A 62,030-nucleotide genomic window follows, 5' to 3' on the forward strand; every position below is an offset into this window, starting at 1 on the left:
TTTAAAGCAGAAAATAGCAATGGTTTGGTGAAAATATGTTATTCCACAAGCTTGCCAGAGCATTTTATTTTCATTTTCCCAGGTGAATTCAGGTGCTATATATACAGGAAGCTGAGTCCTCTGAAGGAATCAGATGGCCTAGAAGTTACCAAGGCGGCTTCCCTGAAGCCTGGTAGGAAAGACACGACCCAGGAAGGTTCCTCCTTCATTCAGGCCCCCCGAATATGGCAGTGCTCTGGGCCCAAATATGGGCAGATGCATCCAGTAGATGGCAGTGTCTCACAGAAAAAGGGCCGGGGGAAGCTGTCCACTAGGAACTGAAAAAACCGACTCCTGGACCCTTCCCTGCAGGTGTACCTAGCCCTCCCTGGGGAAAAACAGAACAGACTTCCTGTGTGGGCCCCCTCAGCCCTGCCCACAATAGCCAGAGGACTTGGAGATCTGGACCGACTGAGCAAGAAGGGCCCTTATCCATCACGTTGTCCAGTGCTGCCCAAGGTGTGTCCAAGGACCAACAGCATCACCTGGGAACTTGTTAGGAACTCAGATTCTCAGGCCTCACCCCAGAATACTTTAGTCAGAAACTTGGGGCGGGGTGGGCCAGCAATCTGTGTTTTAACAAGCCCTTCGGGTGATTCTGATACACGCGGAAGTTACAGAAGCACCTATCATTTTAGAAGTGGGGAAATCGAGGCCAGACAAAGGAAATAACACAGCCAGGCAGTGGCAGAACCACACTAGAACCCAGATTCCCAGTGTTCTTTCCACCTTAGCCTTTAAGTAGCTTCCTTCTTTTCTTCATTCATTCATTCATTTATTCCTCATTCATGCATTCAGCTTGCCCTTCCACTCTCTGGGCTGCCATGGAGAGCAGGCTTTGGGGTCAACCTCCCCCTTCTTCTTCATGACAAGGTTTCCTCAAAACCAGGGGTCCGGGAGTCAGTGTCATGGAAGCGTCTGCTGGATCTTTGCCAGCTCAACCTTGGTGTTCTCCAATTCCTGTCCAGACAGAAGTCTGATGTAGGTTGCAGGTGGCCCCCACACCCCAGCTACCTCCTGTCTCCTTTTTCCTCTTTCTTAGCATCCCAGGGTCTCTTCCCATCCTTACTGTCAATTACTTGCTCTTAGGAAAGGCACAAGAGTGCTCCCCAAAAGACTTGTCATCAAATGAAAGGCCTCCCAGAGTGGGGTTTGCTCAGAAGGGACCTGGGCTGGGTCTAGAGCCATTTCTCCACCTCCGTGTTATTGACATTGTGAGCTGGATAATTCCTGTGTCCTGCGCACGGTAGGATGTTTGGCGGCATTTTTGACCTCCACCCACTAGATGTCAGTAGGATCCCTTCCCGGTGTAACATCTTCAGATATTGCCAGAGGTCCCCTCTGGGTGGAGTTGCCAGATAAAATATAGAATGGCCAGCTAAATATCAATTTCAGATAAACAAAAAATAATTTTTTAGTATATGTATGTCTCAAATATTACCATCCTATATTTTTACTCGCTGAATCTAGTAACTCCACCTCGGGGGCAAAATCTCCCTTCTTGAGAATTACTGGCCCAGATCTATCCCTTGGGGTCTGGGGTGTGTGTGTATGGCAGGGGGCGGGGAGGGGCATTAGGTGAAAAGATCTGAAGAGATAATTAAAGGCCATTACCCTAGGGAGTGAGAACTTTATCATACTCATCTTTGTATCTCTAAGGAGAAGTAGATTCTCATTAAATATTCTAGCTGATAACAGGTATGAGAATAGTTCGAACTGTAGCAGGTGTCGGACTGGACATTGGCTACACACTCCCTGCCCTCAGGGATCCCATGGTCCAGCAAACATAAACTGAAAATGGTGTTTGATTTGACCCACTTAGCATTTTTAGAAGATTTGACTTTGTGGTCAACATTCTAAAACTGGAGGCCACTACATAAAAGTCAAGTTTTCCAGTATCTGTTGAAAAATGTGGTACATCTTCCAAATGCTTGGAACAGCTAGCAATCGGGCCTGCACTCCCAAGTAGCAAGGCTTGCCTGGAGCTGAGAGATGTGTTCCCCTTTTCCCCTGCAGTCCCCACCACTCCTTATTGCCCCATACCAGCATCCTTCACCCATTTCTGTTATCTGCCTGGTGCCCGTAGGCATTTGGATTTCAAAGCTCTAGACTGCTGGGGAAGAGCATTAGAATGGAACGTCCTTTTAGGTGATCTGTGTAAAAAATGGGTGCATTATCCCCATTTTACAGATGAAGAAACTAAGGTTTAGGGAGGTTGAGTGAATTGCTCAAGATCATAACAGCTAGGCTGGGTTGGAACCCAAATCCCATGACTCCAGGGCCTATGCCCTGGCCAGAGAGCCCCATGAGAAACAATTCAACTGTAAGGGCAAGGACGCTGTGGCACTGGGTACCCAGAGGGGAAGTGGTGACAGGGACGGAAGGCCAGAGCTCCGCACACTCACTCATCTGTGAGAAAGCAAAAGCAAGAGAAAGCTGGTGTGAGGGCAGCAGCCCCGCAGGAGCTCTGACTGGGACCCAGGGCTGGGCCTTCGACACACAACTGCCAGGACCCCTCAACGTCCAGCTGGGTCAGGGAGCTCAGCCAGGGACAACCGTGAGTAGCTTTTTCTGTTGTCTTATTTTGGGCTTCTTCCTCATTCCAGAAAACCTGTGTTCTTACCTTATCCCTTCCCTCCAGGGCTGTAAGAAGCTGGGTGGGCCTGCCTGGGGCCAGGGGATTGATGTTGTAGAGGACTCCTGAGGTTTTTGTGGACCAACCCCTGGAAGGCTAAGGGCTGGTGCAGTCCTCACCCTTGGACAGGACAAGAATCAGCTCTCAGCATTCATGTCCGCCAAAGTCAGGACACAAGGTGATGATCACAGCCCGCACAGAGCTTCACTGTGTGCCAGCTGCTGCTCTAACGGCCTTTTGTGTTTATTAAATCCTCGCGACGGTCTAAATCATTCCCCACTTTACAGACGGGGGCTCAGCAACTTACCTCAAGTCATATGGGCGTTAAATGAGAGCACTAGTCTTGAACTTAGGCATTCTGGCTCCATGGCCCACTCTTCAACCACTTGGCTCTCCTGCCTTACAAGTTACAGGCCTAAATAGCAGATGGTGGGCCAGGAAAAACCCCCAAAAGACTAAGGTTGGAAGAGACCATCTGGTGAGTCCTGGCCTTTGTTTTACAGGTGGGGAAACTGAGGCACAGAGAGATGCAGCATGCCCGGTTGAGGCAGCTCGGTAATGTAGTGTAGTCTAGTCCACACTAGACCCAGGAGGCTAGGGGTCCACTTCCCTGTAGGTTCCACTCAGCGAACAGTAGTGTTGACCAGTGTGCCCTGGGGTCAGTGCCCGGGTGTGAACCCCAGCGCAGCCTCTAGTAGCCCTATGGCCTCAGACAAATCACTCTGCTTCTCTCCCACTCAGCTTCCTCTTCTGAGAAATTTGGGCCTGAGACCATCAGTCACAGGCTCGTGGGAGTGTTGACGGGATGATGCCGGCACTAGGATGGGTACCTGTGCTGGGCTCAGCAGGTGGCTGAGGTAGAGATTCTGATCTTCACCCCATCTGCTCTGGCCCTGGATTAGAGATGAGAATAAATTAGGCTGCGGGCTGTTTTTCCCTAGAATCAGTGGCATGTAGACACCTTCAGGGCATAAAGACCAGGACTGAGGTGGGGGAGGGGCTGAGGAGGAATCTGCCCATGACCTCTGGTCCCCTCCCTGTGTGGGGCCATCCCTCCTCTCTCCTCGGCTTTGGATCGCAGATGCAGGCTCTCCTCTCCCCACCCACCTGGGACACCAGCTTAATCTTCTCACCGAGCTTAGGTCTTTCACAAAGGACAGGAAGAAGGGCCATCTTCAAACAGCTTCTGCTTTCCACCCCACCCCTGCACAAAGTCCCTGAGCCGGGAGACACCGAGGGCACTCTGAAGGGAGACAGGCTGTCCTACCCTACAGAGGAGGAAAACCAAGGCTCAAAGGCAATGGGTACTCGCTCAAGGTCACGTGGCCGAGAAAGAGAGGAGCCAGCATTGGGTCTTGCTCTGAGGGCTCCAAAGCTTGTGCTGTCAATCACCGAATCCTGTGGAAGACCCAAGTCTCCCTCACCAATTAGTCAGGTGGCCCTGGCTGAGCCACATCACCTTTCTCAACCTCAGTCTCTTCAACTCTAAATATGAAGCTATGGTAGCATTACCTACCTGTCTCAAAGGGGTGCTTGTTTATTTTCTGAAGTTAACATTTATTGAGCTTTCTAGCACGACACGCTGGAGCTCTGCTAGCCCTGAAGACTTACCTCTTTCAATCCTCACAGCAGCCTGTGGGGGAGATGCTATCACTACCCACATTTGAGAGGCGAGAAACTGAAGTTGACACGGGCTTAAGACCTTGCTCAAGTTCACACAGCTGGTCACATGGCAAAGCCAAGACCCAAACCCAGGTCTGTCTGAATCCAGAACCATGGTATACTGTGGTGAGAATCAAACAGGAAAACAGTTGTGGAAAGTGCCTCATAAGCAGTAAGGAGCAATGCAGGCTCCAGGGTCAGCCCTCTTCCAGCAGGAAAGGACAAGACCATTATTCCCTATTCCCACCATATCCTGGAGAGATAGGGTCCACAGAGCATGGGGTGTGTCCTGCCCCCACCCCCATGCAACGAAGACCCCAAAGGAAAGAAAATAGCAGACCAGGGCAGATCAATGGGGTAGGTCAGGTGGGGAAGAGCCTCCCCAGTGTCATTAGACCCAGACATGGGAAGGAAAGCTGGGGGTACCCCATCCAAATGGGGAGGATGTTTGTGGGACCTCGGGCAGAAGTGACAACATGCGTGGGTTGGGCGTCCTGTGGGTTTTGCTGCTTCTCTTCTCCTCCCCTACCTGCTCCCACCCCCACAGGGGAGGCCCCTGATCTGCTCACCCAGTGAGTCAGAAGCAGCCCCTCCCACCAAAGTCCCCCTGCCTTCCTCTCTGGGGGTTGCGGCCACCCCAAAGTTCCTCTTTGAGAATCACAGCTGCGTTCACAGTGTTGCCTCTGTCCGAGTTTAATGAGTCCATCCTTTATGTGTCTCCGTGGATCTGCCTGGATCCTGGGGAATCTGATGGAGCCAAAAGCAGGAGATGGGAGCCTGCTGAGGGCCAGGGGGGAGTGAGGTGCTTCATGCACCTTCTCTAAGTTGTCACATAATACCCACTGGACAGATGAGGCCACCAAGGCTCAGACACAGTAGGTAAATGGCAAAGACAAGAGTCAAGCCTGGGTCTGTCTTTCCACTACTTTCCACCAGCTCTTCCCAACAGGGAAGAAGGTGTTCCAGAAGGTTCACATTATTAGAATGTTTCCATTTTTTTTTAAATTAATTAATTAATTAATTTATGGCTGTGTTGGGTCTTCGTTTCTATGCGAGGGCTTTCTCTAGTTGCGGCGAGCGGGGGCCACTCTTCATCGCGGTGCGCGGGCCTCTCACTATCGCGGCCTCTCTTGTTGCGGAGCACGGGCTCCAGACGCGCGGGCTCAGTAATTGTGGCTCACAGGCCTAGTTGCTCCGTGGCATGTGGAATCTTCCCAGACCAGGGATCAAACCCGCATCCCCTGCATTGGCAGGCAGATTCTTAACCACTGTGCCACCAGGGAAGCCCTACAAATCAGACTTTTAAGCATCAAATGCCAGAATGCAAACCCCCAACTTATGAAAGTGATCTTGCAGGGCTTGTGGGATCTTAGTTCCCCGACCAGCGATTGAACCTGGGCCCCTGGCAGTGAGAGCGCTGAATCCTACCCACAGGACCACCAGGGAATTCCCCATTTCATTCTATTTTAATGTCTATTTGGTCCCCCCATAAAACATCACTTTAAAATTTGTTCAGCAACCATGCATTTTCTTCTGTCATGAATTTAAAGCAAATCAAGCACATATGCCACTGTAAAGTGGGGAGAAGTCAAAATTTGTTTTTATATATTATGCATATAATTTAAATAAAATAAATGTTAGGGAAATTTTGGAAATAATACACTTATTAAAAATAGTACATTTGATTTAGGGGATTTCCCTGGTGGCGCAGTGGTTAAGAATCTGCCTACCAATGCAGGGGACACGGGTTCGGGCCCTGGTCTGGGAAGATCCCACATGCCACGGAGCAACTCAGCCCGTGAGCCACAACTACTGAGCCCACGCACCTACAGCCTGCGCGTCACAACAAGAAAAGCCACAGCAATGAGAAGCCCGCGTAACCCAACGAAGAGTAGCCCCCGCTCGCCGCAACAAAGACCCAACCCAGCAAAAAATGAATGAATGAATTAATTTTTTTAAAAAAAGTACATTTGACTTAAAAACACTTCCTTTTTCATGGACCATAGAAAATTATGATATAGCCCAAATAATTCTCATGGGGGTTTGTAAAATTATATTTTACTGTGAAATAGTTCCTGAGTCAGGAGACATGAGAGATGGTCTAGTCCAACCATCTCATTCTATTTTATTTTACTCTTTAAATTTTGGATATGATCCTTAAGTAATCTGGCAGAGAAAATGCACACAAAAACAATAAACATAATAGCTAACGTTTATGAGGATTTATTAAGTGCCAGCCAGGCACTGTGTTATGCATTTTCTACATGCCGCCCACCCCATTCACTCCTCACAACAGCCCTGAAGGGAGATAATTTCATTATCCCCATTTTACAGATGAGGACACTGAGGCTCAGGATAGTGAGGTAATTTGCCCAAGAGCCCACAGATATAATAAGGGGGCAGAATCAGAACTCACAATTGTGACTCAAGGCTGCCTCTTAAACCTCTAACTATTACCTTCTTATTCTGAGCTGATCCTTACCTGTTCACCACCTCTCTTCACAGAAGCAGGAGATAGAAATCCAGGTTACCTTGTAAGTGGGTGTACTGAAGGAATCAGTATTGCTGGATCTGATCCCAAATCCTAGGCCAGAAATGGTAATGTGCTTTCCTCTTCACGACCACGGAGGTCAGAAGCCAGACAGATCCCCAAACACACATGAATTCATTCTATCACAAAAGGCTATTGTGGAACATGCATGAGGGTCAGCTCCACAGATGTCTGGCCTCTCCTTATCTGCCCGTGGCCTGAGTGCCCACACCGGGTTTAATTTAGCATCAGCTGCTGTCCAGCTGTCCCTGTGACCCTCCAGCCACTCTGTCACCACTCACATCTTAGCGGCCTGCAGGCCTACGACTCAGCCTCTTTCCTGATGCCAGTTCCCTCAATTATACAATGGGAGTCATACCACTTCCCACATTGGCTTGTCATGTGGAATGTGTGAGTTAATGTGTAAAGGGCGTGGCATGGAGTCTGGCCCACAGTATACAGTAAGCGCTCATTCAGTGTCACTTTCTGTCTTTGTCATGAGCACCGGTGTGTTTCAAGAGCTGAGCCTCCAGGGCTCTGCGCACCATCACCCCACCACTCCCATCTCTGCTGGGGGACCAGCCCGAATTGTAACCACCACCCCCACTGCTGCAACCCTAGAAACAACCAGAATCAAGATTAGGGAGGGACCCCACCCTCTGGGATCTGGCCAAGCCAGGAGGAGGCAGAGCAGCCTACAAGGAAACTACAGGGGATTCAGAAGACCCACCACGCGGTTAACCTTTTCCTGCTCTCTGCTCTACGGAGGAGCCACCGTGAAAAGTCCTCAGCATCCTTTAACGGCCTCTCTGCTCCCCCCCACCCCCTACCCCATTACAACGCTTTGCTTGTAATGCACTTCATGGGCGGAGGGGGCTGACCAGCCACTTCTAGGTGTAATTTTAACAGTTTTAACAATGCTCCTAAACCCACCTGCTCCCCCCACCGTGCTTCCCACTGACTCCTGACCAAGCTTCCACCAGCAGCAAGTACCCCCAGGGTGAGGGGGAGCCAGAGACTCTTATCGGGCATTTACACTTTAATGACTGAGTTCCTAAAATTTTCTGTAGTAGGTTTTCTTTGAAAGAGGAGGATAGGGACTTCCCTGGTGGCGCAGTGGTTAAGAATCCGCCTGCCAATGCAGGGGATGCGGGTTTGATCCCTGGTCTGGGAAGATCCCACATGCCGCGGAGCAACTAAGCCCGTGCGCCACAACTACTGAGCCTGCGTGCTGCAACTACTGAAGCCCGTGCGCCTAGAGCCCGTGCTCCGCAACAAGAGAAGCCACTGCAATGAGAAGTCACCACAATGAGAAGCCTGCGCACCGCAACAAAGAGTAGCCTCCGCTTGCCGCAACTAGAGAAAGCCCGCGCACGGCAACGAAGACCCAACGCAGCCAAAAATAAATAAATAAAATAAATTAATTTATTAAAAAAACAAAAAAGAAAGAGGAGGATAGGCCTTTAGTTCCTATTATCAAGATGACGATAACCAGCACAGAATCAGAGTGAAGCCCTGAATCGTAGAGATGCTCCCTGCAGGGGCAGAACTAAGACACATGTCTTCAGACAGCATGTCAAGGTGCCCATCTTGAGACTCTGAACCCTGGGATCTGCTAAAGCAGGAAACAGGGAAGCCTATGTACTTACAGTATTTCAAGAACCCCCTCCCCCACAAAGGATAGAGGTCCCCAGGAGAAAGCTTCAGGATCTGACTGAGCAGGAGGTATGAGGATGATGGGCCTGGGCCTGGGTTCAAATTGGGCTTTACCCTCTGTATGACCTCGGGCAAGTCACTTCATTCCCGTGTGCTTCTATCTCCTCGTCTGTAAAAGAGAGACATGAGAATAGCACCACCTTCCCCTCCTCATTGTGAGGAGTAACTGAGTTTACATGCAAAGCCCAGTGCTTGGCACACAGCAAGCCATTGTCATTAAGGTAAAGTCCCCCCTACCCTGCGATCCCCCTCTTGCCCATATATTCAAGGCGGGCAGGTCGGGCTCTAAAAGGCTTTTCCTATGTCCTCTTGCCACAGAACCTTTGAGAGTCACTTTTGAAATGTTAAGCCAGGCATGCCCTTCCTGTTGATGTATATTCTATCAGTCGGTCTTTTCCCCCATAAATCGATCAGTTGTGTCTACTTCGAGAATCTTGAAGAAGGTAGCCCTCCCTGAGGATTTTCACAAGTGTAACAGAACTCCTTCAACCAACTCACCGGACAAATATTCCTTGAGCAGCTACCATGGGCCAGGCAGCGTTCTAGGCCCCTGAGATGCAGCAGGGAACAAAACAGACAATGAGCCCCGGATCTCTTGGAGCTGACCTGTCAATGCCCTGGCAGCTAATGGTGGTGCTGGAGGCCCTGGTTAGAGGAAATTGTCCAAGGAGGAAAGGAGGAAAGGAGGAAAAGGAGACCAGGGAAGAGACTGTTGCCCAGAGTGTGAGAAAGACCCCCGTCCCCCTCCATCCAGGCCGGCCTGCCTTCCATGGACTGAGTCTGGCACCAGCCGTAGCAGAGCAGCCTGGCTTTGGGTTCTGATTCTGCCACCTACAAGCTGTGTGACCCTGGGCAAATCCATTCAGCTGAACCTCACTTTCCTGATCTCTAAGATAGTGAGAATAAAACATTTCTATCTGCAAGGACAGTTTGCAGGATAAAGGAGAGTGTGCAGGTAAAATGCCTCCTTGTAGTGCCCGCCACAAAGGAAGCACAGGAGACAGTGCAAAATTCATTTTCCTCATACGCTTTAACCACAACGACACATTAACAGACTGAATGCAGAAGCAGAGATGAGAATCCAGCTGCCTGACAATAAAGATAACTGCCCCCCCAAATTATTTTCATTAAAAACATGTTATTTCTATTAACATGTAACAGCTTTATTAAATATTGTTTCTAAGTTGTCAGTTTTAGTTTCTACCCAGTAGGTGTTGAAAGATGTAACCTGCAAGGAAAGCCCTTTAGAATCTGGGTAACTTTTGAGATGGTAAAGGGGTGCTGAGCCCACGAAGTCTGAGAACTGCTGCTCCAGGCGTTCTCACTGTTAGCTCTTTTGCAACCTGACAGATCCCTGCACCCAGTCCCCGCCTCTGCCCTGCCCCAGCCCTGCCGCAGCCCTGCCCCAGCCCGCCCCAGTTGTGTGTGGTTAATTGCACAACTCACAAAATGGAAGGACCAAGTTGGGTTTTGAGATCTCACCTGGTGCAGATGGACATTCTGAGAAGGGGACCGTTTTGCCTGAGGTTCCCAGGCATCAGTTCCACCCAAAATTGGAACTGGAATCCAGACTCCTATCTCCTTGGCCCAGGGCTCTCATGATTGCAGGCTGTCGGGTACTGACTTCTTTACCGCAGCCTGGTTAATAATCCATCAGGCTCCCAGGCACATTCTCAGCTTCCTGTTCACTCAGCTCCAGAAATCCTGATTGGAAACAGGATCTTCTCCCTCTGCTCAACCCCTCTCTCCTGCCTTTTGCCTCCCTCCTTGACCACGCCCCTGCCCTCACACCAGCCCAAGGACATAGCAGACATGGCATTGTCACTCTCATTTATTGCCAACTAACAAAGAACTTGAGGAAGTGAGGAGAGGGACTTCCCTGGCAGTCCAGTGGTTAAGACTCTGCGCTTCCACTGCAGAGGGAGCGGGTTCCATCCCCAGTCAGGGAATCAAGATCCTGCATGCCACGTGGCATAGCAAAAAAAAAAAAAAAAAAAAAAAAAAATTTTGAGGAGAAAGCTACAGTATGTGTACATATTATATATACATATATAATCTGCCACCAGTGACGGGCTAACTGTGTGCCAGGCACTATACTAAGCATGATGCTCTCCCAACTAGTCCTCGTGCTTCACCACCGATGAAATGTGTACTATATGTTATTCCCATTTTACAGATGAGGAAACTGAGGAAAAGAAGTGAATGAAGTAAGTGACTTTATCCAAGGGCACAAAGCTAATACTTGGCTGAGCCAGGACTGGAAATCAGCCTGACTGGCAAATCCATGGGGTTGGGACTTCACCAGGCTGATGGGGGCAGGACTAAAATCTACACCAGCTAATGGTAGCAATGGAGGCATGACTGAGTGAAACTGGTCAGAAGAGGAAAAAGACAAAAAGAGAAAAGAGATGTGATTTGCCCCTGGGACTAAAGACAAAAGATTGCCTGTGTCTGGTGTCACCTGGGCAGGGTCATGCATTAGATCCTGTCCCTTTATCAACTTGACTTTGTCATAACACAAAGGCTCAAGTCCTGGCTTGACCTGCCACTTGCTGTGAACTGGGGGCAAGTGACTTGCCCTCTCTAAACCCGTTTGCTCAAGGAATGCTACCTGCTTCATATAATAGCCATGAGCCCTCCCCTGCTGTGCAAACTGTCAAGTATGATCTGAATGTGGGCCTTATGAGTCTATTCTCTGAAAGGGAAGTTGCTGGAGTATAAGGTAGTTGAAAAGAGGAAGAAGATATTTGAAAAGACTCAACAAAACTGTCCTGTGGGCAGATTTCAGGTTTGTTAATTTACCGTGTAATGGTTTGGAGGAGGTAAAGAATGTAAAGCAATAGGATGGGACCCTGGGTCTTCAGAGGAATGAACAAGAGCACAGGTTCCTCACGCCCCCAGCCAGTCTCTTAGCAACCCTGTAACCCAATTTCCTCATTTATGAAATATTGAAAATAATAATAAGATCAGGTTTAAATGAGATACTGAAGAAAAAGTGCTAGTGCAATGCCAAGTGCCCATCACCACTATCCTCCAATCTTCTTTTCAGATGGCAGTATGGAGGCAACAGAGAGTAAGTGACTTCTCCATAGAATTAACCAGTGCCAGAGCCAGGTTCAAACCCTGAGTATCTGCTTCCTGACTTGGGACACTTTTCTTTCTACTACATCGCACACACGCTATGTCGTTCAATTAGGCGGCCAAGCTACTGCTTAATTGTTTTAAATAATTATTTCATCTGCACATCAAGAATGCTGGTATTACAGGGAAAATATTTTTTCAACTCAGAAGTAAACTTGCGAACAGTTTAAAAAAAAAAAAAGAATTCAGGTATTAATTTCCCCAGATACAGATGAAGAAACTGAGGCTCAGAGAGTTTGAGTAAATTGCCCCAAGGTCACACAGCCCATCAGTGGCAGAGCTGGGATTTGAACCCTACAATGCTTCATTCCGAAGATGTGGCATTTAACCTTCGCTACAGTGGAAAGAGGATTCAGGCATCATTTAGCTCAATTCCTCCTGGGAGAGAGGGTGGAGATGATACAGATTAATGAGGAAGGAAGGTCCAGGGAGAATGAGTGTCCAGACAGCAGGTGGTGACCCCACAGAGCCCTGAGCGGGAATGATGAATGGTGAGTAGACAGCAGACTTGGGACAGAATCCTTCAGCCCCACAAGGCAGATTCATGGGGACTGGGTTTCTTTGACGACCAATAGACATTTGAGAAAGGAATTGTGGAGGAGACCTCAATGATGATCTTTTGCCCCAATTCTGTAAAATACAAACTCTTTCCTAAAAGGACTGGAGGTGGCCTATGTTATGAATTAGGGCAGTGGAAATAAAAGTGAAGCACTAGAGAGACTTCCCTGGTGGCCCAGTGGCTAAGACTGCACGCTCCCAATCCAGGGGGCCCGTGTTTGATTCCTTGTCAGGGAATTAGATCCCACATGCCGCAACTAAAGATTCCGCATGCCGCAACGAGATCCCGAGTGCCAAAACTAAGATCCGAAGCAGCCAAATAAATATAGATATATGTATATATTTTTTAATTAAAAAAAAAGAAAAAACAAAACACTAGAAACTACTAAAAGGAGCAATAAATGAATGAGGAACCAACCTTGAATGATCCAGCACTGCTGGCTTGTACTGCATTTAGCTCTGAGCTTCCTGGCAGCTGAGGGGAAAGGAAACACGAAAGTTTGTCTGAAGAAACCTGCTTTTTTTCCTAATAGACATTTGTTCATTTATTCAATAAGTTGATTTGAAGATATTTAAGAGCCTACTTTTTGCCAGGCCCTGTGCCCAAGGGCTGGAAATCCAGGAGGAAAGTACTAGAGAAATCAGGTTGGGAAATAACCCCTTTGGCAGCCCTTTGCATATCTCCTCTAAGGCAATTTCTATACTCTGCCTCGCATCGATAAACTTCTCCTGTGACTCATATCACTGGAGAAATTTTAAGTTCCTTCTTCCACATCCCACCTCCCCTGCCAAATCCATTTTAGGAATGACTATCCTGGTGCTCTGTTTATAAGGTTAAGGAGCCTGGACAGTTGCCAACCTTCTAGTTAACTCTCTGCTTTCGACCTGCTGCTTGTGGGTCCTGCCTCTTTGCGGAAGTCTGGATCTGTGGGCCAGGAACACTATGGTGAGAAGCTCACAGTGAGGCTTAGGGCACGGGAGGACTGGGACAGATGGACAATGTCTGCCATGACTTGGGAATGGGGAGTGGTGGCTTGGGGGCCATCAAATTGCCTTGCTTATGTGGGCTGAGTTCCATCTCCATAGGGCTGCTTAGCTTAGCTCGGGCCCTTCATCAAAAGATCTCCACCAAGCGTCTACTGTGGGCTCTTTTTGGTGTGAGGGGGAGTAGAATACAAAGATGCCACCACTCCCTGACCCAGATTCTACGCTCAAAATTAGAAGCTCACGGTCCAGGGAGCAATATGAGGAAAACACACAAATAATGGAAGGTAGACAGTGATCCATGCATTAGGACTCAATGAGTTTCATCTTCGTGGACAGGTAAGGAGAAACCAGAGAATGCTTCCTGGAGGAGGTGGCTTTTGATATAGGGCCTGAAAAAATAAATAAGATTTGGGCAAAGGAACATAGCCCACAGCCCAGAACTCCAGAAAACTTTCTTGCAACTGCAACCAAGTGCTACCAAGCACGGAGGGGAATTAAGAGAAGAAAGATGGAAGGAAGGCCCCACGACACCCTTCCTATGGCTGAACATAGCACCAAGAGCCCTGCTGGGAAGCAAGTCAAGAGCCTCAACTTGGTCTATTACTAATGGATCATTCATGCAGGTCAAACAGGTTTTTTTTGTTTTTGTTTTTGTTTTTTTAATGTGATGGTCTGGACTTCATGGTAGTAAAGTGTCCACTGTGGATGAGTGAAGAGCTTTCTATATGCCTAAGTTCTCAGACGACAGTTGGACAAGACAAGCACAGAATCCTGTAAGAATCCTATAAACTAATTCTACTGAGTATGTCCTGCCGTTCATTAGACACATGCTGTAAGCCACCATACATTTCATAAATTTCTATCACTTGATTGCACAACAGTGTGATATGGGTAGTATTCCTCCTAGTTTACAGATGAATGAAACAGAGGCTCAGATAGGTGAAGTAACTTGCCCAAGATCACACAGCCCACAAGGTACAGAGCTGGATTTGAATCCAGGGCTGGTTGAATCCAAGGAGGTCTGGTTGCCAAGCCTGTGACATTGGGATCCAACATGGTGAGTTTCCCAGAGGAGACCTAAGAAGGGACCCAGGCAACCCACTTGCTTTAAAGATGAGAAAAGAAAGACCCAGACAGGAGAAAGGACCTGCCCAAAGTCACTCAGTGGCAGAACAGGGACCGGAACCCAGGCCTCCCCACTCCCAGTAAGAGATAAATATGATGGCTCCCGGCCTCCAGTCTCAGCTTCTCACTGCACTTGTAGCGGCCACAATCAAAGGGCCAGCTCCTTCTCACTCACACATGGTCCCCAGTGCCTTTGGGCTTTCAACACAGCAGTACAGAGGAGCCAGCTGGGACCATGGCATGCTTTCACTTCACACTTTCAGTTCGGGTCAGTAAAACCCCCAGGCGCACCTTTTCCTGAGCAGCTTCCCGGCACTCGGTGTGCCCTTCGCAGACACTCAGCAGGAGTCAGGGCTCCAGGTCCTGGACACCCACTGCAGCATGGGCATGCTCTCTGGGGAAAGAGTGTCATGTAGTTTGGGGGTTTGGCATTTTTCTTAGGTGGGAAAAGCACTTGGTTGTTTGTTTCTCTTTTAATATTACATTTGTATGATGTCAAGTCACAAAATGTTTTTGCACGTATCAGTGGTTCCTAATATTTGGAACTCCACTGACACACTGATTTTTTAAAAAAATGAACCCTGGGCTTCCCTGGTGGCGCAGTGGTTGAGAATCCGCCTGCCAGTGCAGGGGACACGGGTTCGAGCCCTGGTCTGGGAGGATCCCGCATGCCACGGAGCAACTAGGCCCGTGAGCCACAACTACTGAGCCTGCGCGTCTGGAGCCTGTGCTCCGCAACAGGAGAGGCCGCGATAGTGAGAGGCCCGCGCACCGCGATGAGGAGTGGCCCCCGCTTGCCGCAACTAGAGAAAGCCCTCGCACAGAAACGAAGACCCAACACAGACAAAAATAAATAAATTAATTAAAAAAAAAAAAAAAAAAAATGAACCCTTTCCCCCTAACAAACACACAGACATGAAGTCTTACCTACACTTTGAAAGGATTGGTACCCCGTCACAGTCTCCCCATGGACCTGGTTAAAGAGCCATGGGGGAGATGGCCAGCCAATTTGGTTTTCCCAAGGAGAATCGGACAGGTCTGGTCATTGTCATTTCACAATGAGAAGAGGGGCTCAGAAAGCTGAAGGGACTTGCCCAAAGTCACATGACAAGCCACGCAGAGGTGGAACTGGAACAGTTGTGCAGCACAGCAAGCACCGAGTCTCTCTCTGCGCCGGGCATTCAGACCAGTCCTTGCCCGGGAGGAAGGCTCATCTAGAAGCCAGAAGCTCTGACTCCAAAAGGGATTTCTATCTGCTCAGAGGGAAGGCAGACAGGGAGCTGGGTTTCCTCTTGCTCTGTGCATCCTGTTGTCGGATGTTTTCTTGTTAGGACCTCCACCCAAATGCCTGCATTTCCTGGCCTTACTTAATTTGGACAACAGCCATAGGTTGGTGGCCACGTCAGGCCTGGGTGAGGCGCAAATACCAGCCACCACCACCCCGACGCCCCTCTTCTAGGCTGGACTCGGCGTGGGGTAAGCCATTCTCTGATGATGGGGGGCTGTTTTCTAAGGGAAATATGACAAGAGTTGGAGGGGGATGGGACTGGGGCTGCAGGGGTGCAGGGAGGAAGCTTCCAGAAGTGGGAGGGTGGATATGGGAGCTGAGAAAGGCTTACACTGTCTCTTATTCACGTCCAGGGTTGAGAACTCGGCTGGCACCATTTCCTGTCTCACTCTCACTCTGGGGTGGCCTTGGCAACATTCAGCAAAGGGCATCCATCTCAGGGAAACACCTCTCTTCAGCTTTTCAAAGAAGGGTCACTTCTATGCTTACAACACGAGGGTTGTTTTTTTTTTTTTTTAATAATTTAAATTTATTTATTTATTTATTTATTTATTTATGGCTGTGTTGGGTCTTCGTTTCTATGCGAGGGCTTTCTCTAGTTGCGGCAAGCGGGGGCCACTCTTCATCGTGGTGCGCGGGCCTCTCATTATCGTGGCCTCTCTTGTTGAGGAGCACAGGCTGCAGATGCGCAGGCTCAGTAGCTGTGGCTCACGGGCCTAGTTGCTCCGCGGCATGTGGGATCTTCCCAGACCAGGGCTCGAACCCGTGTCCCCTGCATTGGCAGGCAGATTCTCAACCACTGTGCCACCAGGGAAGCCCAGCACGAGGGTTTTGATTGTGGTTTGGGGGATGTGAAATCTAGTTCCAGCTCTGCTGCTGATTTGTTGGGTGATCTTAGAAAATTACATCCCCACCCTTAGACTGTTTCCTTGATGGTAAAATAACAGAGGTGGATTAGATGAGAAGTTTTCAATCTGTTCCTTGGAGCCTGAGGGCGCCACAGAGGAATCTGGGCTGCCTGGAAGAGAGGACATAGGTGACATGAATTCAGATTTTTACCTGATTTATGAATAGGTGCTCCATTGACGGTAAAAAGCATTCTGCTCTCTTAAAATTTAAAAAACACTGGATTATAAGAGCTGCCACTTATTAAGCTCTTATAATGCTCCAGGCACATTATTCTCAACAACCTCACCAAGCAGGTTGAATTATCCCATTTGAAGATGCTCCTAATAATAATAACAGTAATAAGCACTTCCATATGTTATATTAATTTACTGAAATCCTCACAAAAACCCATTTTACAGATGAGAAATGGGAAAACAGAGGCATTAGGTATCTTGAACAAGGTCACCAGGCTAGGATTTGAACCTACCCTATGTGCTCCCCTCCCCCTCACACTCTTACTTGGGATCTACACTTTGGCAACAGCCCCTTTCCATCCAAATGGGTTTCATTCATTAAGCAGTTTTTGTTTGTTTGTTTGTTTGTTTTGGCCCCCTGCTGCGGCTTGTGGGATCTTAGCTCCCCAACTAGGGATCGAACCTGGGCCCTCAGTAGTGAAAATGCAGAGTCCTAACCACTGGAATTCCCCATTAAGCAGTTTTTTAGCACCGACTAGGTAGCAGGCATTGTGCAAGGCACAGAAGACCCAGAAATAATGAAGGCTCAGTCCCTGACCTTGACAAGCTGTGTGCCCTCCTCCAAGTAGTTTAACGTCTCTGAGCCTCCATTATCTATGAAATAACAATAACCACAATTCTTATATCAGAGATTGTGTGGATTACTTTAGATTGTGGCTGAGAAAAAATATTGTGTAGAAGTTAAATTGCATACAAATGTTGGTTGGTGCAATTATCAACCTGGTTGGAGAAAAGACTAATCAGAACTGGTTATAATATATACAGAGTAAGTCTAGGAACTTGGTGTGTGACTGCGGGGTTGTGGAAGCTTTCACTGGGCGAAAGACGAGTCCAGAAAAAAGATGAGCCAGGGAGAGGAACCCCTGGGGCAAAGGTGCAAGAAAGCAGAACTGTCTGAGGAATGGTGAGGCAACCAGTTGAGCCCAACTGGGGCTGCCTACAACAGCGGCAAAGGAATACTTCTGACCTTGCTGTCACCAGACAGTACAGCACATTGGGGTGGGCTAGCGCTGTCCCATGAGCCCCTTGTCATTTAAAATGTTCCAGTAGCCACAATAAAAAATAAATAAATAGTGGGATAGGGAGGGTTGGAGGGAGACGCAAGAGGGAGGAGATATGGGGATATATGTATATGTATAGCTGATTCACTTTGTTATAAAGTAGAAACTAACACACCATTTTAAAGCAATTATACCCCAATAAAGATGTTAAAATAAATAAATAAATAAATAAAAAGAAACGGAAGAAATAAATGTTTTTATTTAGCCCAATATATCATTTCGACTGGTAATTAATATAAAAACATTACTAATGAGCTATGTTACCTTCTTTTTTCCATACTGTCTTTGAAATCTGGTGTGTATTTTACACTCAAGGCATATCTCCATTCAGACTAACCACATTTATGGTGCAGGTATAGACAGAACTGGAGTTGAACCCCAGTTCTCAACTCTTAAATAACTAGGTCATCCTGAGCGGCTTCCAAATTAAGAACAGTTCAGTGAAGTGTCGAGCTCTCTTCTAAATATATTTTGTGTATTAATTCACTTAATCCTTATAACGTGAACTATCTATAATGGTGGGTTACCGTCATTATCCCCATTTTATAGATAAGGAAATTGAGTACAGGGAGCCCAGAGAGCTTATCATTCCTAAACCTTCTTCCACTCTAAAATGAGCTTAAGCATAACCACCCTGGAAGTTACTGCGAGGGGAGACTTGAAAATGCCGTGAAGGTCTTCTCACCCAGACACACCAGGAGACCACTGCTCGGGAACCACAGACCTCTCTTGTCCCAATTCCCACTCCCTGATAACCTCTAGCAAGACCAGAAGTAGGGTGGAGGAGAGTGAGGCCCTCACCATGGGCACAAAATTTAAATGGATGCCAAAAAATTATAATAAATTCTGTTTCGAGTGTCAATAAAATATTTAAACCTTAAAAAATACTGCTGTGAGTTTTAATGACCTACTTTTCCATTTTTCAATAATAACTACTTTTTAGTGTTTTAATGTTTAATGTTTTGAGGGGGAAAAAAAAGCCAGTAAAGAATACAGGGAAATGTCTACATAGAGGAACACATTTTTTCCCTTTGCCTCAGGCAAGACATTGTTCTCTAGTCTAGTCGGGGAAAAAACCTGCACTCCCTCCTGCTTCTCTAGTTCCTCTGCCACTGTCCGCAAGCTCTCTTCTCTTTATCTACTCTATAAATCCTCTACATTCTCCTAAGGGATTGGACTTTTGGCTCAATGGTGTGATGTTAACATTTATCCTTGTTGACACATATAGCTCTAGTTCATTTTTTACTGTTTCATTTATTTCTGTGTATGGATGTACTATAATTTATCTATGCATTTTGCAATTGATGGACTTTTGTTGGTGGTGGTGATGGTGGTTTTCTTTTGCTATTTCAAAAATGCTGATTGTACATGTCTCCTTGGGCACATTTTCAGGAGTGGAATTGGTGCCTCTCAGGGCAGTGGCTTGTCTTCAACTTCACTAGATTTTGCCAAACTGCTCTCCACAGTGTTTGCCCCAACTTACACCCCCGTCACAGTGCTGACCATTCGCACTCCACATTCTCTCCAGTACTCGATATTGTCAGATTCATCTTTTTGCTGATCTGATGGGAGTGAAACTTGCCTTTCTGTGGATGCTATTGAGGTTAAACATCTTTTTAAAGGATTATTAACCATTTCTCTTTCATGCCTGATATTTTTCTTATTTGTAGGTTCTCTCCTTCATCTTAAGTAATCTTGCCTGAGGTTTGTCTGTTTTATGATCTTTTCAAAGAACTAGTTTCGATCTCTGTCAGGGCTTCTTATTCTCTGTTGTTTTACCATGTCATCAATTTCTGCTCTTATTATTTCTGCCTTCTGCCTTCTTTGTATTTTTGCTGTTGCTCTTTTTCTAATTTCATGAGTTAGATGTTTAGCTCATGAGTCTTTTTTCTTTTCTAATATGAGCATGTAGGTCTATAAATTTCCCTTTCAGTACTACTCAGATGCATCCCACTCATTTTAATATGTTATAATTCTAAGAATTTTCTAATTTCCTTTATGATTTTTTGGCTCAGGAATTATTCAGGTGCTTCAAACCTGTGAAGTTTGTTAGTTATATTTTTTAAGTTCTTGATTTCTAAATAAATTGCACTGTGGTCAGAGAACATGGCTTGTATGTTACAGATTATTTAAAGTTTGTTGCAATTTACTTTTCACCTAAGACAAGACCAGTTTTGGTAAATGTCCACATTTGCTTGAAAACAATGGGTATTCTCTAATTATTGGGTGCTGAGTTCCATATATGACTATTAGATCAAACTTGTTAATTGCATGTTCAAATCTTATATATCATATTAATTAGTATATTGTCTGCTTAATTTATTAACTTCTGAGAGAGGAATGCTAAAAATCACTGACTATTCAGTTTCACTTCAATTCCACAAATATTTATTGAGTATCTACTATGTACCAAAAACTATTCTAAACCCTTATATCAGTGAACAAAATAGTCAGTTCCTTGACCTTATGGAACTTAAATTCTAGTGGAACAGATAATAAACAATAAAGATTATGTAGGGTAAATTATATGTTAGAAGGTGATTAGTGATATGGAAAAAATAAAATATAGAGCAGAGTAAGTGGGACCAGAAGAGCGGGAGGGTGGGGTGAGCTACAGTTTTAAATAGGATGATAGGGTAGATGTCTTTGAAAAGGCAAAATTTGAGCCACAACTTGAAGAAGGTGTGATTGACCCATGCATAGAAAAGAGTGTTCTGGAAGAGGGAACAACTAATGCAAAGGCCCTGTGGTGGGGCGGTGGGGAGTACCCATTAGTAAGCCAGTGTGGCTAAAGCTAGTTGACCAAGGGAAGCATGGTTAGTAGGAAGGTCAGAGAGTCAATGGGGCCAGAACACACACAGCCTTCTAGGCCACTGTTAGTACTTTAGCTTTTACACTGAATGGAATGGGTGCTGTGTGGGGTTTGGGACAGAGGAGTGACATATTTGAAAAGGATCTGACATATTTTAAAAGGATCACCTTGGCTGTTGTATTGAAATTAGACAGGCCTGGTTAAAAGCAGGGAGTCAGTTAGGAAGCTATTGTAGTAAACCAAGTAAGAGATAATGCCTGATTTTTAAAATCCTAAATTAGATCAATACCTTTACTCACTTCCTAAATAAAGCTTCAACTCTATTCATCTCTCTTGGCTTGTGTTACTGTCATTCACAATTTTACTTCCACTTTGTTTTTATACCCTCCAAATCAGTCTCAGGCATCATTATTATTATTATTGTTGCTTTATACATATTTTTTAATTTAATCATACATTTGTCAATTTATTTGTTCACAATTCCTGCTTGCCTTTCCGTTCTTCCCTCTGTGAAGAATTTCCTTCTTCTAATGGTCTGACATTTCTGCTAACTCTTGTTCATGTTTCCTTGTGCATTTTGTAATTTTGCATCGTGAGCTCAAATTCCATGGGCCTTTATATGTGGAAATCTTGTGTGACCTGGATATGAGAGTATATCCCTCTAGAGAAACTCAGAGTTTGCTTTCTAATAATGTCCCATACAATATTTGGGTGCCCTGTTTGTTTTTCTCAATATTTAAGACATTCTTATACTAAGAATGATTCATTATCTGACATTCAAATTTATCTGGACTCCTATAGTTTATCTGGCAAATCTACTGGTGTGAAACCCAAGTCTTGTCTCCCATCCCTAAATAGTTGTTAAAACTTCAGCATCTTACTTACCAAAACTGGCAAACAAAACAAAATAAAACATCAATGCAAAAAACCCTCCACCATATCACTCTGGATTCCATTTTTTCTTGGTTTTGATTTCCTCTCGGTTTCTGACCCTTGGAGATTTCCTTACTTTCAAAGGGAAGTCTTAGGTGTAGTTTTCTGGTTTTTTTAAAAAGACCAAAAAAGGCAGGTCACTTTTATTTTATTTCTTATTTTATTTTATTGAGGTATAATTGACATGTAACATTATATTAGTTTCAGGTATACAACATAATGATTTGATATTTGTATATACTGTGAAATGATCACCACAATAAGTCATTAACATTCGTTACCACACATAGCTGCAAATTTATTTTCTTATGATGAGAACTTGTAAGATCTATTCTCTTAGCAACTTTCAAATACAATATTAGTAACTATAGTCACCATGTTGTACGTGCATTCCCAAGACTTATTTGTTTTATAATTGGAAGCTTGTACCTTTGACTACCTTTACCCATTTCACCCCCCGACCCCAACCCCTGCATCTGGCAGTCAACAATCTCTTCTCTGTATCTATGAATTAGATTTTTTTTTTTCAGTTCCACATGTAAGTGAGATCATATGGTTTGCAGGTCACTTCTGCTTCTTGAATTCCCACATGCCTCTCCTAAGGCAACCAGTACAGACCTAGCACCCCACTAGGATGAAGAAAGGGTAAAATAGAGAGAAACCAATATAAATCGCTGTTTCAACATATGATCCATCGCACAGGTAAAGTGTTTGGTTAGAGTCAGTGATGGTATGAGGTCATTACTGCGCTGATTGAAAAAGAACTCATTTCTTCTTCTCATTGTACTACAGCAAAGGCTTCTTGGTAAGCCCGGCAGAAGCCGAGGGACCCAACCCATGGAGATATGCTGGAAGATACAGGCAGCCAATGGCTCCATTGATGGCTTGGATTTCAACCCCATGAAGGATTACATGATCCTGAGCAGTTCCCAAAAGATAGCTATCGCGGTGCTGTGCACCCCTCTGGGCCTACTAAGCGCCCTGGAGAATCTGGTGGTGCTCTATCTGATCCTGTCCTCACACCGTCTCCGCAGGAAGCCCTCGTACCTGTTCATTGGCAGCTTGGCTGGGGCTGACTTTCTGGCCAGTGTGGTCTTTGCCTTCAACTTTGTAAATTTCCACGTCTTCCATGGCGTTGATTCCAAAGCTGTCTTCCTGCTGAAGATTGGCAGCGTGACTATGACCTTCACGGCCTCTGTAGGCAGCCTGCTGCTGACGGCCATTGACCGCTACCTCTGTCTGCGCTACCCACCTACATACAAAGCCCTACTCACCCGTGGGAGGGCACTGGTGACCCTGGGCATCATGTGGGTCCTCTCAGCATTGGTTTCCTCTCTGCCTCTCATGGGATGGACTTGCTGTCCCAAGCCCTGCTCTGAGCTTTTCCCCCTGATCCCCAATGACTATCTGCTGGGCTGGCTCCTGTTCATTGCTGTCCTCTTCTCTGGCATCATCTATACCTATGCGCATGTCCTCTGGAAGGCCCATCAGCATGTAGCCAGCTTGGCTGAGCACCGGGACAGGCAAGTGCTCGGAATGGCCCGGATGAGGCTGGATGTGCGGTTGGCCAAGACCTTGGGGGTGCTGCTGGCTGTGCTCTTCACGTGCTGGGTCCCGGTACTGACCCTCATGGTCTACAGCCTGGCCACCACTCCAAGCAAACAGGTCAAGAAGGTCTTCGCCTTCTGCTCCTTGCTCTGCCTTGTCAACTCCATGGTCAACCCCATCATCTACGCCCTGCGGAGTGGGGAGATCCGCTCCTCCGCGCACCACCGCCTGGCCCACTGGAAGAAGTGCCTGAGGGGCCTCGGGCCTGAAGGAAAAGAAGAGGTCCCGAGGTCCTCAGTCACTGAGACAGAGGCTGATGTGAAAATCACCCTGGGGCCAGATTCCAGAGAGCTGTACTGCTCTGATCACTAATGAGGCCACTTTCACAATTTTAAATAAGCCAAGTCAGAAGTCATTTCAATCCCTGGAGGAGAGTGTCTTTGATCCTCTCACCTTACTTGAACCAGCCCCAGAGGCCTGGACACTTACCCCTTTTCACTGAGTGCTGGCACTGACCCCTGGAGGGTAACCTGGCCACGCCTGTCTGCACACAGTCTGTTGGGTAGCCAGGCCCTGTGAGGGGCGGCAAGGTGGGCAGGAGGCAGGAGGCCTGGGACAGGCTCATTGCAGGTCAGGACAACCTTCCCAACAAGACGGCTTAGTGCCTGCATTCTCTAGAGACCACGGGAGCCAAGCAGAGCCTTCAGGCTCAGCAGTAAAGGACCTGGAGGAAATCTGGGAAGAATGGATCACTCTCCTGGGATCTCAGGATGGCTGGCTAGCCCTTCTTCCTGTTTAATTGTTGGGTCCACCTTGGTTCTAGAGCTATGAAAGGCCCTACCTGCAGGTCACCCTTTCCCACAGAGGACCAAGAACTGCAACGCAATGAGGACCAAGGATGTTGATACACCTGTTGCAGAGATAACTGACAAGCCTCCAGTTCAGGGCATCTTATTATTATGGCACCGGCCCTCTCTGACACCCTGATAATCCCCACTCACAACCATTGTGTCCTCCTAGGTATGTGGGGAATACAGAGGAGACTCGGATCGCTTGAGATGCAGATTGGTTTTGTGAAGACCTATTTGATGGTACCACTGGAAGCAGGCAGTGTCCCAGTCTAACCCAACTCCAAAAAAAAAGGAAGATACTCACAGAGATTTTATAAATCCCCGAATTGTTCCCGGTCATCCCTCAATTCAGCCCCTTTGTCTCCTCCACCCCCATGCCCTATAATGAATAATAAACAGAGCAAGTGGGAGGAGGGGGAAATTCCCTTACTATGTGCCAGGTATGGTGCTGACATCCCACAGTCCATCATCTCCAGCAAGGATTCAGCCCCATACTTTTGAAGATCCCAGGACACCCATATCTTACATATCAGGGAGGCTAGGTTCCTACCAAAGGGGCTTAAAGCAGTAGGCAAGAGAAACTGTTGATGGTGAGGAGGACTGCAGAGGAATCCTAATGCAATTATTTGGAACTACAGATGGAATAAGAGGAAAGATATTGATTAAATGTGTCTTCATTTAATACTTACAAGACAAGGTGTTCACTATTCATTCATTCATCCACCCATCTCACAAATATGTGCCAGGCTCTGTGCTAGGTCCTGGATGTCCAACCATAAATGAGACTCTGCCCCTGTCTAATGGGGCTCACATTCTACATTCTGGTGGGAAGAGAGCCAATAAAGAAAGGAAGAAGATGATTACTGGTGGTACAATGAAGGAAATCGTCAGGGTGGTGGGATAGAGATTAACTGAGGTAACATTAGGTAAGGTAGAACTACTATGTGCTCTGGTCATAAGAGTCAACTGGCTTTTACTGAGGTTTTACTATGTGCCAGGCTCTGGGCTATGTGGTTTTAAATGAGGGATCTCACTTAGCCTTCACAGTAACCTGATGAAGAGGGTTTGGTATCCTCATTTTACAGATGAGGACATCTCTGAGAGGCAAAATCACTTGCCTGAGGTCACACTGCTAACATGTACCCAAAGCTGGGGTTTTCAACCCCGTTCTGTTTGACTCCTAAGCCTCTTTACCACTAACCTCTTGGCCTAGTTCAGTCAAATTCTGCTCGATTAGGATAGTAATAATAAATTAGTCTATAAATAATAATGACTTCAATAATAATAAGTCTAACAGTGATAAATATGTATAAAGTATAAGTGATAATATGACTTAATAGGTCCAATAATAATATTAGACTTTTGTAACATCAGGTTGCTGCAAACTTATGATAATAACTCATCATTATTTCTCAACATACTTCATTTTATGCCCTGTATTAAACTTCCTGCAACAATTTTCCACAAACTGAGTGGCTTATAACAGCAGAAATTTATTCTTTCACAGGTCTGGACTCTAGAAAATCAAGGTGTCAGCAAGGCCATGCTCTCTCCAAAGTTGCAAGGGGAGGATCCTTCCTTGCTTTTTCCAACTTCTGGCAGCTCCTGGTGTTCCTTGGCTTGTGGCAACAAAACTCCTATCTCTGCCTCCGTCTTCACATGGCCTTTCCCCACCCTTTATCTCCAGGTGTCTTTTTTTTTTTTTAATTGAGGTATAGCTGATTTACAATGTTATATTAGTTTCAGGTATAAAACATAGTGATTCAACATTTTTATAGATTATACTCCATTTACTTATTATAAATATTGGCTATATTCCCTGTGCTGTACAATATATCCTTGTAGCTTATTTATTTTATGCATAGTAGTTTGTACCTCTTAACACCCACCCCTATCTTGCCCCTCCCCCCTTCTCCCTCCCCACCGGTAACCACTAGTTTGTTCTCTATATCTGTGAGTCTGTTTTTGTTTTGTTATGTTCATTCTTTTCTTTTATTTTTTTAGATTCCACATATAAATGATAACATACACTATTTGTGTTTCTCTGTCTGACTCATTTCACTTAGCATAATACCCTCCAGGTCCATCCATATTGTTGTACATGGCAGGAATTTATTCTTTTTTAATGACTGAGTAGTATTCCATTTCATATATATATATCTCTCTCTCACATCCTCTTTATCCATTCATCCCTTGATGGGCGCTTACATTGCTTCCGTATCTTGGCTGTTATGAGTAATGCTGCTATGAACATTGGGATTCATGTATCTTTTCGAATTAATGTTTTCATTTTCTTCAGATATATGCCCAGGAGTGGAATTGCTGTATCATATGGTAGCTCTATTTTTAGTTTTCTGAGGAACCTCCATACTGTTTTCCATAGTGGTTGCACCAATTTACATTCCCACCATCAGTGTACAAGGGTTCCTTTTTCTCCACATCCTTGCCAACATCTGTTGTTTGTGTTCTTTTTGATGATGGTCATCCTGACTGGTGTGAGGCGATATCTCATTGTGGTTTTGATTTGCATTTCTCTAATAATTAGCAATGTTGAGCATCTTTTCATGTGCCTGATGGCCATGTGTATGTCTTCTTTGGAAAAATGTCTATTCAGGTCTTCTGACCATTTTTAATCAGGTTGTTTTCCTTTTTTTATATTGAGTTGTATGAGCCGTTTATCTATTTTGGATATTAACCCCTTATCAGTCATATCATTTGTAAATATTTTCTCCCATTCAGTAGGTTTTCTTTTCATTTTGTTGATGGTTTCCTTTGCTGTGCAAAAGGTTTTAAGTTTAATTAGACCCCATTTATTTTTGCTTTTATTTCCTTTGCCTTAGGAGACAAATTCCAAAAAATATTGCTACGATTTATGTCAGAGAGTGTTCTGCCTATGTTTTCTTCTAGGAGCTTTATGGTTTCCCATCTTACATTTAGGTCTTTTCTCTTGGTGTCTTCTTTTTTTTTTTTTCATAGTTGCCCTTTTACTCCCACAGAAGTTATCCTTTAAGGTGGTCACGAACCCCTAACCATTAGTTGCCCTCTTCTGGGTTTATTCCAGTTTGTCATAATTTCTCTTAAATTTTCTCTTGGCCCCTTACCAAGTGCAGAGCAATGAACAAGGCAGTGCATGAATTTGTCCATTTAAAAGTTTCCAACAGACTTAACATACTCAGGTCTAGAAAGCATTTACGTTGTAGAGTTACTATAACGGACAACTCAGCTCTAGATAGGATAAAAGGGTCGTGTTTTCAACCACACCTACCTGTCCAAGCTGTGATGTCTGTCCCTGAAGAGAGATTTGTGAACATGATTCCTTAGATCCTCCTGGCTGTATGATTGAAACTCAAGCTCTCACTTTCATCTGTAGTGATGTGCCCTCCCTTATTTTCAGTTACTATTAGTCTGCCTTAAACTGCCATTCTGAACTTGGCAAAAACAGAGCCTACTCTCCCTTTGATCCCAATTTCCTAATCGCTGCCCTCACTGCCCATATGCTAGTGAAAAGGTGAGAGAAGTTTACACTGCTTTTGTGTACATCTCATGAAATTAGGAATACCTACAACAATAGACATTTGGTAATCTAGCCTTTGTACAGGCCTGGCCTCTCAGTTACACTAATAAAACTTTACAGATTCCTCACGTCCAGTGACTTAAAGCATTTTCTATAGCCAGGCACAGTGCTGGATAATATCACTTGCCTTCCTCTACTCAACTTCCCTCACCCTTCTAAGGCCAGCTTAGCTGACACAAATACAAATTTCAGGCAGCAAAGATGTGGTCATTTTAATCTCATTTTAAAAACTACAACAACTAATCTTAAGTAAGGCAGTCGCTGATCAGTTGCAAGCTGATGAAATACTGAGGTCTTCTTCAACCACCCCCTCGGCAACCTGAAAGTAGTTCTCTGCAATACTACTGTCAAATGACCAGAGATGTCTGTCACAGAGGGATATTGAAAATAAATCTTAAACTGTCTTTTACAATTTTTTTTTCACGAGCTAGAAACACCTACTTCCAAAATACCCACTATTTTAAAATCTTCTGTATTCAAACTTGGTTCACATCTGCTGGCAACGATTTTTAAATCCTTATTTTGTCCTGTACATAGTAAAGGTGTCTGTTAACCAAATGTCTAATCTCTTCCCTAATGAGAATGTTCAATTCTTGAAGTCTAGAAGGCCCTCTCTTCCTTCATGAGTACACAGGACAGATGTACATATAGACTTTAAAACAACTCAATATAATCACATAACCCAAACTTTTTCAGGGAACATTTTTCAGAATTAATCTTCCAAATTATCCAAGATAAAGTCCTGGGTTCCATGAATATGTTTATTGAAATGACGACTTGTAAATTTCAACCATTACACATTTGTGGGAAACAAGCTCACGTTTGTGATGTCTTAAAACTGTGCAAGTGCTTTGACACCTGCCCTTCCCCCCATACCCCATATTTAGTCTCTTTAAAATGACAGGAAAACACCAACCAATCACAGGTTTAATGGGTTTAATAAGTTTACCCCTTCAGTTCCTATTTGCAGCACCCAATATTCCTTTGAAATACCAGACAGACCCAGCAGTGGCCAACAGTAAAGTTCAGACCTCCAGAGTTTAAAAGTTTAGGTTCTCTGAGCATTCTGTGTTGCAGTGGCACTTGTCCAAAATTGGTACCTCCCTATAGCTGGGGGAGCTTTAAATGTACCAGTGAAAAAAGCTTTTTCCCCTTCAAGGGGAAGAAAGAAAACCACTCCTCAAAACCCAGCAGATCTGGCTGTGAGGTCTTTCCTCCTGTCCCATCTCTTCAGGCTTGTTTTTTTTTGCGGTGGAGCAAGAGACCAAATCTAGCCTGAGTTACAAGAAACAAGACAGTGATGGCTATAACGGGAGTGACCAGGAGCAGCAGAGTCTCCTTTACTTCCCACGTCCAATATATGTGCTTCACAGAAAAACCAAAACAACAGGTCCACAAAATACAACAACTAGAATTACAAAAATCCATTCATCCAGGGGTGGTGGAAGGCAGGAAGGGGAGGTGGGAGGATAGATGGCACAGGGAGAAGAAGTATTCAAATCAGTCCAGGCACGGGGGCTGGCAAATGCTAGAAAAGAGCTGCAGAAAAACCTGTGGTCCTTTGAGACTCACCGGTGTTTAAAATCCATACTGGTGTCAGGACGATTCTGCCTTACGTGCACCAGAGAAAAAAATCCCGATTCATCAGAGAGAAGGTAATATGCACAGGGCCCTTGGCAGAGTGGGTCCTGCTTTCCCTGGTGGGTGAGGTGAACGAGAAAAAGAGCTGACGTGGCATCCTTCCAATCCCACCCATCCCCTCTAGGTGGCAGGCGACTCAGGGGCCCTCAGCAGCCTTCAGTTTGGCAGGAGATGGGTGTGGTGAGGGGAACTTCTCTGCAGAAGCTGAACTACTCAGGGCAGACTGCAGGTAGACCGTCTTGTGGAAGAGTCTGTTGCTTAAGAAAACCACCAAGGAGAAGAGGCGCAATTGGAAAAGGTATGCTTTGCCAGGGGTCTTTGCTTCATTGGCGCTGATAATGAATAAAGGAAAGAGGATAGAGAATAGGCAGCCACTGACAATGTAGGAGGACTGCATTGCTGTGAGGAAAGCCAAGGGTAGACCAAATCCAAGGTAGTAAGGGGTTCTATGTTTGACAATCGCTGGTGCATTTCAATTCCTTTAATTCCTTCAATTCCTTTATTGAACCAACGATATTCGAAGCAGTATAGTGAGTAGAGGAGAGACATATGCAGGAGACTAACCAGCTGACCAACAAGATGGATGGGAACGAGGCTCACAAACATCCCCTGGAGGAGGAAAAGAGCCTGCAGCAAAAGGTTGAAGAGCTTGTCAGCAATTATTTTGCTGACACTAGGGAATGGGTAAGGCTTCCTCCCTGATACCTCGAAGGCCAGGTCAGCTATATCTTGAAACCAAATTGCATTCACAACTTTGCTAAGCACAAACAGGCGGAGCACCCAAAGAGCACTGAAAACTGACGTGAGGAAAACCTCGAGCCACGACCCAACATCCCCATGTAGTGACGGATCACAAATAATTTGGGCCGTTACTGACTGAAGCACGGGAATAAACACTCAATAAAACAAAAGGAGACTGAACCAGAATACTCCACCATTCTAAGCGCAGCACTGCAAAATTCTACTAACAGTACGTGGTTCACTCTCTTGCTTCCTCTCTATACTCTGGGCTCTCCTCTGAGCCAGGACACTGCTTGCCCTTCTTCGACGCTGCTCCTCTCTCTTTTGGTGAATTCGAGCATCTAGCTTTGAGATGGTACAAATTCCCCAGATGGAGTCTTTGATTCCCCTGGCAAGGTCCTGCAGAAAGGTTTTGACACTGTCAGCCATCTCTTCACCGCCCAAACTATCAACTACACAAAGGAGAGAGAAGTGTCCCCAGATGTCTGATCATGAAGCACCTTATTGACCCAACTGGACTACTGCCACCCAGAACAGGAAGAGCAGGGAATACAGCAGAGGGAAGGCAACTTGCACAACACCGTATGTACCATCTTCTCCTTGGGTCAAATCCTACACAGATGCACTCACTTCAGGTAGAGAAGTTTCCGGCAGCTTCCTCCCCGCCCCCCCCCCCCACGCGGCTCTGGCTCCGGCCCGGCCCCTGGCCCACCGCTGGCCCGCTCGGCTCCTCCACGCCCCTCCGCACCCCTCCGCGCCCGGCCACCCGCTCCCGCCCGGGCGCTCCCAGGGCCGGGGCCGCTGTGCCCACACTGGGCATGCCCGGGCCGCACCGGGCCGCCTTGGTGCCTTCTTTTAAGGACACCAATCATTGCATGAAGGCACACTGTAATCCAGTATGACCTCATCTTAATTTAACAGATTACATCTCCAAAGACTCTACTTCCCAAGAAGGTAACATTCACAGGATTCAAGCAGACATGAAGTTTGGGGGGACACGCTTCAACCCAGTACAGCCCCCAAGGACGAATTTCAACCCTCTCTTACAGCCCATATCATGGACTGTGTTAAGTGGGAGTCACTGGCTTGTCTTCCCCCACAAGATGAGCTCCATGTTTATCTCTCAGTTCCCAGTGTTACGTGAAGACCCAGCATAGAGTCTTAAAGGGACTGGTCAATATCTGTGGCACTGAACTGCTTCTGAAAAGCTTTAGATTACATTTTGGAAAATCGAATTTTATTTTAACCCAAATACCTATCTTTTTGTAAGGCAAAGAAATGGGATGATTTTTTAAAGGTGGATATGTGGCTCCTTAAATTTGGGGCATGCCTTTCTTTATTCATTGGTGGGGTCCTATCTCATTTCAGCAAAGAAAATGCCCAAGTGCCTGGCATAAATTGATACTCAGTAAACATCTGTTTAATGAATAAAACTAGAGTTTTAAACTAGAGTTTAAAAATCATTGAATTAAATGCACTTCCACACTTTCTTCCTCTCTCCTTTCACAATCACACTCTATTTCTGCTTAGAGTTTATGGAGGGGGAGAGCAAGGGAGAAAGGGGACCTCAGGTATCACAGAGAACTGTTCTCATTGTTTAGATAAGGAAATGGGACCAGAGAGTGGACAAGACTTGCCCAAGGAGACACAACAAGGTGGTGTCCAATGCAAGAAACCTAGGTTTCCCAACTTCCAGTTTTTTCCACCCTATTGCAATGCCTCTCACCTGCCCCTGCAGAGTTACGTTTTGGTTATGAGGCTAAGGAGAAATGAAGGTCATGGTGTCCTATTTTATCTCCCCCAAGATGAGTTCTGTAACATCAAAGACCATTACTCATCCTGATCACTAGAAGATGTGTACGAATGCTTTTTGTTGTTGTTGTTTTGTTTGTTTGCTTGTGTTAGGTGTCTGGGCTTGCTGTTGTGGACAATATTACAACATAATCTTGCAGAGAAAGTAACGGAAAATAAAGAAAATGGCTGTTCATTCAGCAACAGCCACTGTGTTTCTTTATCACTCCTAGAATGAGGAAGTGCTTGCTTCTGTCGACACAGTCTTTGACAGGTTCTCTTGCACCTCCTGGGGTGCAAGAGAGAAGCAGCGTTTGAGGGACATAGATTCTGCATCTGGAGACCTGGGTTCTGGTCCCACCTCTGATCCAAACTAGTTGCATGATCTTGGGCAACTCCAATCCCCTCTCTGGGTCTCAGTTTCCTCTTCCATAAAATGGTATGAGTAAAGAAGGGGATAGTGTCGAGGGTCTCCAAAGTTCCTTCCAACTCTTACCTGCAGCAGTTCTCACTGATATGTAGGTACCAGCTGTGCCACGGGTGAGTCATTAGACTTCCCACACCTGACAGCCTCACCGCCTGTTTGCGCAGGCACAGCATCTACCACCTGTAGAGGAATTTGGTGACCTCCCTGCCAGACAAGGTTCACACAGGCACTCCTTGGGCCTGAGGCTCTCAATTTTCTCACGCTGTTACTCTAAAAATATTCCTTCTTAGTAGCCTGTGCATGGGTCTTGTTTTTCCAACTAGATGTTAAGCTCTTTGAATTGCCTCAAAATTCCCAAAGCAAGTTCAAAAAATATTTATTAGACAGGCAAAATGGTCACACCTGTTCTTCCTCTTTCAGCGCCCACTTTCCTCCCACCTCTCCCCTTATAGTGCTTCTTCCCATCGTCCTTCTGCCCCGTCATTTCTGCCAGGGCTGTTACAATGCCCTTCCATCTGGTATTCCTGCCTCCTGACTTGTTCTTCCATACTACAGCTCAAAAAGTCCCCCATAGCTGCCAACGGCAAAATGGACCACTCCCAGTTCTCTGCACACACCATGCCTTCCACACCCCCTCGATTTCACCCCACAGTGAATTCTAAAGTTTGCAATCATCGGTCACACCACCATCCTCCTTGCACCTTTCTTCCTTTGAGAGCCAGTGGTGGTAGGGACCGCCCACCAGGAAGGGAAGACGCTCGGTAGCCAAGCAGCCAGGGTTGCCCCACCCCTTTTTCCTTCCGAGCCAATCATTAGCTAGGGTGGGCGGGGCCACGCGCCCCGCACTTGCGCGTTCAGTGGCGGCGGTGGGGCTCCAAGACGGCTGTGCCAAATCCCGAGATGAAGTCGCGGGTGGTGGGCGCCGAGCTATTGCTGCTGCTGCTACTGCTGCAGCTGCAGCTGCATCTGCTGCTGGTGCTCGGCGCGGTGCGGGCTCCGCGCTGCACCCACCCTGCGCGCTGCACCGACCCTCCGCGCCGCTACACCGCGGACTGGCCGAGTCTGGACTCCCGGCCGCTGCCGGCCTGGTTCGACGAGGCCAAATTCGGAGTGTTTGTGCACTGGGGCGTGTTTTCGGTGCCGGCCTGGGGCAGTGAGTGGTTCTGGTGGCACTGGAAGGGCGAAAAGCTGCCACAGTACGAGAGTTTCATGAACGAGAACTACCCGCCCAATTTCACCTATGGCGACTTCGGGCCAAGATTCACTGCGCGCTTCTTCCACCCGGACAGCTGGGCCAACCTGTTCGAGGCCGCCGGGGCCAAGTGAGTGCCGCCGCGGGGGGCGGGCATGGCCCCCCTTCCCCGGCTAGGGCCGACCCGAGCGCCAGGAGGGGGCTTAGGCAGGTGAAAACCGAGCTGGGGGGAGGCTAGGGAGGCTAGGCGACTTGCCGGGTCACACAGGTGTCCGTCTGACTTCAGATACCGGGGGTACTGTTTTGCCTCCTGAAGGATGCAGTATTGAATATGGCACGCCTGATCCTAAAAAGGTGCGTCTGGTTGAGGATTAGAAGGAAATAAAGGTTTCCGGTTGGTGGTTGACTGCAAAGCCCTCAGTGCCTGCACCTGAATATTGAGAGGACTGAGCTAAGTGATACCTCATGTCCCTTCCGGGTCAACAAGGCAATCAGGATTCCAGGATTTTAAGCCGGTGGTATGGAGTCTGATCCTAGTTCAGCTGCGAACTTGAACAAGGCATTTTACCTCCCTACCGCCTCCTTCCATGGTTGTAGACAGGGATTGTGTTCTTCCTTTCAGCTTTTAATATGTCCCGGAGGGAAGGGAGTTCTGGTGTGCAGTGTATTTGGGCAACAATACAGATTCTCTTTCAGCTGCTCTTCTCAATGCCTTGCACGTAGAGAGTGCTCAAGAAATGTCAGAATTGTTTTGAGAACTGTTGCAACTTGCTTGTGGATGGTTCAGAGAACTGAAAGTGCAGAGCACTGGGGCTGGGAAGAGAGAGGCAAGGACTCACAAGGCTGTTGAAGGCTGGGGCTAGTCCTGAAGGAATCATCCTTGAAGACAGGATGTTGCAGGTATTAAGTCAAGGAATGGTGACCCTGAGGCTGCTGGGCGGGAGGTGGGTTGGAGGAGAGTAAAAATGAAGGCAGGTAGGTTTCCCGGCTCCTGACTTAGGGCAGTCTTCCACCCTTACTTTGTCTCCTCACCCATCTTCCAGGTTTTAGTTTCTCTTGGACTTTAAGTTCTCTTGTACTAAATAGAAATTACAACTGATATTTAGTGTTTGCAATTAAGTGTGTGGGAATATTAAGCCTTGAATAAACAAAGGAGGAGTTCACTGTCTTCCAGAAGCCTTAGAAATCCATAATTTTCAAAGGAAGAAGTTAAAATCTGGGAGACATACTTTGTCCAGGACAAGATGCCCTTGCTATGGACAAGATGACTGGCCCAGACAGAAGAAGGGAACTAATGTCCTAGACTCCAAATCCCGTGACTCTAAGGTGAAGGTTCTTTCCACCACACCAGGGGTCTGCAACCATGGCCAGAGGGATTGGTCCTCTGCCTATTTTGGTAAGTTTCTTGAGATGAGAAGGATTTTTACATTTTAAGAGGTTGCTTTAAAGAAGTAGAAGAAGAATATGCCACAGAGAGGACTTTGATCCACAGAGCCTGAAATACTGTCTAGACCTTAAAGTCTTGAGCTTTCCACATCGGCCAGTGATTAAATTGTCACATGTGAGCACCAGCTATTTTTCTGCCATAAAAGTAAATGAAATGGTGAGTGATTTGGTTGTTATTTCAACACTTGCCTTTTCTCCCCTTTTCTTTTGGCCTTTTGTCACCTCTGTGAATGAGAGCCAATTCATATGGGCTTGGTAAAACAGCTTACTTTTTTATCATCCACTATTTCCAGTAGAGATTTCTTTCTCCTTTAGGGCAAAGGGTTTTTTAAAAGAAACTAATCATCGATACACAGAAGGGTTGAAGAACTGGAAAGCCAAGGTGTACATATTTTCCCTTACCTATTCCTTCCTTCTTTCCAAGTCTCCTGCTTGTTTGGGAACTAAGGACTGTGGCTTCCCTGAGTTTGCTTTCATTCCTGGAGCAATACCCAAGGGGTGTTGTGCCTGAAGCAACTCCCGGGGTGTCACTAATATAGTCACTCATACAAGTACAGTTGACCCTTGAACAACATGGGTTTAAACTGCATGGATCCACTTATATGCGGATTTTTTCCAATAAATATACTGGAAAAATTTTTGGAGATTTGCGACAATTTGAAAAACTCACAGAAATATCGAAAATTAAGAAAAAGTTAGGATGTCACGAATGCATAAAATATATAGACACTAGTCTATTTTATCATTTACTACCATAAAATATATACAAATCTATTGTAAAAAGTTAAAATTTATCAAAAGTTACACACACACTTTCAGACCGTACATGGTGCCACTCACAGAAATGTAAAGAAACGTAAAGATGCAGTATTAAAATCATATTGACATTTTACGCCACAACTACTGAGCCCGTGTGCTAGAACTACTGAAGCCCGCGCACCTGGAGCCCGTGCTCTACAAGAGAAGCCACCGTGATGAGAAGTCTGTGCGCCACAATGAAGAGTAGCCCCTGCTCGCCGCAACTATAGAAAAGCCCACGCGCAGCAACAAAGACCCAATGCAGCCAAAAAAAAAAAAAAAAAAAAGGTGCGGGGTGAAGGGTTTCAAGATTTGGATCTTGGAGAAATTCAGGAACTAATTAACCTCACACCTGAGGAATTAACAGAGGACAGCTTGATGGAGATGAGTGCTTCTGAACAAGTGCAGAGGAAGGAGATGTAGAAGAAGCAGTGCCAGAAGACAGATTGACGTTAGACAATCTGGCAGAAGGATTCTGATTACTCAAGACAGCTTTTGACTTCTTTTACCACATGGACCCTTCTATGATATGAGCACTGAAACTAAAGCAAACAGTGAGGACTTCCCTGGTGGTCCCGTGGTTAAGACTCCGCACTTCCAGTGCAGGGAGCACAGGTTTGATCCCTGGTCTGAGAACTAAGATCCCACATGTCAAGCAGTGCAGCCAAAAAATAAAAACAGACAAACAAACAAAGCAAATAGTGGAAGAAGGATTGGTATCATGTAGAAGCATTTTTAGAGAAATGTAAAAGCAGAAAAGGCAGACAGAAATTGCGATGTATTTCCATAATGTTACACTGAATGCCTGCCTCTCCTGCCTCCCTGTCCACCTCTTCTGCCTCTGCCACCCTGAGACAGCAAGACCCACCCCTCCTCTTCCTCTTCTTCTTCCACCTACTCACCATGAAGACCTTTATGATGATCCACTTCCACTTAATGAACAGTGAGTAATCATTATGCCATACAGTTAATAAACGTATCTGCTGCGTATGTGTGTAAGTGCCTTCATGTGAAAACCTAAGAACTGGACGGCAAGAACTGTATGAAACGTTTTTGTGTCATCATCATCGTCAACATTGCCTGAGTATTCAGCACGTAGAACATCATATGCAAGATTGGTATGGAAGTGAATAGCCAATCCTTACATAAGCATAAGGTAAGTGACACAATAAAAAATTACTAATGTATCCATTTTCTTACTGTTTTAAAACTTTGCTTTCAAAGAATTACATTACCATACAGTATGCCCTCCCCTCTACCCCCTCATAATTGGATAAACTGTGTATCAGCCTATCATCACAGGCAAGTAGTTTTTTTTTTTAATGTAACAATGTTTCCAGTACTGTGTTATGAATAGGATTATAATACCATATGCCATAAAAATTTTATAATGATTCATTCATTAGTGTATCGGCTAGGCTACCATGAAGCAATCATACTGATTACACTAGGCTACTGTAAAGCAATCATATTGCTGCTGCTTTATGGTCAACGCACGAATCGTTATACCTGCAAATAAATATGAATTTCTTTTTCACATTAGCTTTTCACTTTTTTTTTTTTTTAAACTAGGATCAGTGAGAAGATTTTGAAATTTTATCTGGTAGACCTCTGGCCGTTTGCTGGTACTACAGCCATCTTTTTTTTTTTTTTTTTAAGTATTTTTAAAATTTATTTATTTATTTATTTATTTATTTATTTATGGCTGTGTTGGGTCTTCGCTTCTGTGCGAGGGCTTTCTCTAGTTGTGGCGAGCGGGGGCCACTCCTCATCGCGGTGCGCGGGCCTCTCACTATCACGGCCTCTCCTGTTGCGGAACACAAGCTCCAGACGCGCAGTCTCAGCAGTTGTGGCTCACGGGCCCAGTCGCTCCGCGGCATGTGGGATCCTCCCAGACCAGGGCTCGAACCCGTGTCCCCTGCATCGGCAGGCAGACTCTCAACCATTGCGCCACCAGGGAAGCCCCAGCTTTTCACTTTTTTTTAAAAATGGAACTGTCATTTTCAGGTTATCTTTTCTTTTCTTTTTTTAATTTTTATTTATTTATTTATTTATTTATTTATTTATTTGTTTGTTTATGGCTGTGTTGGGTCTTCGTTTCTGTGTGAGGGCTTTCTCTATTTGCGGCAAGTGGGGGCCACTCTTCATCGCGGTGCGCAGGCCTCTCAGTATTGCGGCCTCTCTTGTTGCGGAGCACAGGCTCCAGACGCGCAGGCTCAGTAGTTGTGGCTCATGGGCTTAGTTGCTCCACGGCATGTGGGATCTTCCCAGACCAGGGCTCGAACCCGTGTCGCCTGCATTGGCAGGCAGATTCTCAATGACTGCGCCACCAGGGAATCCTCCTTTTCACTTTTTATATCTAGTTTTAGTAATAATTATAACATCTGCAGTGTTTTCTATCATGTAAGACAATATTGATGTAGGTACTGACAGGTGGTTCATCTTGTAAACAGTCAATGTAAACTTATGGTATCAATAAATACAATACAGTACTATAAATGTATTTTCTCTTATGATTTTCTTAAAAACATTTTCTTTTCTCTAGCTTACATTATTGTATTAATACAGTACATAATACATATAACGTACAAAATGGGTGGGGTTTTTTGTTTGTTTGTTTGTTTTTGTCCACACTGCATGGCTTGCAGGATCTTAGTTCCCCGACCAGGGATCGAACCTGTGCCCCCTGCATTGGAAGCGTAGAGTCTTAACCACCGGACTGCCAGGGAAGTCCCCCAAAATGGGCATTAATCAATCATTTATGTTATTGGTAAGGCTTCCAGTCAAGAGTAGGCTATTAGTAGTTAAGTTTTCGGGGAGTCAAGAGTTATACATGGATTTTCTTCTGCACAGGGGGTTGACACTCCTCACCCCCACGTTGTTCAAGGGTCAACCATACGTTTCCTGTAGTCAAGTTCTCCCAACCATTTTAAAAGCCTCAGGCATACCAGGTAAGTTTGTGCCGGTGGCCCACTGCCCACTTCCTTTGTTCATATGGTTTCAATGTCCACAGGTATGTAGTCCTGACAACAAAGCATCACGAAGGCTTCACAAACTGGCCAAGTCCTGTGTCTTGGAACTGGAACTCTAAGGATCTGGGGCCCCATCGTGATTTGGTTGGTGAGTTGGGAACAGCCATCCGAAATAGGTGTGTGTTCACAGATGATTGCTCCATCATCACTTTTGATCTAGCCATCCAATGTGCCGTGCCTTCTCTACTCTTGTGTGTTTTCTAAGTTTGCATTTAACCAGTACCTTGAAGGGCTTCTGGCCTTGAATTAGCAGTGTTTGATGCTTGGCAGTTTTCATATGACCAAAGGTGACACCATCAGAGAAGTTCATAGCCCTGTCTGCTTAGGTGAAGGATACCCAGCGTAGACCCCAATGCTTCATTTGTATTCTGCAAAGGATTTTTTCTGGAAAGCCTACCACCCCAGGCCTTTTCCAGTATCTGATGGAGGCCAGGGTTGGGCCTCTCATCTTTGTGTCCTCCTTAGCTGTCAACACAGAGCTTTGCAGGCATTCAGGGAAGGTTTAGATGAATAGTAGATCAAGAGAGAACTGAAAAGGGCAGTTAAAGCAGCAAAAAGTGAGATAAGGAGCCACCCTGTTGATTCTAATTAATATTTTCTAATATTTGCCACTTAATAAAAAGTAACTTCCCAAGATCAAAATGCTGGGAAGTGGCAGAGGTGGGATTTGAACCCAGGTATTCTGGTTTTGGATCCTATATTTCTGGGTATGTTTGCCTCTAAGGAGGAAAAGTGGTGTTTGTGTCATGCCCAGTCTCAGCTGTATTGTGATTTGGCAAACTTGATGTCCTATTTAAGGGGTAGACCAGCTGCCTGTTTGTATAAGTAAAGTTTGACTGGAACACAGTTGTGCCCATTCATTTATGCATTGTCTCTGGCTGCTTTCAGGCTGCAATTGCAGAGCTGGGATAGAGATCGCAAGGCCTGCAAAGCCTCAAATATTATCTGGTCCATTGAGAAAGCATTTGCTGACTTATGTCACGGGTTAAATATTCAGTTTCCCAATGCTGTGCTCTGCTAATAGTCCTGCTGTAAGACTCTGAGATGTTGATTAGATCTGGACTCTAAGATCCTTGATTTTTACCTTCTTTATATTTATTTAGTCCCTGAATCACGTGATGAAATACTTAACATCAATTGTTTCTGTCTTATCTGTGCCATTGCAATGTTACATTTACTTCTTACTTGTATTATAGCGTTTCCAAAACACTCACTATTCTTAACTCAAAACAAGCTTTATTGTGTATGAAAATAGGTCACTTTAACCATAGTTCATTTGGGGAACGTTAAGAACTATTTTTTTTTTTTTAGAATTTTATTTTTTTATACGGCAGGTTCTCATTAGTTATCCATTTTATACATATTAGTGTATATATGTCAATCCCAATCTCCCAATTCATCACACCACCCCCCCGCCACTTTCCCCCCTTGGTGTCCATACGTTTGTTCTCTACATCTGTGTCTCTATTTCTGCCCTGCAAACCAGTTCATCTGTACCATTTTTCTAGGTTCCACATATATGCGTTAATATATGATATCTGTTTTCTCTTTCTGACATACTTCACTCTGTATGACGGTCTCTAGATCCATCCACGTCTCTACAAATGACCCAATTTCGTTCCTTTTTATGGCTGAGTAATATTCCATTGTATATATGTACCACATCTTCTTTATCCATTCGTCTGTCGATGGGCATTTAGGTTGCTTCCATGACCTGAGTATTGTAAATAGTGCTGCAATGAACATTGGGGTGCATGTGTCTTTTTGAATTATGGTTTTCTCTGGGTATATGCCCAGTAGTGGGATTGCTGGGTCATATGGTAATTCTGTTTTTAGTTTGTTAAGGAACCTCCATACTGTTCTCCATAGTGGCTGTATCAATTTACATTCCCACCAAGAGTGCAAGAGGGTTCCCTTTTCTCCACACCCTCTCCAGCATTTGTTGTTTGTAGACTTTCTGATGATGCCCCTTCTAACTGGTGTGAGGTGATACCTCATTGTAGTTTTGATTTGCATTTCTCTAATAATTAGTGATGTTGAGCAGCTTTTCATGTGCTTCTTGGCCATTTGTATCTCTTCCTTGGAGAAATGTCTATGTAGGTCTTCTGCCCATTTTGGATTGGGTTGTTTGTTTTTTTAATATTGAGCTGAGTGAGCTGTTTATATATTTTGGAGATTAATCCTTTGTCTGTTGATTCGTTTGCAAATATTTTCTCCCATTCTGAGGGTTGTCTTTTCGTCTTGTTTGTAGTTTGCTTTGCAAAAGCTTTTAAGTTTCATTAGGTCCCATTTGTTTATTTTTGTTTTTATTTCCATAACTCTAGGAGGTGGATCAAAAAAGATCTTGCTGTGATTTATGTCAAAGAGTGTTCTTCCTATGTTTTCCTCTAAGAGTTTTATAGTGTCCAGTCTTACATTTAGGTCTCTAATCCATTTTGAGTTTATTTTTGTGTATGGTGTTAGGGAGTATTCTAATTTCATTCTTTGACATGTAGCTGTCCAGTTTTCCCAGCACCACTTATTGAAGAGACTGTCTTTTCTCCATTGTATATCCTTGCCTCCTTTGTCATAGATTAGTTGACCATAGGTGCGTGGGTTTATCTCTGGGCTTTCTCTCCTGTTCCATTGATCTATATTTCTGTTATTGTGCCAGTACCATACTGTCTTGATTACTGTAGCTTTGTAGTATAGTCTGAAGTCGGGGAGTCTGATTCCTCCAGCTCCGTTTTTTTCCCTCAAGACTGCTTTGGCTATTCGGGGTCTTTTGTGTCTCCATACAAATTTTAAGATTTTTTGTTCTAGTTCTGTAAAAAATGCCATTGGTAATTTGATAGGGATTGCATTGAATCTGTAGATTGATTTGGGTAGTATAGTCATTTTCACAATATTGATTCTTCCAATCCAAGAACATGGTATATCTCTCCATCTGTTGGTATCATCTTTAATTTTTTTCAACAGTGTCTTATAGTTTTCTGCATACAGGTCTTTTGTCTCCCTAGGTAGGTTTATTCCTAGGTATTTTATTCTTTTTGTTGCAATGGTAAATGGGAGTGTTTCCATAATTTCTCTTTCAGATTTTTTATCATTAGTGTATAGGAATGCAAGAGATTTCTGTGCATTAATTTTGTATCCTACAACTTTACCAAGTTCATTGATTAGCTCTAGTAGTTTTCTGGTGGCATCTTTAGGATTCTCTATGTATAGTATCATGTCATCTGCAAACAGTGACAGTTTTACTTCTTCTTTTCCAATTTGTATTCCTTTTACTTCTTTTTCTTCTCTGATTGCCGTGGCTAGGACTTCCAAAACTATGTTGAATAAGAGTGGCGAGAGTGGACATCCTTGTCTTGTTCCTGATCTTAGAGGAAATGCTTTCAGTTTTTCACCATTGAGAATGATGTTTGCTGTGGGTTTGTCATATATGGCCTTTATTATGTTGAGGTAGGTTCCCTCTGTGCCCACATTCTTGAGAGTTTTTATCATAAATTGGTGTTGAATTTTGTCAAAAGCTTTTTCTGCATCTATTGAGATGATCATATGGTTTTTATTCTTCAGTTTGTTAATATGGTGTATCACCTTGATTGATTTGTATATATTGAAGAATGCTTGCATCCTTGGGATAAATCCCACTTGATCATGGTGTATGATCCTTTTAATGTGTTGTTGGATTCTGTTTGCTAGTATTTTGTTGAGGATTTTTGCATCTATATTCATCAGTGATATTGGTCTGTAATTTTCTTTTTTTGTCGTATCTTTGTCTGGTTTTGGTATCAGGGTGATGGTGGCCTCATAGAATGAGTTTGGGAGTGTTCCCTCCTCTGCAATTTTTTGGAACAGGTTGAGAAGGATGGGTGTTAGCTCTTCTCTGAATGTTTGATAGAATTCACCTGTGAAGCCATCTGGTCCTGGACTTCTGTTGGAAGATTTTTTTTTTAATTAATTAATTTATTTATTTATGGCTGTGTTGGGTCTTCATTTCTGTGCGAGGGCTTTCTCTAGTTGTGGCAAGCGGGGGCCACTCTTCATTGCGGTGCGCGGGCCTCTCACTATTGTGGCCTCTCTTGTTGCGGAGCACAGGCTCCAGACGCGCAGGCTCCGTAATTGTGGCTCACAGGCCCAGCTGCTCTGTGGCATGTGGGATCTTCCCAGACCAGGGCTCAAACCTGTGTCCCCTGCATTAGCAGGCAGATTCTCAACCACTGCACCACCAGGGAAACCCTGTTGGAAGATATTTAATCACAGTTTCAATTTCATTACTTGTGATTGGTCTGTTCATATTTTCTATTTCTTCCTGGTTCAGTCTTGGAAGGTTATACCTTTCTAAGAATTTGTCCATTTCTTCCAGGTTGTCCATTTTATTGGCATAGAGTTGCTTGTAGTAGTCTCTTAGGATGCTTTGTATTTCTGTGGTGTCTGTTGTAACTTCTCCTTTTTCATTTCTGATTTTATTGATTTGAGTCCTCTCCCTCTTTTTCTTGATGAGTCTGGCTAATGGTTTATCAATTTTGTTTATCTTCTCAAAGAACCAGCTTTTAGTTTTATTGATCTTTGCTATTATTTTCTTTGTTTCTGTTTCGTGTATTTCTGCTCTGATCTTTATGATTTCTTTCCTTCTACTAACTCTGGTTTTTGTTTGTTCTTCTTTCTCTAGTTCCTTTAGGTGTAAGTGTAGATTGTTTATTTGAGATTTTTCTTGTTTCTTGAGGTAGGCTTGTATTGCTATAAACTTCCCTCTTAGAACTGCTTTTGCTGTATCCCATAGGTTTTGGATCATTATGTTTTCATTGTCATTTGTCTCTATGTATTTTTTGATTTCCTCTTTGATTTCTTCGGTGATCTCTTGGTTATTTAGTAACGTATTGTTTAGCCTCCAGGTGTTTGTGTTTTTTACGTGTTTTTCCCTGTAATTTTTTCTAATCTCATAGCGTTCTGGTCAGAAAAGATGCTTGATATGATTTCAATTTTCTTAAATTTACTGAGGCTTGATTTGTGACCCAAGATGTGATCTATCCTGGAGAATGTTCCATGCGCACTTGAGAAGAAAGTGTAATATGCTGTTTTTGGATGGAATGTCCTATAAATATCAATTAAATCTGTCTGGTCTATTGTGTCATTTAAAGCTTGTGTTTCCTTATTAATTTTCTGTTTGGATGATCTGTCCATTGATGTAAGTGAGTTGTTAAAGTCCCCCACTATTATTGTGTTACTGTCGATTTCCTCTTTTATAGCTGTTAGCAGTTGCCTTATGTATTGAGGTGTTGGGTGCATATATAGTTATAATTGTTATATCTTCTTCTTGGATTGATCCCTTGATCATTATGTAGTGTCCTTCCTTGTCTCTTGTAACATTCTTTATTTTAAAGTCTATTTTATCTGATATGAGTATTGCTACTCCAGCTTTCTTTTGATTTCCATTTGCATGGAATATCTTTTTCCATTCCCTCACTTTCAGTCTGTATGTGTCCCTAGGTCTGAAGTGGGTCTCTTGTAGACAGCATATATATGGGTCTTGTTTTTGTATCCATTCAGCAAGCCTGTGTCTTTTGGTTGGAGCATTTAATCCATTCACGTTTAAGGTAATTATCAATATGTATGTACCTATTACCATTTTCTTAATTGTTTTGGATGTGTTTTTGTAGGTCCTTTTCTTCTCTTGTGTTTCCCAGTTAGAGAAGTTCCTTTAGCATTTGTTGTAGAGCTGGTTTGGTGGTGCTGAATTCTCTCAGCTTTTGCTTGTCTGTAAAGCTTTTGATTTCTCCATTGAATCTGAATGAGATCCTTGCTGGGTAGAGTAATCTTGGTTGTAGGTTCTTCCCTTTCATCACTTTAAATATATCATGCCACTCCCTTCTGGCTTGTAGAGTTTCTGCTGAGAAATCAGCTGTTAACCTTATGGGAGTTCCCTTGTATGTTATTTGTCATTTTTCCCTTGTTGCTTTCAATAATTTTTCTTTGTCTTTAATTTTTGTCAGTTTGATTACTATGTGTCTCCACGTGTTTCTCCTTGGGTTTATCCTGCCTGGGACTCTTTGCATTCCTGTACTTGGGTGGCTATTTCCTTTCCCATGTTAGGGAAGTTTTCGACTATAATCTCTTGAAATATTTTCTCAGGTCCTTTCTCTCTCTCTTCTCCTTCTGGGACCCCTATAATGCGAATGTTGTTGCGTTTAATGTTGTCTCAGAGGTCTCTTAGGCTGTCTTCATTTCTTTTCATCCTCTCTTCTTTATTCTGTTCCGCAGCATTGAATTCCACCATACTGTCTTCCAGGTCACTTATCTGTTCTTCTGCCTCAGTTATTCTGCTATTGATTCCTTCTAGTGTATTTTTCATCTCAGTTATTGTATTGTTCATCTCTGTTTGTTTGTTCTTTAATTCTTGTAGGTGTTTATTCTTTAATTCTTCTAGGTCTTTGTTAAACATTTCTTGCATCTTCTCGATCTTTGCCTCCATTCTTTTTCTGAGGTCCTGAATCATCTTCACTGTCATTATTCTGAATTCTTTTTCTGGAAGGTTTCCTATCTCCACTTCATTTAGTTGTTTTTCTGGGGTTTTATCTTGTTCCTTCATCTGGTACCTAGCCCTCTGCCTTTTCATCTTGTCTGTCTTTCTGTGAATGTGGTTTTTGTTCCACAGGCTGCAGGATTGTAGTTCTTCTTGCTTCTGCTCACATTAAGAACTATTAATAAATCTTATATGAAACAATAAACCTATATTAATTAATTCAGCTACACAGAAAATGTTACTAATGATTATTTGAGTGGTAAGATTTTAGATATTTTATTCTTTATACTTGTCTCTATTTTCTAGTATCTCTTCCATATGTATTCTTACGATTGACAGAAAACGTTTTTTAATGGGACTACATGTTATTGAGATAATTGACTTAAAAGACAAAAGATGGTTTACATGACATTTGGTGTTAAGGTATTTATGTATAAAAATAATTTGTTATGTGTATTATCAAAAACATAGTAAGCCCAATCATTTTGCTTAAGTGAATGATGATATAATTTAAGGAAATGGTTGTGGATCCTGCCCCTCTGCATGCCCTATGGATAAGTTTCACTGAGATGTAAAAATGCTGCAACTGATTTTTCTTAAAATAAATTATTTTTTCTTTGCTTAATGACAGTTGCTGTCCTGTTTTTCTGTTTAAGGAACATACGCTATGGACTCTATCACTCACTCTTAGAATGGTTCCATCCTCTCTACCTACGTGATAAGAAAAATGGCTTCAAAACACAGCATTTTGTCCGTGCAAAAACAATGCCAGAGCTATATGACCTTGTTAGCAGGTACAAAACAGAAATTTTTTTGGCCTTATGACCTTCAGCAATGACACCTGAGCTTCTTATAGGATACTGTTAAGTTGAGGGGAAGGGGAAAAGGGGTAGGACATCAAAATAGTAAAAGTAGTGGTTGTGTTAAGACAAAATATATTTTTTCTTCCTACTTTTCAGAACTTTCATAATATGGTCATATTGCCTCTATAAATTGAAACCAACAAAACTGAGGATGGTAGTAAGTCAAAACTTCAGTTCCCTCCTTACATGCTATTTTCTTTGTCAGGACCTTGAAGAAGGGCAACATGGTCTAACGGACACTGAAGAGGATTTGGCATCTGGCAGATTTGTATTTGAATCCTGGCTCTTGTTACTTACAGGCCTTAAACAGGTCACCGTTCTGAGCCTCAGATTCTTGCTCTGTGAAGTGGGGATAATAATGCCTTCTGTATAGGGCTCAGCATAGTATGTGAAAAGTATCTGTCACTATGCCTGGTACAGAATAATGGTGGTGTTATTACCATTATTCTTAAAATGATGACTTTCACTTTGGCATTTGTCCCTAGTCTTCACCACGTTTTATTCTGAGTTTACCCTTCTTGCTTCTGGGGCTCCTAGAGGATGGTGGACCTTTAAAGGTTAAGAGGCAGCCACCTCTGCCTGGACGCTCATTGTAGACCAGAAGACAAAAAAAAACTCCTTGCATCCAGATGACTTCTCTAAGGAAATAGTACAGTTGTAAGAGGTCAGCATAGGCTTTAAGTCAGAAGTCCAGTTCTTTTTTCTTACTGACTGTATAGCCTTGAACAAACTACTTCATCTTCCGAGAACTCAGTTTCTTTATCTGTTTATACATCACAGGGTTGTCGTGAGAATGAATGAGGTAATGAGTATAAAGTGCCTAGTACAGTTTCTCGTACACAGTGGAACACAGACCAACAGTGCTTCTCTCACCTCTCAGACAGGCAGTCATTTTCCTGGAATCAACCTGCTGTTCTAAGTAGTTACGGAGTACAGCACAAGATTAGGCATCAGGCAGATTTGCATGTGGGTTCCAGCTCCTGTTACTTACCAGCTTTGTCACCTAAAACAAAGTACCCTACGGAGCATTAGGTTCTTGCTTTCTAAAGTGAGAATAATAATGCTTACCTTATAGTTATAAATACACACACACACACTCACACCTCATAGGACTCAGAGTAATAATATGTGAAAGATGCAACTGTGGCTCAAGTGAATTCAATAGATTTTTATAGTCAAAGTTTTGGGTAGTTGTCCCCAAAAATGCATTTGGCAGAACAGTTCAAGCTCTTAATACATCTTAAAAGCAGAAACATTAATCCTATAGTTCTGGAGCACCACTCTTTTCATTGGAATTAGTTGCCGGAAGGAAACCAGATTGTATGCACACTGATTACAACTCTACTTTTTAAGTTAAGACATTAAAAAGAAAAAGATTAGGAAATACACCAAAGTGCTGTGTATTAAACAGTGGTTGTGTTAGCTAAGGGGTGTGTGTGTGTGCCTGTGTTGTCGTTTTTGTCTCTTTAGTTTTCCACCTTCTCTGCACTGCGGTAGTTTTTTGGTACTTTCCAAATAGGAGAAAATTAATTTTAAAATATTTGTTGCAAAGATAGATCCATAAGACTTTACTATGAATGGATTCAGATAATAAACATTGTTCTCATTGCTTGGCTCTCAGGTACAAACCTGACTTGATTTGGTCTGATGGAGAGTGGGAATGTCCTGATACTTATTGGAACTCGACAAATTTTCTTGCTTGGCTCTACAATGATAGCCCAGTTAAGGTACATGATTATATGACTTATCTCTTATTTTTCTGTTTTGATAAAAGAAAATGTGAGGAACCAAGATCCAGAGTAATAACAATAACGACAACAGCAACAATAATAAATAGTAATATCAACGTGGGTGTGGTAGGGATCAGGGAACTTAGTGGATGTTAAAGGTTTCTCCGTTAATTCTTTTTTGGCCCCTTACTTGGAGTATAATCTTTCTTCTTCTCCTTTAATTATTGATTTTTACAAGATAGTTTTAAATCTTCTTAAATTTAAGTAGGCTAGAAATAGTATGTAGAAGTCCCAGACCACCATAGAGAAAATAAACTATTAAGTAAACAGACATTATAAATGAGAAAACCACCCCAAAAATTAATATATAAAACATGTAAAATTAAATGATAAGAATAAAATGTGAATATCTATGACTTCACCTACTCTATGTTGATTATGTAGTTTAACTCTTAAGGGGAAATTTCATTTCCCTTATATTCCAAATTCTTTTTTTTTAAATTAATTAACTTATTTTATTTTTTTGGCTGTGTTGGGTCTCCGTTGCTGCACACCAGCTTTCTCTAATTGAGACAAGCAGGGGCTACTCTTCGTTGCGGTGCACAGGCTTCTCATTGCAGTGGCTTCTCTTGTTGCAGAGCGCAGGCTCTAGGCGCATGGGCTTCAGTAGTTGTGGCACACGGGCTCAGTAGCTGTGGCTCACGGGCTCTAGAACGCAGGCTCTGTAGTTGTGGCGCACGGGCTTAGTTGCCGTGGATGGCATGTGGAATTTTCCCGGACCAGGGCTCGAACCTGCGTCCCCTGCGTTGGCAGGTGGATTCTTTTTTTTTTTTTTTTTTTTAATTATTTATTTATTTATTTATTTTTGGCTGTGTTGGGTCCTCGTTTCTGTGCGAGGGCTTTCTCCAGTTGCGGCGAGCGGGGGCCACCCTTCATTGCGGTGCGTGGGCCTCTCACCGTCGCGGCGTCTCTTGCAGCGGAACACAAGCTCCAGACGCGCAGGCTCAGTAGTTGTGGCTCACGGGCCTAGTTGCTCCGCGGCATGTGGGATCTTCCCAGACCAGGGCTCGAACCCGTGTCCCCTGCATTGGCAGGCAGACTCTCAACCACTGCGCCACCAGGGGAGCCCTGGCAGGCGGATTCTTAACCACTGTGCCACCAGGGGAGTCCCTCCAAATTCCTGAGGGAACTTTGCCTACCTTGTCCTCTCCCCCATAATCAACACTATTACGCTGCACAATAGCTGCCCATTTAAAGTTTGTATTTCAGTACACTTACAAAGCAGCAGACATCTTAATCTTCACTATAGAAAATTTCAGAAATTTTACATAGTCTAGATTTGTTGTGGATTTTAAAGAAAAATCTAAGTATAAGACCAGTTTGAACTGAGCTTTCTTGGTAGATTCGTAAACCTCTAAGGATCTCATTGGGTAAATATTACTAAATTCAGAAAATGGGGAGAAAGAAAAAAGGAAAGATCCTATGTGACAAACTGAAGCAAATTCAGATTGGTTTTCTGGGACTTGCGAGATGTGTGGGGACCTCTAGTGGCGCAGTATTGTGGTTCTTCCCCGATGGTCCTCAGGCTCGGGTGGCTCCGTTGTGGATCCTTGGGTGGGACACCACAGACCCTATTCTACCCACTCTTGTTCTGAATGCTCTCTCACGCATTGGGAAAGAGGGTTGTTTTGGAGATATACTCATGTTAGGAAAGTACTTTTAGGAGAAATAGTCCCTTCTCCTTACTTATCCTCCATTCTCTCTAGTTCCCACGTGGCTCACTCCTGAGCTCTCCGCAGGTCTTCCCTGGGAGGTCACCTTCCTCGTCACCCTATCTAAAATTGCAACATGCCCCTGTCACACTGTATGTCTTTCTTTGCTTTATCTTTCTCTTACCACTAAGATATTGATATTGGCCTAACATATTTCAGATATCATTTACCTCATTACTATCTGTCTCCCTCACTAAAGTGTCAGCTTTGTGAGGGCAAGCGTTTGGGTCTGTTCACTGCTATGTCCCCAACCCCACAAACAGTACTTGGCCCAGTTAGGCGCATAGTAAGTATTGGTGCAATGTAAACTAAATCTGGCTCCTGGCCATTTATATTCTTTCCTGGAAGAAGCAAGAAACACTCCTGGATCGGTGTTCCCTGTTTATGTTCATCCCTAACTCTGCTGTGATGTCACAGTATAATTTTTCACATATCTGTCTCCTCAGCTAGTCTCTGCTGGATTTCTGAGGGTAAGAACTGTGTTTTATTTACCCTATATAACCCAGTATGAGCCTCATAGTAGTATTTTTTTAAAACACTTATTTATTTATTTATTTGGCTACGTCAGGTCTTAGTTGCGGTGCACGGGCTCAGTAGTTGTGGCACACGGGCTCTCTAGTTGTGGCGCGCGAGCTCTAGGGCACACGGGCTTAGTTGCCTCACAGCATGTAGGATCGTAGTTCCCCGACCAGGGATCGAACCTGCATCCCCTGCACTGGAAGGTGGCTTGTTAACCACTGGACGGCCAGGGAAGTCCCTTATAGTAGTAGTAAACATTTACATTGTTATTCCATGTAAGGATTTCTCAAAGTTCAGCAAAACCTTGAGGGAAGGAAAAGAATGTCTGATTTTTTCTTACCTAAGTAAAGAAAGTCAGGGTTGTATCGTGGAAAGCATCCTGAGCTGGGTTCAAATACCTGATTCACAGGCCCAGCTTTCTGAAACTCTGCCTGGGGATGTGACCTCGGGCAAGTCTCCTCCTCTCCATTTCTCCTCTGATAGAATAAGTGGTTTACTAGGTGATTTAAACAGGCCATTCCAGCTCTGACATTACACATTGCTAGGCCAGGGTTTCTCAGCCTCGGTACTATTGACATTCGGGGCTGGGTTTTTCTTTGTTGTGAGGGCACTATCCTGTATGTTGTAAGATGTTTAGAAGCATCCCTGGTCTCCACCCACTAGGTGGCAGTAGCACCATCCCCAGTTGTGACAACCAAAAGAACTGTCTCTAGATTTTGCTAAAAGTCTTGTCCAGGGCAAAATGGCCCACAGTTAAGAAACACTGCTCTCGGGCTTCCCTGGTGGCGCAGTGGTTAAGAATCCGCCTGCCAATGCAGGGGACACGGGTTCAAGCCTTGGTCCGGGAAGATCCCACATGCCGCGGAGCAACTAAGCCTGTGCGCCACAACCACTGAGCCTGTGCTCTAGAGCCCATGAGCCACAACTACTGAGCCCGCGCGCCACAGCTACTGAATCCCGCGCGCCTAGAGCCTGCGCACCACAACGAAGAGTAGCCCCCGCTCTCCGCAACTAGAGAAAGCCCACGCACAGCAATGAAGATCCAACACAGCCAAAAATAAAATAAAATTAAAAAAAAAAGAAACACTGCTCTTGACTAAGTCTGCTTCTTGCTTGCAAGTAGGCACCTAATATATCAAACTGTGTTACATAAGGAAGCTAAGTGATTTTACCCCCGATGACCCCGGTACTCCTTCCTCCTTTAGGATGTTGTTGTAGTAAATGACCGATGGGGTCAGAACTGTTCCTGTCGCCATGGAGGATACTACAACTGTCAAGATAAATTCAAGCCAGAGACGTTGCCAGATCACAAATGGGAGATGTGCACCTCAATAGACAAGCTGTCCTGGGGCTATCGTCGCGACATGGCAATGGCTGACATCACAAGTGAATCTCGAATCATTTCGGTAAGAGCACCTGTGAGGTAGTGATTTGTTAACTACCTTCTGACTAAGAGTGGTGGAAGCACTGTGGTTGGAAGTGCAGGCTGATAGATCCCTTTAGGGTTACTGAACACACTCATAAAACCTGTCCTAAGGAACTAGGTATAATTAAGAAGAGTTCTGTACAGAGACGTTTTTCCCAGGATTATTTTCAGTTTGACATTTGGGTTGTTTCAATTTCTTGCCACCATAAAGGAATAATTATGTAGATTTAGGGATTTTCCTTAACCATTAAAATGTTTCTGAATGTAATATGGATTAATGCTTAGAGGGTTGATGTAGTATCACAACTATATAGAAGTAACTGCATAAGAAAAACACCAAAAGGAAACATCAAAAGTTAATGGTGTGATGTCTTTGGGGTACTGTAACAAAACCTCCTTTTTAAAATATTCTGTATGTAGCCTTAATTTTTCTGGGCTGCCTTGAAGTGCTACCGTTTGAGGTCACACTAAACACACATGCATCCCACTCCAAAAATCTTAAAGAATATATCTCTTTACAGCATGTTTTCCTGAAGGGGCAACATACACATTTATATAGCCCACCACATACACAGTGTCCTGAAATTCATCAGATCTTTTCTACCTCCCCAGAGTCTCCACAGCACCTGCTCTGAATCTCTCCTCTCTGATCCCTGTCTTCTCTCTGGATGGCTCCATGGGATTCCTTCATGGCCAAGTGCTCTGTTTTCAGTTCCCCTGCTCACACTCTGTGCTTCTGACACACGACCCTTCCCACTGCATATGGCACCACAGCAGGTGCCGGTTCACGGGGAAGTGCCTGTGATTACTCCCTGGAATTCGAGTTAATATATTTCTCCGCCTTGTAGCAGGATTTTAAAATTTTCTCATATAAGCCTATCCTGCTTTTATAATGACAAAAATATATAGTATTTTCCAAAGGGTAAAGGATATTCACAAAACAGAGGGAGAATGTAGCCTAGATTCTTTTTCTTCCCTTCATCTGTGTGTTCTAAGCATTTCTCCAGTCTTGGCATTCAGAGCTGGGATTTTCCTTGTTTCTGTTCTCTCCAGGAACTGATTCAGACAGTAAGTTTGGGAGGCAACTATCTTCTCAACATTGGACCAACTAAAGATGGACTGATTGTTCCCATCTTCCAAGAAAGGCTTCTTGCTGTTGGGAAGTGGCTGAGCATCAATGGGGAGGCTATCTATGCCTCCAAACCATGGAGGGTACAATCTGAAAAAAACACGACCTCTGTGTGGTGAGTCTAGTCTTCTGTTACGTGCAGGAACGGGATGTGGCCCATCCTGAGCCGGCATCTCCTTGGGTCCACAATGGTACAAGCCAGGCTGGGAGTCATCTTGAGGAAATGCAGAAGCGGTCCTTTTGCTATTCAATTTGTGCCCAGGTTTATGTTTTAGGCCCCAGGGTATCTTTGACTAGTAAGGGAGGCCGAAGGCTTGGTGAAAAAAGAAAGAGCTACAAAGTATCAGTCAATTTGCTTGACAATGTTACCCCACCTCCTAAAAATACTAACAGCTGATATTTGTACAACATCCACAATACGCAGGCTTCATTCTAAATTCTTTCCCCTCATTTAATCCCCTCAACAATCCCACCAAGTTGATACTATCATTATCAGGTTACAAGTGAGAAAGCAGACTCAGGGCAGTAATATCACTTGCCTAGAATTGCAGAGCTACTAAATGGAGAAGTCACGATTCATACTTGGATTGTGGATCTAGTTATTTGATCTTGCGCTTCAGTTTTTTTCAACTGCAAAATGGGGTGATGATATGTAACTTCCTAGAGTGTTTGTGAGGGTTAAATGAGATAACATATGTAAAGTATCAGCAGAGTGCCAGGCACAAACTAACTGCTCAGTGAAAGACCTCTGTAAGTGTTATACCAGAGAGCAGGGGTCTTTGGATCAGGGGAAACACGTTCATCCTTCTGTTTTGGATGAGTTTCTATTTAGTGATTTTCACCCTCTTCTCTAAGCATGGTGAAATCTCAGAACAACAAACTTGTCTTGGGAATTCCCTGGCGGTCCAGTGGTTAGGACTCTGCGCTTTCACTGCCATGGGCCAGGGTTCGATCCCTGGTCGGGGAGCTAAGATCCCACAAGCTGTGTTGGGTGGCCAAAAATTTAAAGACAAAAAAAATTTTTAAATTAAAAACAAAAACCCAAATTTGTCTTCGTTGTACACCTTGCCCTTGTTATATCCTTGACTGTTTTCATATGGATTTGGAGTCAAAGAATGATTTGAATAATGAGGCAAATGGCTTCAGCGTGAGATAACTAGTATAAGAGTTAAAAATTTTTTAAGAAAACTTAGAACCCCATCCAGAGAGAAAATGGAAGATATCACCAGAAAGAATCTTCCAGGGCTGCTTTCTTCCCACGGACCTTAATTGGTATCGAGTTATTAGTGCTTCCTCGTAGCAGTGACAGACTGAAGGTCTTGGAATTGGTAGATAATTGAAAGGGGAACATGTAAGGTCATGTGGCAGGGTAATAAGCCAGGTATCTTTGACAGTGATGTTTCTTTTTTCCCAGGTATACCTCAAAAGGATCAGCTGTTTATGCCATTTTCCTGCACTGGCCAGAAGATGGAATCTTAAGCCTTAAATCCCCTATAACTACTTCGACTACAGAGGTAAAGAGCCTCAGTCAGTCTTGTCAGAGATGTAACTTTTTGTAAAGGAATTGGCAAGCCTTCTCTAATTCTTCCTTCCTTCCCCAGGTTTTTCCCATATTTATTCCCCTTTTGGACTGTCTTCCCTGCCATGGCCCAGCATAGTTGTTTCCCACCATGTTCGGGCCACAGTCTGTGCTCATCTGTGCATTAATGTTTTTTCCATTCCCTTTTGCTTTCTACAGGTAACAATGCTGGGAATCGAAAAGCATCTGAAGTGGTCCCCAAATCCAGGTGAAGGTCTCCTCGTGTACCTGCCCCAGTTACCACCCTCTGCTCTTCCGACTGAGTTTGCTTGGACTGTAAAGCTGACAGGAGTGGAGTGATCATTGGAGTTCAACAAGAAAGGGACACTGCCTGCACTTTGATTTTCCTCTTATAGTACCATCACTGTAATAAACTGCTCTTGTGTACTCACACATCTCTTTTCCAACGCATTTTAATAAAAGGAATGAATTACGTTACGCTGATGTCTCACAGGATCAAAGATCTGAGATCGATTGCTAGCATCTCTCTCTCTGATCAGCAGAAGGGATTGAACAGTTAAGCTCATCCTAACTTTGGGAATTATCTACGATGGAAACTTCACTCTATTCTGTGTTTCATAACCTGCTTGTTTACTCAAATGACTTCAGATCAAGAATAAGCCAAGTCATCCCGTTGCCTATGGGAGGAGCTGAAAAGGATTTGGCAAAATCCACCACATGCTATTTATTTAGCATCAAATGTGACCAATTACCCCCACCTACCCCCAGGAGCAGGAGATCCTGGAGGGGAAGGAAAATGCTTCCTAGTCTGCTAATAGTCAGCTTTTTAGAAGTTTCCAAAGCAAACTAAGAGCTCTGAAATTCAGTCTATATACAGTGATACTATGAAGAAAATGAATGTGATTCTGCCCTGCTTTCTTGAATACAATCAAATAAATAAATTTGTACATCAAATTATTTTCTACCAAAAAGCATGTTGTAGCTTTCTTCTTCCAGTTTCTATATGGATTGCTTATAGCCTTACGTTTATGTTTTATAAAAAAGTAGAAGGGGGGTAACCTGCCAAGTCTCTTTAATGCAGAGCAAAGAAAGTAATTCCTTTGGTTCTTCTACTCCTCACTTCTAGTACCATTCTTTTGAGGTGACTATCAGTTCACCCTCTTTAATTGTTATAGATCTAATAAAGTGTTCTGTTTCTTTTTTATTTACTACATGTATTTGGAAATCCTTACCCTACATTTACAGAAAATTTGTTTTTCTCAAGCACATATGAAACATTTACAAGTGTAAATACCAAAGACGCAATAGCATATGGACTATATAGTATGTCTGCAACATGTTTAAAGGACCATAAGAACTTGGAGGAAAAAAACTTATGTTTGGAAATTTTAAAACACACGTCTAAATACTTATTGATCAAAGAAAGCACCATATGGGGAGTTAGAAAATACTTAGAATGATAATGAAAACACTATGCATTGAAACTTGTGAAATGTAGGTTTAAAAAAAAGTCTTTAGAGAGGGTTCTGGGAAGATGGCAGAGAGGAATCACCAAGAATCTGTCTCCTCGCCTAGACAACAATTGCACTGGCAGAATCTGATGTAACTGGTGTAACTATTTTAATGTAACTATTTTGAAACTCTGGAGTCTAAGGAAGGCTTGCAACTTCCAGAGGAAGACTTGGATGGTAAATTCCAGTTAATTCTGTTCAGTTTCAGCTACCCATCCCTCATCCCTAGTCATGGAGTAGGCAGCTGTGCATGTGTTCTTGGAGCGACTTACACACAGCTTGTGAGAGCCTAGCTGGGCAAAAGGACCCTGTCCTCCAAATGTCAGGGATTTGTGCTCTGATTGCTGCTTTTGACCACAGAGTTACAGGCAGAGAGGTGGGCAAGCCATTGTTGTACCTTCCCCATTGTTGCAAGCCCCTCCTCCAACAGCTAAAGTCACTTCCAGAGGATTTAAAGGGCTGGTGCTCTTTTTCCCCCCTTTTGGGAGCTAGACATTAAAGGTTAGGAAATTCAAAAACAACTGCTTATGTGGGGAATATTAGAAAGTGACCATGCATGTCCAGAGAAAGAGTCAGAAAAGGCCTGAGAAGATCTTAAGTTTACACCTCTAGCTTATCCGTGGCAGCCTGCAACAATCAAAAAGGAAAAAAAAGCAATGAACAAAAACTACAAAAATCAGCAAACCCTGGGGAAGGGGGAGGGTCTGATTTCCAGAGTTGCCATATTATTAGATTCAAATGTCCAGTTTTCAACAACAAGAACAACAACAAAATCACAAGACATACAAAGAAACATGAAAGTATGGCCCATTCAAAAGAAAATAGTAAATCAACAGAAACTGTTCCTGGAAAAGAACTGATGGCAGATATGCTAGACAAAAACTTTAAAATAACTGTTTTTAAAATGTGCAAATAACTAAAGGAAGATGTGGAGAAAGTCAAGAAAATGATGTATGAGTGAAATGAATATATCAATAAAGAGACAAAAATCCTAAAAATAAAAATTCTGGAGTTGAAAAGTATAATAACTGAAATGAAAATTTCACTAAAGGGATTCAAAGACAGAGTTGAGTAGGCAGAAGAAAGAACAGTGAACTTGATGATAGGACAGTGGAAATTATTGAGTCTGAGGAACAGAAAGAAAAAAGATTGAAGAAAAGATCATATATTTGGCCATGAATTAGTCTCAGTAGATATTTTTAAATAGGTATTTTTCATAGTATCTTCTATGACCACAACTAGATGAAGTTAGATATCAATAACAGAGGGAAAACTGGAAAATTCACCAAATTGTGGAAACTAAACAATGCACTCTTAAACAACCAATGCATCAAAAAAGAGATCACAAGGAAAATTAGAAAATACTTAGAGATGAATGAAAACAAAAACACAACATACCAAAGCCAGCAAAAGCAGTGCTAAGGGGGAAATTTATTGGTATAAACACATCCAAAAAAAAAAGAAGAAGAAGAAGAAGGGAAATTTCAAATCAACAACCTAAATCTAGAACTTAAGGAACTAGAAAAAGAAGAACAAACTAAAACTATAACCAGCAGAAGGAAGGAAACAATAAAGATTAGAGCAAGATAAACAATATAAAAACAATAGAGAAAATCAATGGAACCAAAAGTTGATTCTTAAAAAAGTCAACAAAATGGCAAGCCTGTAGCTAAATGGACTAAGAAATAAAGAGAAGAGGCTCAAATTACTAAAATTAGAAATGAAGGTGGGGACATTACTACCAATTCCACAGAAATAAAAAGAATTATAAGAAAGAACTATGAACAATTGTATGCCAGCAAACAGGATAACCTAGATGAAAGTGGACAAATTCCTAGAAACAAAACCTACCAAGACTAAATCATGAAGAAATAGAAAAATCTGAATAGATCTATAACTAGTAAGGAGATTGAATCAGTAAAAAGAAATCCCCTGACAAAGAAAAGCCCTGGACCTGATGGCTTCTTTGGTGAATTCTACCAACATTTAAAGAAGAACTAAAAAGAGCTAACACCAATTCTTCTCAAACTTTTCCCAAAAATTGAAGAGGAGAGAACACTTCATAACTCATTCCATACCACCCTGATACCAAAGCCAGACAAAGACACTACAAGAAAACAAAACTACAGGCCAATATCCCTTATGAACATTAGTACAAAAATCCTCAACAAAGTACTATCAAACTGAATTCAACAGTATAGTAAAGGGATTATATGTCATGACCAACTGGGTTTTATTCCTGGAATGCAAGTATGGTTCAACATACAGAAATCAATCAGTGTAACACACCACATTAACAGGATGAAGAAAAAAAACCACATGAGCGTCTCAATTGATGATGAACAAGCATTTGACAAAATTTAACACCTTTGCATGACAAAAACACTGAACAGGGCTTCCCTGGTGGTGCAGTGGTTGAGAGTCTGCCTGCCGATGCAGGGGACGCAGGTTCGAGCCCTGGTCTGGGAGGATCCCACATGCCGCGGAGCGGCTGGGCCCGTGGGCCACAATTACTGAGCCTGTGCGTCTGGAGCCTGCGCGTCTGGAGCCTGCGCGTCTGGAGCCTGTGCTCCGCAACGGGGGAGGCCACGATGGTGGGAGGCCCGTGCACCGCGATGGGGAGTGGCCCCCGCTTGCCGCAACTAGAGAGGGCCCTCGCACAGAAACGAAGACCCAACACAGCCATAAATAAATAAATAAATAAATCCCATTTAAAAAAAAAAAAGAAAAAAAAACACTGAACAAACTAGGAACAGAAGAAAACTACCTACTGAATACAAGCCATATATGAAAAAACTACATCAGACATCATACTCAAGGGTGAAAGACTGAAAGCTTTTCTTCCAAGATCAAGAACAGGACAAGAATTCCCACTTTCACCATATTAAACATAGTACTTAGAGTTTTAGCCAGAGCAACTAGGCAAGAAAAATAAAAGGCATCCAAATTGTAAGTGAAGAATTAAAAGTATCTCTGTTTGCAGATGATATGATCTTATATATAGAAAACCCTAAAGATTCCACACAAAAAAATCTGTTAGTTACAACAGTAATCAAAACAGCATGGTACTTGCATAAAGCAGACATGTAGACCAATGGAATAAAACAGAAACCAGAAATAAATTCTCACATATATGGACAAATTATTTTTGACAAGTGTGCCAAGACCACTCAATGGGGAAAGGACAGTCTTCAAAAAATGATGCTGGGAAAACTGGATATCCATATGCAAAGAATGAAGTTAAAACCTAACCTGACACCATACAAAAGTTAACTCAAAACAAATCAAATATCTACATGTAAGACCTAAAACAATACAAGTCTTCAAAGAAAACATAGGACAAAACCTTCATGATATGGATTTGGCAGTGCTTTATTGGCTATGCCACCAAAGGCACAGACGACAAAAGAAAAAATAGACAAAAAGACTTCATGAAAATTTAAAAATCTTGTGCATTAAAAGGCACTCTCAGGGCCCGCGCACCGCGATGAAGAGTGGCCCCCACTTGCCGCAACTGGAGAAAGCCCTCGCACAGAAACGAAGACCCAACACAGCCATAAATAAATAAATAAATAATTAAAAAAAAAAAAAAGAAAAAAAAAAGGCACTCTCAGGAGAGTTTTAAAAAAAAGCAACCCCCAGAATGACAGATAATATTTGCAAATCATATATCTGATATGGGATTAATATCCAGAATACATAGTGAACTACTAAAATTCAATTAACAACAACAAAAAAAAGTAATTCAAAAATGGGCAAAGGACTTGAATAGACATTTTTCCGAAGAAGATATACAAATGACCAATAAGACATGAAAGATATTCAAAATTACTAAGCACTAGGGCAATGCAAATTAAAACCGCAGTGAGATACCACTTCATAATCATTAGGATGGCTATTATCAAAAAACAAAAGCCAGAAAATAACAAGTGTTGGCAAAAATATGGAGAAATTGGAACTGTTGTGCATTACTGGTAGGAATGTAAAATGGTGCAGCTGGTTGCAGAAAACAGTATAGCAGTTTCTGAAAAAATTAAACAGAAAACTACCACATGGTCCAGCAATTCCACTTTTTGGATATATACCCAAAAGAACTGAAAACAGAATCTCAAAGAGATTATTTGTAGTCCCATGTTCATAGCAGCATTATTCACAATAGCTAAAACATGGAAGCATATATATATGTAGCTGATTCTTAAACAATATGGGTTTGAACTGTGCAAGTCCATTTATATGCAGATTTTTAAAATAAATACTACAGTACTAACCCAATCAAAAATGGGCAGAAGACCTAAATAGACATTTCTCCAAAGAAGACATACAGATGACCAAAAGGCACGTGAAAAGATGCTCATCATTGCTAATTATTAGAAAAATGCAAATCAAAACTACAATGAGGTACCACCTCACACCGGTCAGAATGGCCATCATTAAAGTCTACAAATAACAAACGCTGGAAACGGTGTGGAGAAAAAGGAACCCTCCTACAGTGTTGGTGGGAATGTAAACTGGCACAGCCACTATGGAAGACAGTATGGAGGTTCCTCAAAAAACTAAAACTAGAGCTGCCATATGATCCAGCAATCCTACTCCTTGGCATATATCTGGAAAAAAACTATAATTTAAAAAGATACATGCACCCCTGTGTTCATAGCAACACTATTTACAATAGCCAAGACACAGAAACAGCCTGAATGTCCGTCGACAGATGAATGGATAAAGAAGATGTGGTATATATAGATGGGAATTCCCTGGTGGTCCAGTGGTTAGGACTCTGCCCTGTCACTGCCAAGGGCCCGGGTTCAATCCCTGTTTGAGCCAAAAAAAAAAAAAAAAAGATGTGATATATATATATGTAAAGATACATGTATCTATATCTATATCCACAATGGACTACTACTTAGCCATAAAAAAGAATGAAATAATGCCATTTGCGGCAACATGGATGGACCTAGAGGTTATCATACTAAGTGAAGTAAGTCAGACAGAGAAAGACAAATACCATATGATATCACTTATATGTAGAATCTAAAATATGACACAAATGAACTTATCTACAAAACAGAAACAGACTCACAGACATATAGAACAGACTTGTGGTTGCCAAGAGGGAGGGAGGGTGGGGAGGATGGGGAGGGACGGGCTGGGAGTTTGGGATTAGCAGATGCAAACTATTATATATAGAATGGATAAACAACAAGGTCCTACTGTATAGCACAGGGAACTATATTCAATATTCTTTAATAAACCATAATGGAAAAGAATATGGGGCAGAAGGGTGGCCATTGGGGCCGTTGAGGCAGCGGCAGCTCCGGGCACCGTGGCTCCAGAAGGAAGCAGTGCCGCGTCCCGGGCCGGGGCTCTGCTGCAAGCCTGGCGGGGGGCCGGACAGGAGCGACAGCTTCGTGCACCACATCCGGCGGAGCCAGCTCGCCCTGTGCTGCACTGCCCCGCGCACCGCCACTGCCCCCAGCCTGGCCTGGCCACCCGTGACTCCTGCTCAGCTCCCCGCGGGGACGACTACGACAGGAGGGTGAAGCAGGCGGCCGGGGAGAAGGCGAGGAGGCAGCACAGGCCTGTGCCCACTCGGCCTCGAGAGCCTGACCTGCAGGTGTATCTGCCACTGTAATGGGGGCGGGCAGGTGCGTCACTGTTGGCCAGCGCTCACTGGCGCACGACCATTAGCGCGAGACCGTTGTCGTGCAGCAGTTGGAGATCCTGCTCCGCCAACGGTCGGCCTGCCAGTGGTCACGGCAGAGAGCACAGTGAGAGGTGGATCGGCCTTCCCCATCCCGGCCTCAGGCCGGCGGGTGAGCTGGGAGGCCCCGGGGGGCTGGCTGAGGGCTGTGTCCTGCAGACCTCCAGAGCCCTTGCCACGCCGCCCACTGGCTGCGCCCAGCCCTTGACCTAATGGTGGCAGCAGTCTCCATGGGTCGCAGTCCATGGAGGCCTCAGCAACCGAAGTATACGGACACTGCCATTAAGGCGACAGCTTCACCAGCTTCGGTCTCTCCGTTCAAGTTTCTGATTGGTATTTGCTAACATTTGTTTTAGTGGAGGTTTATAGGAACATCGTGACCTGACCTCAAGAACAAAGGATCTGACCCCAGAAGTTTGCAACAGCTAACCACGCCCCCCCCCTCACCTTTCCCATAAAAGGGCTTTGCTGAAAGCTTTCAGGGAGTTCAGGGTTTTTAAGGCATGAGCCAGCCGTCTCCTTGCATGGCCCTGCAATAAACCTTTCTCTGTTCCAAACTCTGATGTTTCGGTATTGTTTGGCCTCACTGTGCATCCGGCACACGACTTGCTTTTGGTAACACTAACAATCTACAGCAAACATTATACTTAAAGGCATGATGTTTAGAAAA

At 43.8% G+C, this 62,030-nt stretch overlaps 2 protein-coding genes and 1 pseudogene across 5 annotated transcripts; 2 read left to right on the top strand and 1 right to left on the bottom strand.

Moving 5' to 3' along the window:
* The first annotated feature begins 15,272 nt into the window (after positions 1–15,272).
* Positions 15,273–28,265, top strand: CNR2 (cannabinoid receptor 2). The gene is made up of 2 exons (XM_082399516.1): positions 15,273–15,869; positions 22,422–28,265. Exon 2 carries the CDS (start codon positions 22,467–22,469, stop codon positions 23,547–23,549), a length of 1,083 nt encoding a protein of 360 aa, XP_082255642.1. The 5' UTR covers positions 15,273–15,869; positions 22,422–22,466; the 3' UTR covers positions 23,550–28,265.
* A 256-nt stretch (positions 28,266–28,521) lies between these two features.
* On the bottom strand, positions 28,522–32,896 carry LOC309632236 (etoposide-induced protein 2.4 homolog pseudogene; annotated as a pseudogene). The gene has a single exon. The product of its transcript is annotated as an etoposide-induced protein 2.4 homolog pseudogene (transcript).
* A 148-nt stretch (positions 32,897–33,044) lies between these two features.
* On the top strand, positions 33,045–55,122 carry FUCA1 (alpha-L-fucosidase 1). 3 transcript variants are annotated; one of them, XM_082399492.1, is made up of 9 exons: positions 33,293–33,524; positions 36,497–36,581; positions 38,652–38,786; positions 45,829–45,966; positions 47,657–47,762; positions 51,262–51,462; positions 52,536–52,726; positions 54,026–54,125; positions 54,350–55,122. In XM_082399492.1, exons 1-9 carry the CDS (start codon positions 33,443–33,445, stop codon positions 54,488–54,490), a joined length of 1,179 nt encoding a protein of 392 aa, XP_082255618.1. In that variant the 5' UTR covers positions 33,293–33,442; the 3' UTR covers positions 54,491–55,122. The 3 variants fall into 3 exon arrangements, with proteins under 3 accessions (XP_082255616.1, XP_082255617.1, XP_082255618.1); XM_082399490.1 differs by lacking the exon at positions 36,497–36,581 and having other exon boundaries at positions 33,045–33,524; XM_082399491.1 differs by lacking the exons at positions 36,497–36,581; positions 38,652–38,786 and having other exon boundaries at positions 33,045–33,524.
* Positions 55,123–62,030: the final 6,908 nt, after the last annotated feature.

This window comes from Balaenoptera borealis (genome assembly GCF_965194805.1).
Source record: "Balaenoptera borealis genome assembly, chromosome: 1".
Classification (NCBI taxonomy): Eukaryota; Metazoa; Chordata; class Mammalia; order Artiodactyla; family Balaenopteridae; genus Balaenoptera; species Balaenoptera borealis.

Coding starts and splice junctions, on each gene's coding strand:
- CNR2 (XM_082399516.1), top strand. CDS start 22,467: ATGGAGATATGCTGGAAGATACAGGCAGCCAATGGCTCCATTGATGGC.
- FUCA1 (XM_082399490.1), top strand. CDS start 33,103: ATGAAGTCGCGGGTGGTGGGCGCCGAGCTATTGCTGCTGCTGCTACTG. Junction 45,967..47,656: donor CTATATGACCTTGTTAGCAG/GTACAAAACAGA, acceptor CTTGGCTCTCAG/GTACAAACCTGACTTGATTT. Junction 47,763..51,261: donor ACAATGATAGCCCAGTTAAG/GTACATGATTAT, acceptor TTCCTCCTTTAG/GATGTTGTTGTAGTAAATGA.